This window comes from Struthio camelus, chromosome 3 (genome assembly GCF_040807025.1).
Source record: "Struthio camelus isolate bStrCam1 chromosome 3, bStrCam1.hap1, whole genome shotgun sequence".
Classification (NCBI taxonomy): Eukaryota; Metazoa; Chordata; class Aves; order Struthioniformes; family Struthionidae; genus Struthio; species Struthio camelus.
Genome location: NC_090944.1, coordinates 125,833,617 through 125,904,948, shown reverse-complemented (window position 1 = coordinate 125,904,948; position 71,332 = coordinate 125,833,617). Strand labels below are relative to the sequence as shown.

General features: G+C 42.6%; 3 protein-coding genes across 13 annotated transcripts in view; 1 reads left to right on the top strand and 2 right to left on the bottom strand.

Annotated features, from left to right (window-relative positions):
• Positions 1–28,894, bottom strand: part of TMEM63A (transmembrane protein 63A) — a 30,688-nt gene extending 1,794 nt beyond the window's left edge. Inside the window, exons 1-22 of one of the 11 annotated variants that reach the window (XM_068940153.1) lie at positions 28,768–28,894; positions 28,039–28,172; positions 27,128–27,324; positions 26,294–26,373; positions 24,653–24,716; positions 23,173–23,210; positions 22,078–22,220; positions 19,901–19,952; positions 18,652–18,760; positions 18,191–18,261; positions 17,658–17,738; positions 17,063–17,186; positions 16,563–16,696; positions 13,646–13,783; positions 11,683–11,836; positions 10,795–10,901; positions 8,984–9,070; positions 8,269–8,331; positions 7,062–7,224; positions 6,368–6,473; positions 3,817–3,984; positions 374–489 (exon numbers count right to left, since the gene is read on the bottom strand). In XM_068940153.1, the coding sequence (XP_068796254.1) occupies positions 374–489; positions 3,817–3,984; positions 6,368–6,473; positions 7,062–7,224; positions 8,269–8,331; positions 8,984–9,070; positions 10,795–10,901; positions 11,683–11,836; positions 13,646–13,783; positions 16,563–16,696; positions 17,063–17,186; positions 17,658–17,738; positions 18,191–18,261; positions 18,652–18,760; positions 19,901–19,952; positions 22,078–22,220; positions 23,173–23,210; positions 24,653–24,716; positions 26,294–26,373; positions 27,128–27,313 (2,184 nt within the window). In that variant the 5' untranslated portion in view covers positions 27,314–27,324; positions 28,039–28,172; positions 28,768–28,894. The other 10 variants (XM_068940154.1, XM_068940156.1, XM_068940159.1 and 7 more) reach the window with 10 other exon arrangements.
• Positions 28,895–43,297: 14,403 nt separating this feature from the next.
• Positions 43,298–51,622, top strand: LEFTY1 (left-right determination factor 1). The gene is made up of 4 exons (XM_068940152.1): positions 43,298–46,040; positions 46,957–47,200; positions 48,056–48,295; positions 48,618–51,622. The coding sequence occupies exons 1-4, from the start codon at positions 45,776–45,778 to the stop codon at positions 48,955–48,957; spliced, it is 1,089 nt and encodes a 362-aa protein (XP_068796253.1). The 5' UTR covers positions 43,298–45,775; the 3' UTR covers positions 48,958–51,622.
• A 7,040-nt stretch (positions 51,623–58,662) lies between these two features.
• Positions 58,663–68,793, bottom strand: SDE2 (SDE2 telomere maintenance homolog). The gene is made up of 7 exons (XM_068940151.1): positions 68,635–68,793; positions 67,979–68,096; positions 65,699–65,810; positions 64,971–65,140; positions 64,087–64,198; positions 63,039–63,444; positions 58,663–59,918 (listed from the first exon to the last, which is right to left on the bottom strand). Exons 1-7 carry the CDS (start codon positions 68,752–68,754, stop codon positions 59,703–59,705), a joined length of 1,254 nt encoding a protein of 417 aa, XP_068796252.1. The 5' UTR covers positions 68,755–68,793; the 3' UTR covers positions 58,663–59,702.
• Positions 68,794–71,332: the final 2,539 nt, after the last annotated feature.

The following is a 71,332-nucleotide window of genomic DNA, read 5'->3' as shown; positions in this document are numbered from 1 at the left end:
ATGGGGGAAAGAGAGAGAGACAATATCAAATTTAAGTCAAAACAATATATAGAACAGACTGTAAGCACTTGAAAACTTGCAGAGAGAGATCACTGGGAAGTGCTGATGCTCTACTGTATGGTTACAATGAACTCTCCTCCCATCCTCTTCCTGCATACTTCCATTCTCTTTACTCTCAAAATTCAGTCCCTGCTGACACAGACCATCACTGTGCCAAGCAGCCTGCCTCTACTGATCAGCCCTCTTCAGCCTTACTGGAATGAACCTTTGCGGATAGACTTCGCTACTGACAAGGCAAAAACAACCCAGCAGGAATAGTTGGTGCTACACCAAGCATATATGTGCTGAAAGGTGTTAGGTGTCCACCACTTACCTTGTAATTCAGTGGGCTCAGGTGCTTGAAACAGCCGAAACAGGTATAAGCCAAGCAAATAAAAATTGTGATGCTGACCACTAGGCAGGTAAACATGGTTGTGGGTGCTTTAAAGCCTAGAAAAATATCCAGAGAATACAATATAAAAAAAACAGAGGGGAAAAAAAAAAAACCAAGCAAACCCTTACTTTGTTTTTTTCCTCCATTTTCAGAAGCTTCATGTTTTTCCTTAGAGGACTGGGCAAGCCACTTCCAGCCCCGACCAGGAGAGCCTGGTAACGTAAAAAGCTCACTAACTGATGAAACAGCTGAACAAGCTGTTTTCACAGCTTTGAGAGGCAAGAAAGGGCCAAAGGAATAGGCTGCAAAACTTGAATAATAAACAAGACTCAGACATCCTTCTCTTCTTCCCTCGGCCATTTATTCTGGACTCAATTCTAAAACACTCTCTTTAATGATCTGCGAGATGGAATGGGTAGAGTCCATTTATTAAATCTGATGATGGCAGCTAACTGGAAGGGTTGCAAACAAAGGAAAATCAGAGTTCAAAACGACTTTCATAAATTAGAAGACCCCCTCCAATAAAAGTCAGTAAGACGAAACTGTATGCAGATGACAACTGTAAATAACTACAGTTTGGAAGGACAAATGAAATGCAGGTATAGACAGATAAATGACAAGAGACGAGAGCGTAGCACTGCAGAATACAACTGATGATGACAAGCCGGAAAAATGAGTCAGTAGTGTAACTCTATCAGAAAGAGGTAAAAATAAAAAAAAAAAAAAAAAAACACACCCACAAGCCTCTGGTACCTATACAAAAGAGTAACTCTTTTCGGTGCTACTGAGCCCTCAATTTGAGCAGCCCAGTCTGTTTGGGACATCACCATAAAAATATGGACAAAACTGGGAAGAATCCAAGAGAAGAAAGAGACAAGAAATTGAAGAAACATGAACTAAGCTAAAAGTTAAGTTTTTCTTCTTTAAAGAAGAAGAGACAGAGAGAACACGCACTGTAGGAAAGGACATGGTAGCAGCCTCTGATACCAAAAAAGCTATAACAATGAGAGTGATTTATTATTTTCTGGGTCCACTGGGGAAATAATCTGAAGAAATTAATCTCATTTTACAGCAAAGATGACTTGAATAAGGCATGAGAAAAAAAAAAAATCCTAACCTTTCCCAAACTTTTTTGGCCAAAAGAGGCAACCCTCAAATTTTCTTGCAGTAACCCTAGCATACATAGTGGCATAGAACAGACAAGTTTCACTCTTTAGCATGGTTATATGAATCCTGTACAGATCAGTTTGAGGGGGGGAAAAAAAACAACAACAAAAACAAAAAAAGAAAAAAAATGTGTCACTGTTCAAACCAAAAAGGGAAATGAAACAAACTCCCTATGTGCATTCTGGAATCTCCTTTAGCAGAAGTTGTTTTTATAAGAATAGGTTAAATCAGTACTTCCCAGCTGTTGAGGCATGTCTACATCAATGTGTGGTGTGAAGCACAAGAAAAGCAACAGAGATTAATGAAAAAAAAAAAAAAGAAGAAGAAGAAAAAGAAGAAATCTCCCCAGGATTTATTTCCCTTGCCCTGCCTCCTCAGCACTCCTCCCTGCCCACAGCTCTGGGGAACACAGGACTTGGGGGATTGTCCCAGGACACGGAGGCTGAACTGCTTACAGTAGCTTCACCTCCTCCATTGTGAGAGGCACAGCATCTGACGAATGGATAGCGTGGGAACTGAGGAAGAAAACAGTGACTGAGAAAGAAATAGATGGCACCAGTGCAGCCTACTAGCTGAGATAAACACCTTCTGTAGACAGTCAAGTGCTATTTGATCTTGACTCAGAGCTGGGATAGACTAAATGATCTCAAGGTCCTTCCAGTCTTACATTTCTGTGGTGAGAAAACAGGGTATTATCACCGTACTATACAACAAGACTGAAGTATCTAGAAACTGTACCAATCGATGATTAACAGTCAAGCCTTACACATCGTAAGCTGATTTATTTTGCAGATAAGGAAGCAGAGCCCTCCTCCCCCTCCTTCCTTCTCCTTGGCACAAGAATCAGCAATGAAACCAACAGCAATGAAATCAAAATCTTAAGCTCCAACCTCTCAGCCTCACACCACTTGACTAGACTGCCTTTTGCACTGACAAAACACTGAAGAACATCCCATAAAAAAATTGCTCCATGCTGGCCCCAAGCCAACCACAATAATCCAATCTGTATTTTCCATTACTAAGTTTCATGACGAATGACGGTCTTGCTGTAGATGCAGAATGAAAAAGCATTATTATAAAGATTTAATTTTTACTACACTAAAGTTTGCTTTATAATGCAATTAAAGAGGCACATCAATTGCTGTGATCAGAGCTGATTTTTCTAAAACGTGCTATAGAAATTCTGCTGTTACTTTCAAATGGCATGGATTGGTTGGTCCTCCTGGTTGCAAAGACAGCTCTCAAAACAAGGGAAAACATAAGCTCTCAAGCAAATAGCTAATACAGTCACATCTGCTCAAATTCTGAAGCAATACTTCTGAGGGCCTCTTACATCCATAGGGAGTTAACTCTAAAGTTAGAGGACAGCCTGCCAACAATATCTTTTTCACTACTGGTATGCTAGGAAAACATTAAGCAAACACACTCATTTGTCATCACTGGTGTAAAAGTAGAGAAGAGGGCAAAATATAGCTAGATGCTAAGGGCTGCAAGAAGAGAAACTCAGCTCCTTCTAGCATCACCAACATCCCTGTTCCATGCCAAATGCTTCCTCCTGCATCACAGGTAAAGCAAGCCAAAAGCCATTGCCAGCCTTTCCAAGGACCCCATTTGTATACCACAACAGATTCTATTAGTGTCAAGTATTTGCAGAACACAGAACATCTGTACTTGTAAAATGAATTAAATACAAAACATGGGGTTTTAAATTACAATATGAGGAAGAGAGTCACTATCTCACTGCATGCTCTTCTGTGCAATGCTTAACAGATGATGTCAAGCACAGGTCTTGGTATTATTAGCCAAGATTTTATTTTTTTCTAACCCACAGCTGTGCAACAGAGGCAGTAGCCAACTCAGAGGCAAATTAAACTTATGCATAGAGAATACAAATGCATGCAGTGAAGTCAGAGACCATCTTATTAGAAGCAGCTAGTTCTGAACCGATTTTTATTTTAATTAACGGAGTTTAACTGTCTGTTACTCAGCAGCCATACTGGCCAATTCAAACCCTCAGATCTCCTTTAAAGTCAAGGAATATGAAGCTCCATGTAAACAGCCTGAAGTTAATGTATCAGACAAAAACATTACTCCTCATTTGCAGAAGCAAAAAGACAAGCTGTAAAGACCACAAAGTCTAGGAAACTTCCCATGTAATTCTAGATAAGCTGACAAGAGAGTAGGAGTAGCTTCTCAGTGGAAAAGGTAATACTTACCTAGCCGCAAAAATGAGAAAAAATAAAGCCAGAAAAGGCAGAGAATTGGAGCTGCAAGGGCCTGATTCACAGCTGCAAAGTGGATCTTCTTCTCCAGCTTGGCAGGGAGATATGCATAGTAAAGGTTGTGACGGTCAACCATGTGCTTCAGGAGTATATATATTAAGCCTGGAAGGAAGAAAGGGAGAGCCGAGGACAGTAAAGAGCAGTAGCTCTGCAGTGAGATCTACACTAACCAGGTGACTTAAACGGATACCAACAGTGCACAGAGCCCAAATATGAATGGGGTACAGCTGCATGAGAGAAGCCTGCCCCTACGGTTGTTCGCATTGGGGGGCTGGGCCCCCAGGCCAAGACCCCAGCGTATCCCTGTCCCTCTCCTGCATCTCCACTGCAGCCCTGGGACCACTCGCTCCCAGAGCGGACCCAGGGCTCCTCCCAGCACCGGGACACGGGGCAAGGGTGGCAGGGAGCTCTCGCAATGCCCACGCTGGAAACGCAACTGTTAACTCCCTCGCCACAGTTACTGGCAGCAGAAGAAAGGTCCAACAGTGGTTTAATGTTTCCCTCTCAGCCTTCATTAAATCATGCCTGAATATTCAAGTCAGCTGGTCTTACCCAAAAAAGCCAGTTACAACTGTGACAGCTATGAATTGCAACCCCTCTGGTACGCAGTAGCACATTCACATCTTTACAGTCAGCACACAGAGAAAGCTCTTGTTCTGCTTGGGTGGAATTAAGTTGCATTTTTCCAATGTTACCTACACAAGGTGGGGTTTATTTTACAGCATCTTCGTTACGTAGATGCATTTAATTTGGATATGCTTCTCTTGTAGTAATGGCGTATTTGTGCATCTGTCTTTCTATCAGCTTTTCGCTAGTGGATTCTTCAGGGTTTTCTAAGCTTCTGTTATTTTATTATTCATTTAGCATGCTCATACATGTTATAGATTATATGCCTTAAGAGAGAAGCAGAAAATTCATCCCCATGAACATCAGCAAAGGAAATAGCTGAGATATTCTACGTAATGTACATGCTTTGCCATCTCAACGATAATATTTTGCACCATTTCACTGCTGTATTTGGCCCAACAGCAATACATTTCAATAATTTTTCTTTTTGCAAAACTGTTACTTTCTCTACAGCGTGCAGCAGACAGTTTATCTAAGAAATGACTATCATGCATAGCTCAATTATTTATGATTTTCTGTTTTCAGAAAGAATACTAAATGTAAACAGATGTGAAGTATGTTGTTATAAAAATTTGGCCACATTGTGCCTATAATAAGGTTGCTGATTAAAAAGAATTCTGGCTGACATCTAATTTAGGTTGTTATATTGTTTCTAGCTCTCTAAATTTTGAATTAGAAAAGAAGAATATCAGATATACCATATGATTTAGTACTAGTTATGCCTGATAAACAGGTTTCCGGAAGGGAGATGTCTACAGTAGCTGAAATGATTTTATACATAATTCTTAAGGCAGTCCAGCATCTTTGTGAATGAAAGACATGACAAAATAAGAGGCAGATCAGGTCACAGTCACTAGCAATGAAAGGTAAGTGAGCTTTAAACCCTGTATGGGTGTGCAAAAAAGAGTAGTACAGCGAAAGCAAAGAAGTGGTCAGAGCTAGATATGTAGGCAACATAAGAGAAATGTGAAGAGATCACCAAATGAAAAGAGGAAACATCCTAGAAGTAGTCTGCAGCTGCACTCCCTCAGCACACCCTAAACTCCCCGCTCACTGATTATCTAAGCCAGTGGGTCTGCCGGAGTACATAGCATTTCTCCTCCTGTGAGAGGACAGGAACGGTGTTCACTAAGACTCTGTCCCAACAAGCAGTCAGGACATCATTAGCTTGTGTCCCTGGGGTCAGGGCCATGGAGCGTGCAGCTGTCCACAGCACAGGGGTGGCCCCAGCCCCTGCTCTCATTCCCGTCTGGGACATGGAGTTTTAGATCCACAGTTAGTAACACAGAAGAGCTGCAGCAGCGTCAAGGGGAGAAGATCAGGTAGTTTTCCAGTCTCTTGCTACTGGATCAACATACCTGTTTTTGTGCTTCATTTTACACACTGCAGTCAAATTATCAGACAAGTCTTTTCCAAATGTGCCTAAAGAATTTGGCGATCAAAAGGTCTCAAGCGAAGGTTGGCTGCTTAAGCTGGATCTCCAGGTTGAATATCCTATGCAGCTTACTTCTGAAAGCTTTAGAACCCAGAGGTAAACCATCCCCTCACCCCCAAATCTGTCCGAACTCCTACGCTTAACTATTAAGACCGCCACCAGACAGAGCCAATACACTCAATCTTTAGAAATAAAAATTGGCATTAAACATATCACTTTCAACTTCTGAAGACAGTACAAGGACTAAGTAATTCACCATCTTCTGTCCTGCTTTTCACAAGAAGGGAAGAAAACTAACCTTGGATCAGAGTCCTAGGGATCACCATCATCCAAACTGGACTAAGAACCCAGAATCAGGCCTTCCAAAACTCCCACATGCCCCCAGCTCCCTCACATCGTGCACATGCTCATCAGAAAACTTACCGAACGGGACAATGATGGGGCAGGTAATGCTATAGGCCATGATGACAGTGAACACACATAACATCCAGGCATACATCGCTCCAAATTCATATTCAAATGCTTGTTGCTATGAACGAAAACAAAACATCCCAAACTCATTTCATCTATCAACGTGTAAAGAATTAAAATAGATTCAGTAAAGCAACAATTCACCTTCTTTTAATCTCTATGAGAGATCAGTTAATTTCCTGAGAGGCATAAACAATGTAATTAGACAGATAAGAGCATTATGTGTTCTGAACAGTCATACTTACAGCAAATATGCTACTTCTTTCATAGCCTTAAAGGAATTCCTCAAGGAATCTGTTTTCCTCTACAAGAAGCAACTACTGAAAACCATAAGGCAGAAAATAATTGTGTTTAGGAGCATATTACAAATTCAGAAGTCGCCACAAAACTCTCACTTGGAGCTATGAAGAGAACAATGCCTTAAGTTCAGAGCTTGGATTTTTATTTGTGGCCACCTCTGATTTGAATAAATACCTGTTTCCTATACTGCAAAGGAAGGGAATACAAGCCTTTTACGGCTGAGCAAAATAAAGGCCAAAAAAAGTGAGAGGAGTCAATAATAAATGCTACGAAGGATGGGGGCTACCACTGTTTCTGATAAACACTAGTCATTTAATGGCCTGCTGCTAAGGAGGAATTCTTATACCTGTTTAATATTTTTCCTTTCTGCTGTGGACTTGGCCATTATCATGCGTATGGTGTAAAGGATGAGGCCAGGCAGGCGCAGCAGCTCCATCCCATTGCCAATGAAAGCAGAGGCAATCACATAGTTCACAAAGAAGGCTCCCTGGTCGGGCAAAAAGACACATCTGCAAGGAAGGGCATCAGACAGTGACTGGAAAGCAGACTAGCAAGTCGAAAGGGCAAACAGACAACAAATCCCTATCACCTTTGGAAATATCTCTCCAGAAAGACGAGCACTGGACATCATAAGAAGTGGCTGGAGGACTTTGGGTAATCTTAAGTTAAAAAAAGAGTACCATACAGCTTTAAATGTTTTAAGTGTGCTATACTGTAAGGGCAGATTTTTATGATGCCATTGCCAGTGAGCCTCTAAGACGACTAGCTGAGTTGCAGAGTTTGGATAAGGAATAAGCTATTCAGGAAGAAAAACAGTAAAATTTGATGGACGGCTGATAGCAGATCAGAACGTCACTTGATGTCTGCAGTGGCAACTTGAGACACGATGAGATAAGATTGCAATAGCATAATGGTCTCTTCTAGCTCACTAACTCCTAAATATCTTCTTGTTACTGATTTTGAAACAGTATCTAGGAACCTAGTTATGTCCTAATAGTTATGCCCTATTCCTTCCCCCCAGCCACCTGACCAGCCTCCATGTCCAGCCCATAATCAAGAGCTTGTAATAATCAGTATAGGCAGGTTTGCAATCTTGGGATAAAAACATTCAAGTTTCTTAAAAACAATACAGACTTTTTTTTTTTTGAAATCCATTTTTCAAAAACAAAAACGAGTTGTAGCTACTTGATCTCACTGTAATCCTTGGGATGATCTCCTGTCACTGATAGGCAACGATTCTCAATACACTGTCTGGTCCCTTCTCACCTGCACTGTATCCGCACATCTTTTCTTCCTATCGTCTACAGGACTTACAAGGTTTTGAGAACAGAACCACCTCTTTCCTGAATGCTTGCATACAGCAGTTAGCAGAAGAAAGTAAGGAACTTCAGAGCAAAAGCGCCTGCATTCTTCTCCCCTTATTCAGAAACTTCATGTCATCCCACAGGGTATCATCCCCAAGCAGATTTTGATAAACACTAACCAGAGTCGGTCACCAGCAAAAAAAAAAAGCACCCTGAACAATCCTGTAACAAAGAGTTGCTCATACTTACTCCAGTCTGACTGTAGATTCAGATGATTCTCTGTCGAACAGCCAACGGAAAAAAAAATCAAGGCTGAAAGAACGATGATTAATGTAATTCAGTCTCCAACAGCTTAGTACTGTGTAAAAATAAAATTGTTTCTCTTGCAGTAGTTCAGATTAGAACGGTAGATATAGACAATTTAATCAAATAATCTGCATCTTTAGCCCTATCATGGCTACCAATACTCAGTCAGAAGTAGGAAAAATCATATGGAAACAAAACAGAAACATCTACTTCATACTAAAGTTCTAACATTTCATTTTTAATAGACAGCATATAGAAAGGAGACATTACCTAGTGCAACAGTCAAAGAACTGTTGCCCAGGTGCTAAGGCAGCAAAGAAGGAAAAGGACAACTATAACTAAAGTATAAGACAGTCAGAAAGCTGGATTCTCAGCCATGACAGTGAGTTGGGCAACTTTCAACCATTTTGCCATTAATCTTCCAGTATCTTAGATTCCTTTGCTATAAGGAATGCCGGACTTAACTCTTGAAAGGCTGTAAGGTCCTCAGAGGAACCATAACTTTGAAATCTAACGTGTAATGACAATAACAGCACACACTGGAGGGGGGAGGTGGGTGGTAGATCAACTATACATCAACTAGTTACTAAAAACTAAAGGAAATTGTCTCACATTATAAGAATATTCAAACTTAATATATTAGACTATGATTCTTTACCTGGTCAGACCAAGGGAGGGCAGGATCAACACCATGAAGATCAAAAATATGTAGACTTTATGCATCATAATTCTGTTTTCTCCAGATCTACCGACATACAAAAGTTACTGAGTGAGAAACGCATAGGAAAGACTTCCATACCTGAAGGATTTTGCCCACAGGACGTCATCACCTGTGAGACTTCCAGCTTCCCTACCGCATCACCTTCTTATGAGATACTCTCACAAACACACACCTCTGAGGCTTTTCTTTGCACCAAGCAAGCCCTCAGCCTCTATTTAGACAGAGAAAACATTTCTGAACATTAATATGGTCCTGCACCACTGTCCTGCACCACCGGCAGGAGATGCGGGAACTATCACAACTGGTGTCTGATCCAACGATACTTTCATCTCTCAACCATTCGTAAACAAATAGCTCTTCAAACGTTAGTCCAAGAGGGAACGGGCAGTTCTTAGGAGGACACCAGTGCCAGGAAACCAGAGACTCAAACAAGCTACCTGACTATTATTGCAAGCGTCACGTCTTTGGGAACAACATAACACTATTATTGCTGTGCCCCTACTACCGTAGCAGGAACATCAGTGTCCTGACACACCATTGCCAAAGAAGTGCAGAGATTGCCATGAACAATCCAGATTTTGTTAAAGGAGAATCTGATAGGGCATTAAAACCACAGTTCTTATTATACGATCATACAGCCTTTGGGCTCTGTGGGACATATCATGTAGCAGAAATATACCAAGGCTAGAAATAGTACAGGAAACCAGATGTGTGATAGCTAGAGACTCTAGAAAGCTATTTCAACCAATATAGAAGGGCCCAAAGCTCACGTTCCTAACGTAGTTGATAAAACAGTCACTGGAAAACATAACTTTGGACATGACGGCTTACAAGGGAATGGCACAATAAAAAGAGACTTGCACTTAGATTAAAAAATAAAGAAACAATAGCTGCACACATTACGGAAAAGATTGAATGAAATGAACAGTATTACACTTTTATCTGGCTTTACGTAAGAAGTTGATGATGAAATCTGGTGTGCCAAACCAGGCTCTGCCACGAGTTCTCCAGGTTAGCAGCACGTCACTGTGCTTGATGTCTCTAGACCGCTCTGGTCATACCTGAAAATCTTGTTTTAACAGATCTGCTGGGGCTTAGTTGCGTAGGTCTTTTCAGATCAGAGTATCCAAGAGCACTGAATCGTGCACCAAAAATTACATCCAAACCACTTTTTCCGTTCAAAATAGCAAAGAGATGTCCTTTTTGTAAGTAACACTACATCAGTTGGTGCACCTCTGTTATAGTGGGATATTGTTCTCAGCCTGAAGGGGATGATACCTTCCCAGAGAGTGAGCTAAGTACTGGATTAGAGACACTTCCCATGCTCCTGTTGAAGCTATGGCCCCCTGACTCTTTTCTGCACAGCGGCACAGAGGTCAAGCGAGAATTCTGACCAAGTGGCTCCGAAGGACAGTTACTTCCCTGGGAGTGAAGGGTCTTGCATGCTGGTTCTTGTTCTTGTTACAAGGTCTGCTTACACATTTTTGTTTCTGATTAAGTTTTAAACACACAGTGTGTGGGGGGGGGGAATAGAAGGAAATCACATAGATTACACTTGCTGTATTGATTACAGGTGACTCAAACTCTAGAATATTGTTTTTTGACACTAGAACGAGATGAGAACAAGCCATTCTCTGCTATGAAGGGTCTATGGAGTTAAGAGCTCCACGAAAGCTAAACATTGTCTCCGTTTATTATAGTAATTCAGCTGATAAGGTAAGACCAAAGCAGAGGAAATTCTTGCTTACTTTGTCCAGTGGGACTCCAGAAGAGTTGAGTAATACACAATTGTTGGTAGCAAAGCTGAGAAGGACCAGAGCAAGAGCGTTGGGAAAAACTGACTGACAATGGGATTCTAGTGGGGAAAAAAAAAAAAAAAAAGCAAAAGATAAGCGTTAAAAACATTTAATGTGGCTGTGGTGGAAGAAGAGGGGCTGTAAGAATTTGCTTTTTGTAAATCATAGCAGATTGCACTGTGAAAAATATATTCAGGTGCAGATTTAAGAAGGGGTTTGTCTGGTGTGCCAGACAAAAAACAGGAGTAGGATTGGGAATTAAATTGCATGAGTGAAGTCTCACAAGCGGTTTTTATGTAGTTTCCACCAGTTTGTTTTTTTTTTTTTTTTGGGGGGGGGGGGGGGGGGGAATCTACGATGAACAGTTTGCAAGAGGCTTTAGCTGCAGCTGAACTGGAACCAGACATATATGCCATCCTACTTTTAAATCCAATAAGCAAAACAAAACCATGGTATTTCACTTCAGAGTTTAAAATGAATTCCTCCATTCTCTTGGTAAAATCTGAATGCAATTTGGACCTGAGATTCCATTTTTGGCAAAGGTATTAAATTGTAATATTTAAAATTATATAAAATTGGAATATAACTCTTATTACAAATACATTTACAATGAGAGAAAGTTTCAGATCAACTTACTTCAGGCTTGTGTTAAGGAATAACGGAGGACCAAGGACCCGATTGTGGACATCGTTTTTTTAATTGGCAGGATACATAAAACAATCCTGAGAATTTCAATTGAATTTAGCTTACGATTGTTTCATTTTTGTACTATACCTCCATGAGTTTATCAACATTTTGATAATGTTATATAGCTACATACAAACATATGGTAATACTCACATTAAGATAACGAATAGGTTTAGTGACATTGAACTTGTCCATGGTTGAGATGATTATAGAAGGCGTAGTAAGAAAAAACAGCACAATAAAAAGAAGCAGATTTATGCAAAACCATCTAAACCACCACTTTAGCCCACGAACTGAGAGATTATTCCTGCCAAACAAAAGAACATAGAGACAAGCAGTAAACATCTTGCTGGTGGAAAAAAAAGTATACTTTCTGTCAAGTGACAGGTGGCACTGCTTTTTCTAAATTTGGCTTTCATATTTTAAGTTCTATAACAAAGCACTATACAAACTCCAGTTGCTATTGGAAATAAAGATAACAGTGCCACCTTTCTTGAAGGATAACAAATTGCCCTTTCAGAAGAACATACGAGTCTTTCATAACACTTTAAAAACAATGTCCGAAGTAGTTAGTGTCTGGGATGAAACACTTTCACTGTTTAATAACACAAAAGTACTAAAAGGGAAATCAGAACGAGAAGAGATTGAACCTATACGGTGAATTTTTGTACGGAGACTAGCTATCGTAAGTGGAATCTACCAAGAAACTGTTAAAAAAACCAAACACACACACACACCCTCCTCCCATCTTAAAATAGCAACCATGGATTTTAAACAGCCATACACTTCTTAAATATTATCTGAAGCGGTTCTCAAAAGGATTGGGATTATCTGAACCTCGGCCAAAGCCAACCATTTAGAACTGACAAAACGGGGATAGAGAGGCTCGGTATTGTCCCCTTTAACAATGACTCTCTTAGCGACCCTAAGTAGCAAACCCTTTTGCCTCCTCCTCCTCAAGGAGGAAGATCTTCAGGGATGTTTAGAAATGCTTTGTAAATGCTTCAACCCACTGAGTCTCATGGACAACGTCTTGCGTCTCTATGATAGTGCTTGGAGGAGGAGGAAGGAGAAAAGGAAGCACGCACATGCAAGAAACCCTTTCTTTCATGTAAAGGGCAGATTAAATGGTTTCCTACTTGAAAAGCAGCTTCCAAGAGATCCTTAATTCACATCTCAAAATGCAGCTGGAAAAACACAGCTGAGAATCATGGCTGTTTGCTTTGTGGTAAGATTCTGTGCTTTATTCACAACTGCAGAACTTCAGTTCTAGAGAAAATTTCTCAATTCTTAGAAATAGCTGGCACAGTCACATTAAAAACACTTTTCTTTTAAAAGCATTACAAAAGGAGGAAGGTTACTCTTTTTTAAAGTATGCTAGGTACAGAGGAAATATAGTAAACGTGTGTGTGTGTGTGTGTGCGTGTGCGTGTGCGTGTCATTTGCAGTTTTGTGCTGGGCAATGGGAAATGCCATAAGAAAATTATTGTCGTATAAACATGGATTATATTGATCCAACCTTAAGTTATTTGCAAAGCAAATTCAGTGTTTTTTAGCCTATAAACATGACAGAAGGCAGTACAGGAACAGCTTGATTGAAAAAAGCATTCACCTATTTTCAGACAGTCTCCTACAAGTGGCTGGAAAAGTCTGGGAAATGTACCGGTTCAGTAACAAGACTTTAGAAGACAGATCACAGTTTGTAATAGGCTTTGTAATACAGTGAATCAAGTTATACCCATGTGGCAATTCAAAAAAAATATATAAATACTTTTAGAATACTTAGCACTAACAACAAGCTGCTGTCCTCAGATCTCAACAGTAGATATGCATTAACTTCAAGGAAAAAAAAAATGCTGAGGCACAGATAAGAAGCTGATATTTTTAAAGTTAATAGGAACTGCAGATACCAGGACTTTGGGAGGGCAAAACTCAGCCTCTGAGAGACCTCCTCAAGGTCACTGAAGAACACCAGTAATGGAAATAAAGATGAAGACCTCCCAAATCCAAGCACTATGCAAAGACACAGGGTTAGAGAGAATGCACTGAGCCCTCCTTTGCCCCTGTTCTAAACATACGTTACCATAAGTAAATGGAGGGAAGACAGGAAGCTTACCAACAGATATTCTCAGGATATGGAGCATATGTAACCCCCCAGTTTGATATACAGAGCTCCCTGCTGTAGGATGATGGCTGGGGTTCTCCTTTACACTTAATACTCTGACATTTGCAGGCATTGAAGTCCTTAAGGATACTGTAAGGAAGAAAAAGAGGAGGAGGATTTTTCCCAAGTTTTTCACCTGAAAAATACTGCATATATCAGGAGGGAGAGTGGCAATAGTGGCAATGTATTTTTCCTTTTAATAACCAGAGACTAAGATAATATTTAGAGAACAACATCACATCACATCATGCATATAATAACTGTTTATACGATGGCCATTACCACATGCCTGTGATCTGGCAAAGCTTGCAAACAAAAAGTAATCTTGATTTGAACTGCTCAATGCTCTACCAACACGAAGAATAACAACAACTTTTTTTTTTTTTTTTTAAATACAAAAGAGTCTGAGAGTCCTCCATCAGAGTGAAAAAAAAATCCCCAATCCCAACACCTCTTTATGCAATTCACAGCTGCTTTCAAACCAAGGCAGACTAAAGGATTAGTCTGCACTCTCATTTCATTACACCAATATCAGAAAACTAGCCAACTTAGCTTTGAGTACCAATTCTCAGATTTTTTGTAATGGCGGTATCCTGACAATTCAGAATATTACCTTCCTTCGCCCCCACTCCCAAAATAAACTCAATACTTAATTTTAATCTTATCTTGGTTTTATCTTCTAATTTTATCTAACATCAACAGATGATTGACAGTCAATGTATTTAAACCAAATTTAAACATGGCCAGAATAAACTCTTTCAAAGATTTCTCAAGACACACCAACAGAAGTGTTAGGCATATATTCAGGAGTAGTACAGCTGTGTGTGTTATGGTTAAAAAGAAATTCTACTCCACATGAGCTCTGCTACACTAGCGTGGGAACAATATACATTACACTGAATGGCCGGACTCAAACTCCTGAACATGCTTCCTAACATAAAACAAAACAGAGGACCATACAGACCAAAAACAAGCAAAGAAAAGAAAGATTTGTCCCCTTACCAGAATTCAAGTAGTAATGTCAAACTGTCAGCATCTTGCAGCAGCAAGAATTTAATAAAGTTAAGTACACTTTGATTGTTTCTTTTTTTAAATAAACATCTGAAGCGAGCTTTAGGGCTTCCAACCATACCACAAAGCACCGTCATTAACCAAGCTTCTACAGCCAAATGACTCCACGATCCTCAGTCCCGGCTTCCTGCTTCTCCCATTCTATTTCAGGGCTCTGTGGAGCAGAGACTGCTAATGCCACCAGATAACTTTGAGTTGATGTTAGCCTCAGCTTCAAGTGTAACCTAATGTATTTTTCCAGAGGACAGAGTCCACTGCATCCCTTCCAAGCTAAACAAAACAGAATCTTTTCAGTTTTCGTGATAATTCAACTCAGAAAATGCATGCAGCGCAACTCAGAAGATACACCCAAAGAGAGAACATTCCTTTAAAATTGTATAAGGGAATCTAACAGCTAGAGAAGAAACTTCAATGCTTATTTCTTCTTTCAGTTTCACATCTTAAAAGGTCATTTCATGCTCCATTCTCTGAATACAGTTTATAACATAGCAACATTAGGAAACGGACAGATTTCACTCCATAATCTCTACTCAACTACAGAGCGGCATGCAAAACGTTATCCAGCATCTCCAGTTCCTGCAAGAAACCCTACGCCCCGGACTTCCTCGACGCCAGACAAAGATCGGCTCTCTAACGTGACTTGAAGGTCAAGACAATATTGGCAATTTAAACCAAACAAGCTATGAAGTGCTATTTTTGTAAGAGAAATAATATTCTGTTTCCCTTTACCCCCTCTGCGCTAGTAAGAGATGCCCACAAACTGCTTAGAGAGAACAACTATATACTTTTTCCACTAGAAACATCCGAGTAAAAGATGATAAGCAACTTCTGCTATTAGACCTACCTATGTATCTATAACAACAGGTACGATAGGTATTTAAAATGGAGTAAACATGTCCGAAGTTGGAGAGGCAAATTTTGAGGGTCATATAAATAATCTGCAAGCAGAAGGCATATTAAAACAGATTGTCACATAACCCTCTCTATCATCTTACAAAGTAGTACTACTGCCAACAATCAGAATATATGGTGTAATGTTGGACTGTTGCAAAAGTTAACAGGCAAATGTTGCTTTGACCTTCCTTATCATATCTTACCTTTCTAGCAACCTGCTTGTCCACCATGCTGCTTTTCATATATACATATCAATACACCAACGTATAGACACACACACACCCCCCACAAAAAACCTGAACACATATATGCATGCATTTTACTGAATCCCGCAGAACAAGTCGTTAAACTTGCTATTTACAGAAGACACAAGAAGCGGGCAATAAAAGTTTCCCCTGTACTCTGCCAAGTTGCCAATACTTGACATCCAGAGACTACCTTGGAAACAAAGTAATTCAGCATCTACAGGTAGGCTAGTTATTGACTCCTACTTTCAGATTATTAACCAGCATTACGATTTGCACCCACCCACCACGATAATGTGGCAATTAGACCATTTACACACTAGAAAACGGAGAGATCAGTAACTCAGATTCATGAATCAATTACTCTGGTTTTCTATGAACTCAGATTGAGGAATTGGATCCTGCACAGGAGGAGAAGTCTCCTTAACCCAGTAATTCTCCAGGGTCATTCAGACTCTTCCATCACTAGTTGAATATGAACACTAAAATGGACACTTCTGAGGAAGCTTACCAGTAAGCAGAGTAGACCAAATCCACAGGATGGTGAAGAAGAAGAAAGGAAAAAGAACCAACATAAGCAAACAAGTGACACAAACAAGAGATCAGCTGTACTAGTATAGTTAACAGAACAAACAAGACACCACACAAAGAAAACTTACTAGGTTGCCATGGATTTCTCTTGAAATGTTACAAAAGCCATTCCCAATGGATTATTATGAACAGTTTGTTCCTCTTTTGCACATTCTTCTATCAGTTCATTCGTAACTTTGGTATAATAGTCTATAGCATCTTCCTGTTGGGAAATTGATGACTGTTACATCCAAGTACCAGATGGCTAGTCTCTTAATTAAAATGCAGCCTACACAAACCACAGTCCCTCTTCCTCCTACTACTTCCACATATTACAAATCACATCACAATGTGAAGGCAAACCAAACAGGAAGTTTTTCCTTGCAGTATAGCTTTTGCATTAAGATCACATTTCAAAACTTTTGGGCAATTCCTTTTCTTTACTGTGCAAGAACATGAAAGATGAGCTACTTGCGATAAACGAATAGAGAATTTGCTGAGGCTCAAAAAGAAGTCACGCAAAAACCACTCTTCCCTAGTATTATAATAATCTACTTAGCCATAACTAAAAATGAGCACAATCTCTTACCCTTTCACATCCTCTCATTTCACAACAGCAGAACTGACCGCACGGCTTAGGGTTGATTTGGACCCGCTTGCCATACTTCTGATGCAGATGTTTATAGTAAGTCAGACTTTTTTCTGCCTGTTTTCTGGATGAAAAAAAAAAAAAAAAAAAACAACCCACACACATCCGTAACACTTTCCAAGAGAACAATGTCAACAACAAGCTTAAGGAGAATATAGTTCCCAAAAGAAAAAGTTATGTCAAGGACTGATAATATAAATCAGCCCCCAAAGATACTCACATAGCTTATTTTGGCTACTTAATGCAATTTCTTTTCAAGCCCCTAAGAGCATTAGACAGCCTAGACTTGAAGCCAGGTTCTGGTGGGGGGGTGGGGGGGAGTGATTCTAGTATAGCCAGAACACAACCTTCTTCCCCTCCTGTGACCAATATTTCTGGCCAAAGGAGCAGAGCCCCAGAGCTATGAGTTCAGGAGCTGGGTTTTCTGCTTCACACTGCCTGATAAAAATAAGCAGCTCAAAGCTTATCTTATGTAACATACAGCATACCCTACCTACAAGAAATGTAGGTTAGATTTAATTATGATCAAAGGTACCTTTTTTTGAATAGATAAATAAGCCTGGCTACATCATAACATAGCTGGACCTCTAGCACATTGCAGGTTGGGTAAGCAGCCCTGAAAAGGAAGCAACAAACAAGAACAACGAGAACAGAAGTTACAGTGAAGATGTTTCACAAGAGCATCACCAATGTCTGACTCGCATCTCAGTCAAACATTTCATTTCTGAATCAAGTATCATAGAAGCAGAGACACCTCCATAGAGGCACTTGCTGAAAATTAATTTAACGTGATGTGCCGCTTTAATCCCAAATAAAGGCCATGTGGTGCCAGGAATGAAAAGTGTGGATACATATAGTCACTTCCATAGATCTTAACCTTAATATCACCTAACTAGCTTTATCGAAACATGATATTTTCATTCTGGTCTCTATTCTGTAGATCCAATACTACAATATGGATTTTAAGCAGTGCAAAAGCCACAGACACTTCTGCTTTGGGCAGGTGAAACTGCTGGGACAGTTTTAAGTCCGCTGTTCCTAAAGATGCTACTCAAGCATAGAACTTACGTGAAATGGCCTTGTATGGTCTTTTCTTCTGCATTTTTGGGAAGACCAGTTACAAATAGCGTGCACTTAACCTGCAAGAGAAAAACACTCCAATTCTGGGAAACTGCACCACAAATGAAAAACCAAGAATATGAGGAAGGCAGTGATACAGCACAAGCTGCTGTGTTGCGGGGCAGGGAGAGAGGAGGGAAGGAAATTTTGATTGCAATGGGAACTACACCAGCTTAACTATACCACATTTACCCTCTACACCGGTAATAGGACACCAACATTTCAAATTCCACCCTACATCTCTTCACCCCCTTTTTCACAATTCATTCAGTGCAGTTCTGCTTTCAGTGAACTCCTTCATACTTAACGTCAGATTCTAGCAAGAAAGAGGCATCTTAGCATTTGGTTTTTTATTATCATCCACTTTGAAACATGCTAAATGTTCTTGCACCAAACACAAAATAACTTACTATATCTTCCTCCTTATACGTGACATACTTCATATGATGTCTCATGAAGACAACAGTCAGAATCAGGTAAACAACAGCAAAAACTGTGTGCAGCCAAAGAAGATTGTTACTGTGGGACAAAACATGAATATGAGAAAAAGGAAGAATTAGCTACCTAATTGATGCAAGCAGCTATCAAAATGCTAAGCAGATAAGAACATCGCTTTGAACACAAACGCACAGAAAAGTGGTAAGTGGTAGATGGTCACACCCATGAAGATGCCTTGGACAGTCGCTAGGATTATCCATAACATTTTATCATAAAGAAGTAACAGCTCTACCAAGAACACAGTTATTCTATGACAGGGACAACTTTTAGGCAGCATTTGGCTTGTACCTTCTTATTCATATGCTCAGTAGCGCACTCCACACTATTTACCAAATATTTTTTATTGGTCTTACTAGTTTCTGTGATGAGCACGAAAATGAACTCTCCTTGAATACAATCTGTACCCAGTTTGAACAAACTCTAAATACAGGGAGTAAAGTCTGCGTCTCCAGTAGCTCCTATCGCAAAGCTCACAAATTCTGTTCTGTGAGCAGTTTTACATTTTGTAAAGAGCATTAATGATCACAGTTAACCTAAAATAAAGAAATCTGTTTTCCAGATAAAAAAAAACCCCACACCAAGTACATAGGAATCATTGGAAGGTTAAGAGAAAGAAAGCGCGTTGGCAAAAACGCTAACTGGACTTAAGAGCGTGTATGGGTGCTTTTTTTTTTTTTTTTTTAAAAAAGATGAAGTAGTACAACAGAATAATTGTACAGCTTTGTAATTCAACTATGTTATAGACCTTTTAAGTTTCTTAGGTGGGAGAGACATACACACGTAAATCTGATGCAAGAGAAGTTAAGTTATCTGAGCTACACATTCTAGTAAAACTGTCAGCTTTGTTTTGCTTTCTGAGGTATGGTTTATTCTGATGTGAAGAATTCTGAAAATAATATTGCTACATGAGCAGTTATTAAGCCAAGAAAAACAGCGGGAGCAAAAAAGTAAGAGCTAAGAGAGTAGAAGGTAAGTTCCTAGATTTCTTATCACCACTGTAACTGCATAGTCTGAAGCAGAACATATCCTAGTTTCAGTTGATGAAACACGAATAAGTAATTCTTTCCGCATGAGGCATGCTGCAAGTACCAATTCATGTGTTTAGAGACTATGGCAGGAATCAGAAAAAAGCACAGAAAACATTCTGTAAGATTTACTTACCCAGTTTGTAAGTTTACTATAGTTGTTCTTCCAAAACTATAGGGATCTTTATCTAAGAACAACAAAAAGTAGCAGCATAATTAACTGGTGCAAAATTCAAATTTTTTTTTATGTCTTGCATATGACTTTCTTAAAGGTTGATAAAGTCCTTGTTAAAGCTGATCGTGGTCACCTCTAAAAAGAGAGGCAATCAAAAGTAATGCTGGTCTATACTGTATTGCATTTTAAAGTTGGAATCCTCTTCCTCTGCCCCAAGATTATACCACATTCAACCCACCAAGAGAAGTAACAGGTTATTCAAAAAAAAAAAAAAAAAAGAAAAAAAGAGTATTAGATCTCTGCAACATATTACCTTCCTCCCTCCAATCTTCCTTCACATCCATTAATGACATTGTTTAGGAACCAGGACCCATTTCCTTCACGTTTTTCTTCCATCTTCACTGGTTTCTTATCTCAGCTGTTTATTTAAACTACTTGAGTTTAACATTGCCAAAACAGTAGTGGCAACCTTACTAAGGTCAAGGGTGAGAAAGTTTATACACTGCTATCTCTCCACATTGCCAAGTATTAAAATAAATAATCCAAGTGGAATACAAGTGAAAATTTAGTTTGTGAAGGTGAAAGCGCTATAATGTATCTGGAAAGCTAAACCATCTTCCAGCATAGACTGTTAAATCACATTACAAGCTGGGCCAGCGATACAGAAAGAACCACAAATGCACAAAGGCAACATAAGGCAGGAGGCGGGGGAGATGGCACAGGGAGAGACACTAAAGCTTCCTACTTTCTTTTCAACCGCATCTCCTAGCACCACAAAACAATGCAGGGAATGAGAAGTTGTATCCTCCCGCTTCGGAAGGACAGGCATCCTCTGCCATTTGAATTAGCAAGAGACTATCTACTGGGATCCAAGAGCCCATTAACATCCAACTGACATATCACATTGTAGCTAGAGAAAGACAGTGCACAAATTGATGCATATTACAAAACTGTGTTTGGCATAAACATGCAGGTAGTAACTACACCAGAAGAGTAAAATATGCTGAGTAAGTTCTTCAAAGGCATTGGCATTTCTCTCTTTACTTCATGAAGAAGGTGAAGACTGCAACTAGGACACAGGTTCTGTTAGATTTGATTCCGTAAAACTCAAGATGCTGGCTGGGAACACAGAGATGGAAAGCAAGTTAGGTGAAATGACAAAAGGATCCTTTGAAAGGACAAACAAAAGAATGCAAATAAACAAAAAAAGCAATGTTCTTAAAGGCAGCAGATTATTAACATAATCAGAGAATAGGTATCATAGGACAAAAGCCACAGACGGAAGTTCCCCAAAGAAACAATACTAAAGGCACAGGTCCAAGCTATCCCACTGCAGAGGAAGGCTAAGAATTGTACTTGGAAAGTAAATTCGTAAGTCACAAGCTCTTCAAAGCACAGGTCAGAGTAGACAAAATGATGTCACATTAAGGATAACAGAAGAGAATAAACTCCAGGGACAAAAGTCAGAGAGGTCAATATACAAAATAAGATGTAATTATGGTATAGGAATGTAGTGGTATACTGGCCAGTACTCTGGTTAAGAGATCCTGGGAAAATCAAATTAATCACTGGTTTTTTCTACCGCTCTTCACTAAGACTTTCAACTGTGAATAACTAAACGTGATCTTAACAAGACTGATGAGAAGTCAGGTATAAACTGGTGATGAATAGATGGTCTTCAAGTAGCTAACAGTATATTGCAAAGAAGGAGAAAATAATCTATTCTCCAACAGGACAGGTCAAAAAGTAATGGGTTTAAGTTACAGCAAGAGAGATTCAGAGTGGACTTCAGGAAAAATGTTTGAAACTGTGAAGACAGTTTCCATACTAGCTTAGACAAATGCAAGTCAAGAGGGCATAGGTAAAGTTAATCCTGCTTTGAGCCTTCCAAGTCTGGCTTTCTATGCCTGCACACATGTAGTCTGCCATCTTGTTCCTGATAACAGCTTTCGCCAGTCACTTAAAATCTTTCCAGCTACTGTCAAACAAATGCTCACAAAAAATTACATACATTGGACTTAAAAATCCCAAAAACAAAAACACACATCTTGCAAAGTTTATCATAACAAAAGAGATCCCCAAAACTTCTGCAATAATATAGAACAGACAATTCTTCTAAGAGTGTAAAATATTCTTACCGAGTAGATCACCCGATAGGTTGACAGGCAGTATGATACACACAGACAAAATGCTGATAGCAATCAACAAGCAAATGATGTGACGCTGAAAGGCAAGGTAATGTATGGCATCTTCACCACATCTGTCATGAATCTCATCATCACTGCATCACAGAAAAGTACACAGTCAGTCTGTGCAACTTGGAGGTTTGAGGTTTTTCTTTTTCTTTTCTTTTTTTTTTTTTTTAAATACATTCATTTCTCAGTCTACCCCATGACTTCTCCACCAATCCCTATGAATACTCAACACTGCTGTGCTCTTTTATAAAGAAATTGATCATTTTTCACTTCCACAAGTGTATTGTCTTGTGTGATATCAACACAAAAACTAACATGAGAGAATTTAAGATAGAAATAAGTGATCTGAAAGACAAACATAAATACAAGGTCCTTTTATTGAAAAAAAAAAAAAAACCCACACACATTTTCAGGAAAACATGAATCCTTGGAAGAGGAGAGAACTGAACATAGCAAAAATGCAGAAAGATAAGCTCAATCCCCACCCCCCTTTTTTGTTTCAATGTACATAGATAAAAAAATGGACTTTTAGCTATTTGCTTAGTAAATCATGATCTTGAAAGAAGCAACATCACAGGTCTAACGCTCAGTTTCTGGAAGAGGACGGGGATGGATTTTTCCTAGTTAGCAAATTCCATCCCTAACTGAAATCACCAGCTCTCCACAGAAATCATTGCAGGGAAACCCTAGTTCCTGCCTGGAGCGCTACTGGCTTCAAACAGGGGAACGCCCACACAGTACTCTTTGAAGGATATAAGCCTACAGCCTAGTTATTAGCTCAGAATCCATATACATGCCACAGATTCATTCTCATCCACATACTATTCCCAGGTCAGTAAATTCCTGGGTTGCTGATAGAAAGGTGATAGAATCCTGAATAAGTATTGTTACAGGTTCACTTTGTTTTTATATCTTTGGTCACCCCACTAGAGGTGCCTTCAGTTTTAACTGTTTGTATTTAATTTTATCTACTCGGGGGGGGGGGGGGGGGGGGGGGGAAGCAAATCACAGCTCACTACTTCTGTTTCATATACTTACTGCATCCGAAAGGCAGCTGTCATCCATGAACAAAATCCCTGTAGATAAAGAAGAAAGTGTTAAGAGCTAAAATACAAGGAATATCAGTCCCTAAATTGTACAATTTAGAGAAGCGTTTCTATTAGACCACTTTTTTAGCTAAAAAGTTGGCAATTTGTTGCGCCGAAATCATCATTTAGAAATACACAGAAAAATACCTAACACATTAAACCCCTTTTACAAGGTATTTCATAAGCCTATCTTTAGATAGCATTTAAGATTTCTCTGATTACTTGCACGTTCATTACTTGGGCTTCTTAAATGCCTAAAAGCTGTCCAAATCCCATCTCCACTGAAGAGAAGTCAGAATTGAGTTTTGTGAGGAAAACTATTCTTAACAGATAGCTTTAGAGTAGAAAAGGTGATTTTTTCCTGCGGAACCATTCCCAAAGACTCTTCAGTTTCAAGGATAAGCTACATGAGAGTCTACTAGAAATCAGGCAGTTAAAATGCAATCAAAAACAACACTGTAATGCAGTTAACAGAAGGGCTTTTTATCTAGGTTTACAAATCATTCTACGAAATTGCAGGGCAGAGTGTTTTCTACTGAACATTACAGGATAGCTCAAAAAAACCCCTCTCATGAAAAGCCTCGTAAGTGAATAATATCTAACTAAAAAGATGCATTTTTATTCAACAGTTAAGCCCCAAAGTAACTTTATCATTTAAAAAAAAAAAAAGAGGAAGACGACTGCACAAATATCAGAGCAATTCCGATCAAACATCAGTATGCTTTTGATGCTCACACAACTATTTAGTTACAAGCCTAGATGTTAAATTGATGCATACATGAAACACAAAAACCTAGGCTGCCACCCTTGGGCAACTCTCTCGTGGTTTCATTCTGAAGCTGCAACACAAAATGACGGACAGCATGAATTCAAAGATTTCAGAAAGACCACGGACGGATCCAATTAAAAGTTTGGTCAGAAAATTATTTTACACTCCTAACCAGTCTTATTATCAAGAGTACCTGTCATTATTACTTGGCTCACACTCGTGTCCAGTTCCCTCATCTTCATGAGGAAAGTGTACTATAAAGATCAACTAGGTATTATTTGTAATGCGAACATAACTCTTAGCTCAAAAAGTTGCATAAGTACAAATTATTTACTTTTCTTCCTCTTCTCCCCCCCCCCCCCAAAATTGGTATAATCCTTCTCCCAATTGAAAAAAAGTTACTTAAAGACAACAATGAGACAAGCTATTGATTTAGGACACAACACTAGCGTGTCAGACAACCAGGAGAGATTACGTAAAATGATGATTTCGAAAAAAACACAGTACACAATGCACTACTTATTTTTAAACTGAAAGACCATCTATGCAATGACTGGTTTGTTGGGCTAGGTGGAATGGCACATCATGGCAGATTTCATACTTTATATAAAAAAAATAAGAGCTTTACATAAAAAGCATACCAAAAATCTGCAATACTTACACTGTCATATTCAAGCTCTTCCCGTACTGATGAGGATGTCGACAACCGGTTATACCTTGATTCACTAAAATACAGAAGATGATTTTAAGCATCTTTAGTAACAGACACTGGAATTCCACGTAATTATTTCAGCCGTAATAACTCTGAAGTAACTAGGGAAAGTACTATAAAAACACATTTCCACTTATGAAGGCTGTGGTTTTCACACGGTAGCATACACTTAATTGTAGAAACTCACACTGTATCTTGCGCCAAAAAGGGAGACGTGAGCTCCTGACGTACAAGAGCATATAACTGAACTAGAAATAAAACTGAAATACAACTGGGATATTAAACAGCAGTAACATTAGAAGGTGCAACATAGGTTTTGAAGTGTAGACAGAATAAGTTCTGCAACGTAGGTTCCTGATCAGATATTCCTCATTACAAGACATTAATTACCTCTTTTCCCTCCATCTCTCTTCCTTCATTTTACATGCATTACTCAAGTTTTCTCTGCACAATTCAATCCCTTAACTCCAGGCTCCCACCCCAATCCAATCTCAGTCCTAGAGCAAGACTAAAAACAATTAGAGACCCTGTACCACTCAGTAAAAAAATAGAAAAATGTTTTCAGTTTGTTGCTAAAAATAAATGTTGCAGTGGTGATATGCCCACAGCTACAGGACAATAAATGCTAAAAATGAGGTGTACGTATAGGGTACATCTAAACTGATTTTGACCAAGCTGGCTCAGGCGACAATCCAGCGGGGACAGTACCATAGGCTCCTATGTGCCTGACCGCTCTAGGAGCTGCACGTCCTGTGCTGGCCTCTCTAGCCCGCATGGAAGCCTGTATCAGAGCATCTTCATTGTTGGTACCTGAGCTACCTGGATTAAAGCCGTCTCAGTTATTGCCCACTTTTTTTGCCTCAGGTACTTCCGACAACTGTACATGGCTTCAGTGTAAATACACATTTTGAACCCCTTTCTTTTGCTTAGTTGTAGATATTATTTACGTTACATCATAATACTAGCAAGAAGCTCACTGTTAAAGTCAATACCTGCTTCATAAAAATAAACAGATTACTATTTTTCAAACATCTTAAGATGTCTTACAGAAATAATGCTAGAAATCAAAAGCTCAAATGATCTATCACCAAAATCAGTGAAGGATTTTTGAAGGACTTTAACAATAGATTTAGTATTATTATTATTATTTTTAAGACCTTCCAAAAAATTATGATGACACAATCTGCAGAGGGAGCTCTGGGAAGATACTGTCCTGAGCCCAGATAAGCACAATAGTCAATATCCTTCCGCCACAGACACGTACTGTAAACAAGTCTGTTAACGTTCATCTGCCTTACATGTTCAAGCAGCCAATTACCTTTTCTCTTGCCTCCACTTCCTTTATCCATAACTGTAGAATTAAATTCATAGTGACAACTGCAAACAGACAGCTTTATTACTGATACTCCAAAGAAGAAGTCTGGGAGTGGGAAATGTGTTTAACACAAAATAGAAGGAGAACATTTTAAACAAACGTATGCATGCAATGACAACTGTATCCAATTTATAAAAAATGGACTTAATATAAATCCTATTTACTGCACTTATTTCCCAGCTAGTTTCAACAAGTCAGTTTGCATATCTTCTTACCTTTCAGTTTCCGACACTAGAGCAACACGACCGTAGTCCCAGAATCTCTTTCTTATAATAGAAAACACTAATATTAAAATCTAGCGGGGGGAAAAAAAAAAAAAGAGCTTTTGACTATTTATTTTTCACTGCAGAACCACTATTTTTAGGTGTACAGGAACTGTCAAAAAACATCATCCTCACTCTGAAACCACCTTCACCTGTTAACTAACCCAATAATCACCTTGGGACAAATCAACCAGACTGTCAGTTTTCCTGCTCTAATTTATAAAGGAGGAGGAACGTATGTAAAAATATTAATCTTAACTGAAAGTGTATGAAGGTCTGTGACACACAAGAAGAGAAGCAAGCTGTAGAGAGGAAATCCAAACTTTCATAAGCGTACCTTCATTGGTTTTCTTTACTTAATATCCAGAACTATGATGAAAGACTTAGAATGCAATTTCCTTTTTTTTTTTTTTTTTTTAAAGGGACGTAACTGGCTGTAGGGGGTTCAACTACTTTCTCAAGCATGAGAATTACTTTTGTACTTCCTCTCATAGGTAAGTATTATTATAACTCTCAACAGAAAAACAATTTTGATCTCTCCTTCGCGTTTTTGCTTTCTGAAAGAGGCTGGGAAAATAAACACGTACTGAGCAAGAAAGCGAGCGAGAAAGCCTCATCAATACCCGAAAAGTGGTCTGAAGTTCCCAGGATGGCCTTGGCACATTTATATCCTGAAGATATTCTTGGAAATGCTAATCCCTTCCTTACAAGCAGGGAATTCTGGACAATCTAACATTTGAGAAGGTCAGAAGCGTTTTTGATACAAGAAATAGAAACTGGACTTACAAAAAAACAGGTTACATCCAGGAGCAGGACAGTCGGGATTCCTCCAAAAGTTACTCCTTGGAGTACCGTGCTGCCCTGGGCAGTGCTGTAGCAGTACGTCTCATTTGTTGAGTTGAAAGGTATACTTCTATTCCAGAAGTAGACTAGACGAGAATGTCCGACATCCAGAGAAAAGAAAGGGTTCATTTTGTCTTTCCCTTAAAAAAGGAGGAAAAAAAAAAAAGCGAAATAGGCACATGAACAGCCACCTGGTGTACATGAGATGTACAAACGCTGCACGTGGCAAACAATACAGCAGGATTCAACAAGGAAACTACCTCCTACAATAAGCCATATTTGACAATCACTCCCCTTCATTTGTGAAGTATTTGGCAATTACTGACAGGCTCAGTTACTAACAATGTCCCAGTGCAAATTCCAGACATTTAACCAACCACGTCCTCCTCCAAGAACAGCTGAGGAAGGCTTCAGAATACCCACGTACAAATCTCTCTATCCTCCAACTTATAATATTAGACTACTTATTTCAGTCTGGATTTTGATTCTAGGAGTAACATGGGTCATTAGCTATTCCAACAAGCAATACCATTTTGAAGATATTCAATATCTGATATCAATATTTGATATCAATATCAAATATTTCTAACTTTCCAAGAGATCAGCTGTCTACCTCATTTTAGTCAGCTGATCAGCTCAGATAACCTAGCGACATACAAGATCACACAAGATTTAGCTAGCGATACAAAGGTCCTTTTATCAGTGCAAGAAATTGCTCACTTATTTTTGGGCTTTCCACTTTACATATTTCTTTTCTTGGATCTTTTTAACTTGCTGGTTCTCAACCACTTGGGATAAAGCTGTGTTTCACAGAAAACACACTTCTGATCGATAAATCGGCAAGGAAAGCATACCGCAGAAAACTCTGTCCCTTGAGAGCAAAGACAGTGCGGCCTCATCGCAACTCCAGAGACGCTACCTTTGGAATATCATGCCTCTCTAAGAGGCCACCACATACATGCCTCTGGTGACAGCAGTACTCTGGATGCTGAAAGAGGCAAGAACACGGATAATTAGAAGGTGTAATATTAAACAGCAGAAAAAGAGCAGGGAGAACCCTTCTCCATAACTTCCACCGTGAGCCTGTCCTTGCTTCCTAAGGCTTGAACTTCAGCGGCGACACAAGAAAGTTAAGGGTATTTTGGAACGTTCTTTGGAAACACCCGTGTCCCAACAACTGCCGAGACCGCACGTGAAACTCCAGGTAACACCCGGGATCTCACTGCAGACCGGTTTTCCAGTCCCGAAAGCTATTATTTCTAAAATAAGCAAACTGCCGGGTAGATTTAAAAAAAAAAAAAAGGCAACATGGCAACGCTTCGCACAGCTGGAGCGGCCCAAAGGGGACTGCAAAACCGCACTTCGCCACCTCCCCGGCGCGGCCACCTTCCTCGAGCACCACCCCGCCAGCCCCGGCGCGGCCGGCTCCCCTCCGGCCGGGGCCGGCCCCTCGGCCCGCCGCACCGGGGAAACGGCGAGCGGGGGGGGGGAAGGAGAGGGGGCAGCAGCAGCGCCCTCTCCTCTCCTCTCCTCTCCTCTCCTGCCCCGGCTGCCAGGCCCCCCCGCCGCCGCCACCCCCTTACCCGCACCGGCGCGCTCTCCCCCGTCACGTCACGCCCCGCCCCGTCCTCACACGGCCTTTACGGCGGGCGGGGCGGCCCCGCCCCGAACTGACGAGCCCGAACAACAAGTCCCGGGCGCCGCGCATGCGCCCTTGGGCCGGACGCGCTGCGCCGGGCGGGGCTGAGGCCGCCGGGTCGGGCCGGGGCACCGCGCGCGCCCAACGGCCGGGCACCCCGCGAGCCCAACGGCCGCGGCCGTTGCTTCCCCCGCCTCCAGCGCTTGCGAGCCCCGTAGCCTGCGTGCTGCCCTCTCGAGGCGGTGGAAGCCTTTGTTTTGTTTCGTTTTTAAACGGGGGTGCCGCTGTCCGTAGCCCTTTTGTCCTTGTTCTGCTGAAACGCTTCCCTCAGGGAAGAGAGGCTCTGTTAAAATAATTGGGGAGTGGGTTCCCGTTATTTTTCTTTTGCTCTTTTTATTTTTTTTTTAATGGTGCCAGGAATATTACGTGGCAATTGGGGAACGCAGTCGGCCGAAAGTAGCAGTCAGATTTTATTGCGGGCGTAGCTGTGAGCCGTGTGAGGGGCTGTGTTTCCCCCCCGTGGCTGGCTCAGCCAAGCTGCTGAGCTGGAGGCTGGTGTGTACCAGAGTGGCCTTTAAAACATCTTGAGCCAAGTTTTCTTTCTGTGTAACTGTTGAAATCTCGTCAGTAGTGGATTCCACCACTCAGTCTGAGATGTTCACAGTTTATCTATGAAAATTTTATGCTGAATCCTAAAGACAAAATCTGTACTGAAGAATGAAGGGTTGTGTAACTACTTGGGGGTTTCTCCGTTACAGTGTTAGGATAGTGTGAGCTACAGTTCTCTAGTTTGGAGGAAACGATTTTATGCCTCTCTGAGTTGCATCAGCAATGAACTTCCTAAGTAATCGGATCCAAAATGAGCTTTTTAGAGCAGAAAAGGAGAAAGGCGAGGGTCCAAGGAGGCGGCAAGATTTCACAGGTCCCAGGCTGCTAGAGTGAGCAAGCATGCAGGCCTGATGTGCAGCAGGCCACACTCGAAGACAGATCTAACTCTGAAATAAGTAATAGTAGTAATATGAATGCTCCATGAAATATTCAAAGCCTCTTGTCTCCACACACCTATAAAGAGAGAAATAGTATTCAAATTTGGTAGACTGGAAAAAATGAGACCCGGCAAGTTGAGCTTAATGTATCTGTGGTAGGGCTGGGCTGAAACCAATTTCCAGTCAGGCACGAGGACGTCCTTTCCTCTATGGAAGTGAATTGCTGCTAGCCAACAGGCCAGAAAGGCAGTGCAGCAAGGCCCTACCGCCCTCCGTTTCTCTGCCCTTTATTTTGGTGTGCTATCAGTGATCGTTTGATACCCTGCCCTGCTAACCAACATCATCCTCCTGTTTTTCTGTCCTCTGCCCATGACTGACTTGATTGTCCTTGGCAATCAGAGGCCCCAGGCCTCTGCGGAAGAAGATGATGATGATGAAAATGTGACTGTTCAGAGGGAGGCAGGAAGGATGCTTGCCGTACAAGATTTACACCCAGCATCCAGTCTCACAGATGAAGCAGCTGTGATGTTTCAGAGCAGCAATCCACTCCAGGAACAACCAAAGGCATCAGGGCGTTGCGAGATTCAGTCTCTTGTTATAAGGAGGTCTACTAATCAAAACGTCAGGCCAGTACCCCGTCATCTGTTGATTTTTATATTTAAAGGAAATTAGCACCCCAGCTGCCAAAAAGCCAGCATCTCCTCCAGTTGACAGTCCTGATGATCCTGCCCCTCTCTCTCCATCTTCAACACTGTAGGTACTGTCCCCTGTGTATTCACGCTGTGCGTATTTCTTAAGTCCATGCATGCATACTCTCTGCCCCGCTCCTCAACACTGTATGAATCCTTTTAGGAAAAATTGCTTTTCTCTCTGTCAAATCCTTGTCTCACTTTTGAGGAAAGTGTCCTCAGCGTATAGCTGGCTGTGACTGCTCGTGGGTTCTGTGCGTTTCCTCACCTTCGCTCTGTCCTGCAAAAAGGGAAAAAGTCCTAGTCACCTGCAGTAACTAAGAGACATTTCAAAACATAATTTCATACTCAATTTATCTAGCGGCTGCACTGTAGATAATTTGGGGTTTTAATTGGCCATAAACATTTGCGTTAGTTGGAAATTGGCATAGAAGCGCTTAGCTCAAAGCAGTGTGGTCCAGACTCACTGCTGGAATAAAACTTCAAATAACATTTGTTGTTAAACGATGCTAATGATTTTAGCTTAAAAATGCCTTCTCCTATTTAGGGCCAGGTTGTTGGGAAAAAATTTTGACATGAGTATAGTAGAGTAATTACTCTCTCTTGGCTCTCCTGGAATAAACTGTCTGTGTGGACAGTTTATTTCACAACAGAAATTAGAAGCAGAATACTTAAAATCACTTTTACTGTGGTAACTGCATTTATTCATGTAGCTACATGTAGCAGAGTAGACCTCCCATGTGGGTGAGGCCTTAGTGTATGCCTTGCACTTTTTATACTTCTAGAGCCCAAATCTGCCTGGTTGGTTTGCTCACTGGTTTCATAAGCTGCTTTTGTACTTTAGATTCTTGTCTCTTTTTGGTTCAGAATAAAGGAGGCCTTGCTGTGGCTAGACTATCTTATTCTGTAGTGTAGAACAGATGTTGTTCAGTAATCTTCACATTGCAGTAGATCTTCATTTTGAAGACTTTTGCCAGGCTATGAAATCATTTTTCCTTCTCTTTCTCACGAGAAGAGCATCAAGCTTTTGTCATTTGTTTTTTTCTTCCTCTGTCTAGACAGGCTCTTTAGCTAACTGGTGTGATTTCGTTTATCTCTAATTTCAGCAGCAGAGTCACATTTCCCTCCTCCCTACCTCTTGTAAATAGGGTTTTGTTTACCACTGTCTGTTCTTTTGGTGACAAAAGCCGCATACTGTCATTAGTTAGCAAACGTTTAATTACATTGCTAGAGCAGATGGAAATCCAGTGTCACGACCTAGGGAGCAGGTCAACAAAACTTAAAGTTCTTCTGTCTTTACTGTACTTCGCAAGTTCCATATCCCCTTTGACGGCTCTTTAGCACCGAGTTGAACAAGCGTGCAGAGTATTTACACTTACATGTGCCACTCTTCCCCCGTACAAGTGAGTTATATCCTGAGGCAAAGGTACTTTATTAAATGACCTTATGGCTGAAGAACTCAGCTGTCACTTTCAGCTTGATTTATCACAGCAGGACTTCCCTTGATGGGTGAACGCCCAACAGGACATCAATAGTCTCGGGACCCTGGGTAGCAGGTGGCCTGGTGCTTTACCATACGTGCCAGCTCTGGGTGTGGTTGCAGAGTTTTCACCACTGCAGCTCTCTGAAGAAACGCGTCAACCCAGCTTGCTGTTCCTTACATATCTGCCTAATCAAGTGTATCTTAATGGATTTAAGTCAGGTTTCTAGCCTGGCAGCCCATTGCTACCTCTTAATCTTTGCTTTCATCTAGCAATCTGTTTACAGGTCTCAATATACCAAAGGACTTAATGTGGGCATTATGGAGTTTTCCTTTGAAGGATTTGAGCGTTTATATGTTTATAACAAAAACAAACAATTAGAAGAATCTAGAACAGGATAGACACTTAAGTGAGCTCTTTTAATCACAATACAAACAAGCAAGCAGCAACAGTTGATTTAAATTAACAGATTTACACTTGTTTTCTCTTTGTAGTTCCTAGTTCTTTTCTTAGTGTTGCTTCCCGTTCATGGATAACATGTTGATTTTCAAAGTAAAAAGTAGTCTTTCATTAAAGTTGGAATGTACTTTTATTATTCAAGAGAATTCACCACATTTATACAAAATGTTTAAGCAAACATATGTAATTATATATGATAGAAATTTCCCTTGTTTTTCTTTTACAGTTGTATTGGATAGGAAATGGTGGATGATGCACTGGTTATTTTAACACAATTTATTTTTGTCATGATTTTTGTCATGCTGTGTTTAAATGAAAACGGGAATTGTACTGAAATGCTCAAATAACTGCAGTTTAACATAGAAATACTGAAATGTAAAGGAGAAATGTACAGGAGGAAAAAAGCAGGCTTATCACAACATTTTGCATTTAAAACTGATTCTAAATCAGTTGCCTGATTTAAAATTGCTCTACTTGGCGCATTGAACTCATTGTTTTTGATCGTTCTGGCTATGTCTAAGAGCAGTCCCTGTGGGTACTTCTAGGTTTCTGTACTGGTAACCCAGCACTGCAGATGCTGCCAAAAACAGCTGTAACAACCGCCAAAGTCTTGCCATAGGCCTGTCTAGGCAAAACTTTGGCCCTGTGCCTTACCCCAGCATAGACTTCCTCATCACTCACGTGTGTGCAATGTAAGGTTTTAAACTTTTGTTTTGCTGATAGTTGCAGCTGTGGAGAATCTTCTGCTGGTGTAAAGGATTTTTAGATGTATTATTAGCTCGTTGAAGTGAAACTGTTGTTGATATGACAAACTTTGATACAAAACTAGAACGAGGGCAAAAGGACTAGGACAAAACTGAGGCTGAAACTTGGATGACTTCACTGTTTTGCTGAATGTTTATATTCTACTAATGCAGACTATCTGTGTGTTAAGCCTGCATAAATAGAGGCTGAAGGGATTTCATGCACAGCTAGGGTAGCACTACATTTTAAAGGAAGGCAGCTCCCTGAGAGAAAAGGAGAGGGAGAAACCACGTGGCAAGATCTGGTCCCTTCCACTGAAAAGGACAGCACCTGGCCATACGACCTGTTTGCTTTGGGTGAGTCAGCAAGCAGGTATATTTATCTAAAGTATCAAACCACTTACAGCTTGTAATGTCTTACTGTTCTTGCACACAATATATGTTAACTTTAGCAAAGAGCGCTAGTGTGCTTGCCTCTGTGCTCCACAGCTGTCCTGATGCTGCAGAAAACAACTCTTGTTGCAGGAGTGCTGTGACCAGACCTGGACACACATTAGTGTCTTTGCTTTGCGTTTCGGCTTTCCACTGAGAAGAAAGCTGGTGGTGGCTTGAACAGGAGCTACAAAACACTCCAGGAGATCCTGTAGTCTAAATCATTGGAGGGTGAAGACCGCAGGCTTTGCTGGAGTCTCTGATGGATTAAAAGTCACATTTGTTAACTGACCTCTCAAATCCTGTTTTTATTCATAGATCAGAAGCGGAAAACTAGTTTTTACTTTTTTTTTTTTCCCCAAAGACTAATCAGTTTGTCAACTTTAAGCAAAATACTCATTAAACTGGTCAGTCTGCTTTATTCTCTCTGTACCTACAAAAGAATCCAGTGGGATCCAAAGCTTTTGTCCTTAAGAACGGGGTTCCAAGGGCTTAGCCATGACCTTCTCTACCATTAACATTTCAGTATCAAGCACACTGCTTGAATGTTTATAAATGTAAAATGCAATACTTTTAAAGTGTCATGAGCCTAAGTCTTACTATAGGTGGTTATAATTTAATTGTAAATAACTAAATTAACTAAAATAATATATTGAAATAAAAATCTAGATTAAATAATTTTTGAAAAAGGACTTTTAAAATGAGCGATCTTTATCTTCCTTGGGCAAGAATTCCCCCTTCCCACTCCTGCTTTTAGAGATGAAAAAAATTTCGTGCAGACTGTGAAGATTTCAAAGAGCTTTGCTTTTGTTTTGATCTCAGGTTAATTCAAAGCAAACCAGAAGCAGCAAAACGAGGATTGTCTGTAACACTTTTATCAGCTTCCTTGTACTGCCTAGGAGTTTGTGTCAATAATTGTCTCTGTAGATTTGTGTGACTCACGATTTTTACCATGCAGCCATTAGAAATAGGCTTGATCTGTTAATTTTAGATTTTGATTTTGTAAAAAGCCAGGGAGGTCAGTGTTACAAGTCAGGGCTGCAGCAGTGACTTGGCTCCTTTGAACATAACGCACCACCGTGGGAGTGGTGGGCATGTGGGTCCTTGCTGGGCACTTACTGGCCCCCCCACTTGTAGGGGAGCAGAAGAGTTGCCTAAATACTGCCCGTTCCTTAGCATGTAATCATCTTTTGGATGTATTGCCTGTAATGTGCTGTTTCACAGTACCTCCTGCCTTTCCCGTTCTCATCCTTCCCTATACACTCTTTCATTCCTGTTTGTATAGTAGTAGCTTACTGCCTCCTCCTGATTTTTCCTTTCTCCTGTCTCTCCTTTCTTACGATGATCTTACCTTCTCTGAATCTTTCTGTTTTTTCTATTCCATCTTTCCTCTGAAATGTAAGCAGAGGATATAAAGGTATTTCTTGCATCTCTGCCAGCTGTACGCAGCATGTTTAACATTGCTTTGTGATCTGTGTAAAAGGGGAAAGTAATGTAATCAGTGTAAACCAAGTTTAAACTATGGATCTGTGAGTCAATGGACGAGAAAAACTTTCTTCCCTGTAAGTAAGCAGTAACAGAGAGGAAGAGGTATATTGCTTGCTTTATTAAGATGTTTAACGTACAGTAAGTTTCTAGAGTCCATTGGTGATTAGAGTTTTGTTGATAGAAGCTGCGGTTGGCTAGCGCCTTTGAAAATCAGGTTGTTTATTTTGGTGTCTAAATATGGACTTGAAAATTTTGGCCACGGCAGTTTGCTCAAGGTCGTTTTACTGAGTCAGGGACAGAAGTGGGGAGAGAGCTCAAATCTTTTCACCTCTCCCTTCTTATTAATATGCAGTACAGTTTCAGTAAAGCAGATGTTTTATATTCAGATTACATGCCAGGTTATAAGGTGATCATAATTAGTTTGAGAGGACTTTAAAAACAGGTTCTGTAAAAAGGTATAGCCACTCTGGGGAGCCTCTGGAGTATGACTGCTTCCAGGATGGAGGGAATCATCCATCGCCAATGGCAACACCAGAGTAAACTACTCCTGCCTTCACAAGATAGTACCTTGTTTTTTTTTTTCTTTTTTTTTTTTTTTTACTCTACCCGGATCGTTCTCTGAGCAGTTTCCCGGGACTGGCCCCCAGAGGGTTGTATGGATGCAGCTGCGAAAGCAGGTTTAAACTGGCACTGCTGCACATGGAGCCCGGAGATCAGCCAGGCTGGTGTTTAAGGCCACAAATTACGGACTGCTGTGGGGAATGGCAAGCCGGGTTGATCATAATTCCTTCGCACTGCAGTTCCAGTGAAGATTAGAAGGGTTTGGTATGTCAGCGTAAGACCTTGAACTTATTATTCAAGTTATGACTGTGAGAACTTTTCTTGGGAATGCAATTACATTAAGGAACCAGTTCACATCTGCTTTTCTCAGGAAGCAAGTCCACTGCATTCTGCAGTTGCTGCAGTTTCTGGATCAGTTTTAGGTCAAGCCCCGGTAATAGAATATTTTCATACACCATTATGACCCTGAGCATTTTCCTGTTGGGGTAGCATATGTTTAAGCACTTTCCTGTGTGGGAACATACTGAAGCCCATGCGTAGGTGGACTTCATATCACAATGGCTGAGAAAAATCAAGCGGTGCAGCCACTGAAGAGTTTTGAGAGCCTGTCTTCCAAGTCTGCTGTACATCAGGATTTTCACTGAAGTCAAGGACAATTTTATGCATGGGATTTGCATGACCTAAACTTTATTGAAAACGCCCTTTTCCTGTAGTCTGCCGTTGAGGGATTCTAACAGATCAGGTCAAACTGAGTAAGTATTTCAAATGAATTCCCAGATTATACGCATTTCTGCTCTGATTGTAGTAATTCGTTATTTCTAGGCTTGCTGTCACCGGAGTAAAATACTTTACATCCCCTTTTAGAATAAAAAGTGAGAATGGGACTGGGCGTCCAAGTTTTACCTAAAGTCAATGGAAAAAGGACTCCTTATTCCTTTTGTGCCTTTGAAAATCTCCATGGGTATGATTTGCCAGAAGGCGCTGGATTCTCTATTGGCAACTGCTGTAGTAACAGCCATGCTGCATAAATGGAGCAAATTTTAGTCACCATATCTTTACCATGGTTCTTCTGCCCAGAGAGCTTAGATATCATCTTCGAATGTATGGCATTTCCTGCAGAATCGTGCGCTGAATCCAGAATTAAGGTTCAGAAATGCTGTTGGTTGCTACTTGGAACCCTGTGCTGGCAGACTAAATGTTGGCCGTTCCTGGATTAATGCATTTGAATAAGCAAATGGTTAGGTAGGAAAAAAATAACTCTGAAGTTTGTGTTTCACGCTTCAAGTGGCCTGACAAAGTGTGGACTTCCCTTTTAAAATCAAATGAACATGATGCATCTCCCAGGGTCCTGTAGTATGAATGCTAAAAGGATTAAAACTAGTCAGGTCACACAGCTTTATTTTACTCTTTTTAAGGGCCATGTTAAATCCAAGAGTTTATACTCTTTGTTTGCATAGATATGGGTACAGGGCAGGAAATTGCATAATTTAACCTGTGCCATGAAGTAGAATGCCCCTTTGTGTTCTGTTTTGGAATGAAATACACAGAGAACTGTGTTTTCTTCAGTTCTTTCCCTTTGAGTTCTTGTTTCATTAAAAAGCAATAACATACAAAAAGTTACAAAACCAATATAAAGTTAATATAAATATTTATTTTCAGTGCAAACGGCTTTGTTGTAGCGCTTGAGCAGAAGCATTCTGTCCACACGCTCTCCTTTCTGAACATTGCAGCGTTGTTTGAAGGCAAGAGAAAATTTAGGGTTTATTTTGTTGTTTGTACTTTATTATTTATACAACTCTCAGAAGTGTAGCAGGGTACCATATGAACACACAATCTAAACAGAAGGGAAATAGCATGAACAGCATAAGTAATAAATCAGGATAAATAGTAAACAGCTCATTAGCTTTTCCCAGAGGAGTTAATGTTAATCATTTGCACTCTCATGATAGATATAAAATATTTTAAAATACATACTTTTTACTCTAAAGCCCTTTAAAGCCATTCCCAGAAGAGAGGGCAGAACTTTCTGAAGACAAAGAAAAAATTCCCATGGGGAGCCTGTCTTTTTTGTTTTCAAAGAACAAACGTTAAGCATCAAGATGAGGGAATATAGTGGCGAAGGAGATTGTTTTGTCCTTGAACCTCCTGCCCCTCCGAAAGCCTCCCAGGCGTGCCTCCGCTGCGTTGCCCCAGCTCCCTCGGTGCTCGGACAGGCAGGCCTGGGGCTGTTGCTGGATCCTCTCAAGAGTTCCACTTCCCCATCCTGTAGATTGTGGAGTTAATATGCTGTTAACATCGAGTTTAAAAATGTGTGCGGGTAATTATTTTGAAACTGGATACATTCAGGTTCCACAGTGTAAAACCTGCTGACACTTAATAGCCAAAAAGGCAGTTTAGCAGCAGATGTTACAGATGGAAAACAACTGTGTGAGTAGTTTAGCTCGTTTTCCTGCTGTTGCGGATATCTTTTTTGTTCTGATATATTTGCTAAGGCACTGTCCAGGTTAATGTTAAATAGCTCAGTGAGGGCGAACGGAAGCTGTTTGGCAGTTAATCTGCAGTCTATTAGATGTACAAAATTAGTAAAATCTAAAGTATTTTTCAGTTCCAGCTTGTCTTCTCTGTGCATATTATGGCCTAATTTTATTTTCTACAATCTTGCACTGGCTTTTGTAATTTTCAGTGCAAGGAACAGCCCTTTTTCTTTTTTGCACTAAAGTCAAAAGTTACTATTTTGCATGACAGCTCACAGTGCTTAGGGGAAGAGGTGTGTTTTAGAACTCACTCCGCTTGGCCTTTCATCTTTATTTCTGGCCTTCAGGAAAAAAAAAAAAACAACCCACCTTCCAGCAAAGTTAGTAATGCAAATTATTCCAACTTTCATTGACATATAGTTGCTAATCTTTCTGCCCTTGCAGCTTCTCCTGGTAATAGAAATAAATCACAGCTGCTAGGATATAGTGTTATTCTTTCTATATCTATCTGAGTGGAAAAAAAGTGGTTAATTTCCTCTTTTTCATAGCAGAAGAGGAAAAACTATTCAGTGAAGCAAAAGTCATCAGAGTTATAAATAGCTGAAGAAAATACAATCCGTAATTAAGCCAGGCAACTCACTGCCACAGACAAAATAATAGTATTCAAAGTGTTTTAGTGTGACAGGAAAGCACGGATATTTCTGAATTATAGGAAGGCCATTTGCTACACGACCTTGGCACAGAGTTTATAAGGGGTGTGGGATGTGCTGCAGGACATGAGTGCTGTGTGTGCTCAGCCTCACCAGGGGTGCTTCTGGGTATGGAAACAAAGGGGATTACAGTGGCAGGGCTGCCTCTAGTATAGCTGCAGCGGAGCTAACAGAGCTCTGCCCCGCTATAGCAAAGCCACCCGGCAAATGACGCAGGCTGTTCCTGCGGGCGCGCAACGTTGCCACTGTTGTGTCTCTACCAGCGGCTTCTGCTGGGAGAGTGGGGACGGCCGCAACTCTTGACGTTGACGCAACGACGGGCGGGCAGAGCTGGAGGTGGACAGGAGGGGAAGCAGCTTGCAGGTTTCCTTAGCGCTGCCAAGTACGGCGTGTGCAGTCCCAGCCCGCTGGCAGAGCATTGGCCCCGTACCACCTCGCCGGCACCCAGCCCAGGACATCACCCAACTTTCAGAAGTCTGTAGAGCCGGCCCAGCCCGTAAGCTGTATCAGCATCGAGCCCAGCTCTCTCAAGAGCTCCGTCTGCATTAAAACCTTCCCCAGCGTTCAGCCAGGGGCTGTGCTGCATGGCTGAGGCCTCGCTCACGCAGGCGTTCCCTTCCGCCGGCCGTGCTCGGCGCAGGCAGCCGAGGCGGTCTCGCCTTGAACTGTCGCGGTGACATTCGCTGGAGCGTGTTTGCCGAAACCCAGCTCAGCAGCAGTCGTCGCTGTGCCAGCGGAGCTTCTCCGGGGGAAGGCAGCACCTGGGCAGCCTCTCAGAGCCCCTCCATCCCTGCTTCCTCCGGAGTTGGGTTCTCTAAGTCGGAAAAAATAGGCTCTTAAAAAAAAAGGCTGACAAAGCTTTTACGGTGTAAACTCCCAACCGTAAGAAGAAAAAAGTCAGCGTTTGTAACTAGGCAGTTACATAGGCACATATTAGAAAGTTAAGTATTGCTCTTACAAAATACAGATATTCCTCAATTATTGGGACGTTCCTCAATAATATAAAGGCAACGGCGTAAAGCTAGCCAACTTAGGGCCATATGCTTGGCCAAAGCATTGATTTGATATGATCGCTTTTGCCAAATGTCAGTGTTCTTGCTTGCAGCCTTTTCTGTCGCCATTTGAGAGTGGTAACTAACCCTCTTTCCCAGCTACAAACAAGACCCAGAGTAGGGCAGTGAGGAGGAGACTGCTGAAGGGACAGAAAAAAGCTGTATTTAAACAGTTGTGTTTGGTTTTGTGTTTAAAAAAAAAAAAAAAAAAGACTTTGAAAGCTCTTTTCTGCCAGAACACTGGCACTTTGCAAACATGCCAACACAAACCCTGTGAGCAAGCCAGCTGACATCGGCTGACCAAGGGCATGGTGGGACGCTGGGCGGTTTGTCCGTTTCTCTTCAAACAGGCAGTCCTCTGTCTGAGCCTTAAGTAAAAGCAGAAGTCTGCCTATGGAAGGTGTGCTGCACGTCGACGCAACACAAGTTACACAGTGGCAGAATTGGGTGAATAGTATAACTGCGCTCAAGATCAGACCAGATTTGCGACTTCTCAAAAATAAAATGGTGTTCTTAACTCTACTGGATAACTTGTGGAATAAACACGCTGCTGACATAAGGGAACAGTTCAAATCTGGCGTAGGCTGGTGATGAGGGAAAGCTTTTATTCCCCACGAGCAGGCTCATGTCCTTGCCTAGATTAAATGAGTTGAATGATTTCTGTATAGATCAAGCAGACAATTGTCTGTATCGCAAAACTTCCCACTGAAGTCGGCTCCTCTGCTGGCAGGACTGAGGCTGTGGTTGCAGTGTCTTTGCTATGAGAACTGTGTGCTATCATATCGCCTAGCAGAATAAACATGATTCAGATTAGATATGAGACACAAAGTTTTGTGTCCCAGAATCATATTAGCTAGGTTAGACAATACAGATGCAAAGTCAGTTTTTTTTGAGTTTATGGTCGCTGCAGGGGACTCATGGAGGTACACACGGAAGGAGAGAGAAGCCAGGCAATACCCAATCTAGCATAAAGCCTTTTGGCACGAAAATCACACGGTCAAATTTTTAGAACAAATCAGAACCAGCAGACGGAGTTTATAGCAGATCAGCACTTTGCGTTAAGTGGCGGTGCTGTTTTCGGTCTGGCACTGGGAGCCAGACAAAAGCTGGATGCCTCATGTTATCCGACCATAGCTTATGAAACTCTTCCATGCAGGAATCTTGCAGAGCAGGCTGAGGCCATGGGCAGCGTTCATGCAAACTCTAGCAAGGTATACTGTCCCCAGCGAGTCCTGGGTACTGTTATTCTGGTTCTTTATACTGTGCCAGCTATTCATACCCTAATGAAAGAGTAGCTATCTGTAAAAGAAGAGGAGGAAGGAAAGCCACCACCCTAGGAAGGTAATTTGCCAGTGTCTTTCAGTAGGCGTATACCATTTTCAAGGAAGCGATATAGAACAGATTGGAGCATCTCCAGACCAGGCTGGTGGTGTTTGGAGATGAGGTGGCAAACGAACGCAATGATGACGCTGTGACCTGCTCACTTGCTCTTAGTGGTGGAGGAATTTCTCAAGTGAAGGTCTTTCATCCTTTCATCAAAAAAGGAGACTTAGGGCTTGCCGCTAGTTTTTTTGCTTCGTCATTTCTGAGAACTGGAGCCAGTGCCTGATTCCAGGCGTCAGAAGTGCTTTGCATAGTTTGTTAGAGACCTTTCTGGCCAGAGTGGCTCGTAAGGAAACTCTGTCCAGCCCTTTCTGTTCTTGGGAGAGATTAGGTGAAGTTACTAAGATCATTTTTGATTAAATGTTTTCGTGGCCTCTTCCAGAGAGTGTAAGTGAATTTTCTTAGATTCAGTATTTGCTAATTTAAGAAAGAGCTGGGCAGTGAGCCAGAGCAACTTGCTGATCCAACTAAAAAGAAACCCTAAACAAAAGAAGTTGTAGTTTTCATTTGGGCCATTGAGCAGCTAGTGCACAGAAGAGGTAAAACCACCCAAAGGAGGTAGGGGACTAAACTGCCCAGTCTGTGCTGCACTGAAACCGTATGGGGGGGATGAGACATTCACTGCCCTTTTCTTCTTGCGTAAAGGCGCCATCAAAATAGAGAGGCTGCCTCTCTGGCTGAGGCACCAGTGCTGTGCTGCGGTCCCACAGCTGTGCTTGCAGCGAGGGTAGGCTGAGCTGTGAGCTCAGGGAACACCGACTCCTGCTCCAGGTAACACCTCACTCTCATACTGCGCTGGAGGAAATGGGAAGTTCTTTGTCTTCGTCGCTATTTAGAATTTAGGTCTAAATCCAAAATGAGTGAAAACTAGCTGCTGTCTGATGGCAGCTGGGTGGCTTTCCCACACTGAGCTCAGTGGCTCCTTTTGGCTCTGGGGGCTGACGCTCGCAGTCTGGACTTGTTTGACACAGGACTGGACCCTGCAGAGAAGCAGGAGTCCCAGCACTGGCATGGACTGTGCTAGTCAAGAAGGAAGCCAAAGATGCCTCTGAAATCCTGATTAAAGATGTGTAGCTTGGGTTTAAAATGCTGATTGGAATATTAATTTTAAAGCACTGATTGGAGATTCTTGGGGTTTATTGTTGAGGCAGTATGAGAAGAGCATGCCCTGATGCATAGCATTCCCGTTTTTGAAACCTCTAGCCCAGCCCTTCATGCGAGTAGTCTAGTCTGTGTTTATGTGGTAACTATGTGAAACTCAGTGTGCTTAAGACAGAAAAAAGTAAGAAAATACTAGAAATGGTCAAACAGAACCTCTACCTGAATTCTTCTTTAAATTGGGAATGTTTATACCTGGATCGTAACACTATTAGTTTTATTTCCATGCTCCTAGATTCAAATAACCCTGACTTTTGGGAAAAAACAGACTGAAATCAACATGGAGGTGTGGTCCCATCTCTATACAATAAACCTGGTACACAGATCATGGCATTTCATGGAGCATGCAAAAACTGCGGCCTTCAACATCGCTCAAGCACAGGCTGTTCTAATGTGGGCCCAATTGTTGTATGGAATAATTATGTCTACGGAAATACAAATCTTGACAAATTCAAACCCTCACTCACACACTGCAAATGTGTTTGAAACATTCTTGTTTCTCAGGATAATAGCTATATAATTAGGCTAAGCCTTTCACACTTTCTCTTTTAACCCATTAGATTTATTTACCAAAAATCATTGCCTAGATATGCTCAGACAATGTCTTAGAGAACTGTTTGAAACTAAATTGAAATTTTAAACATAGATTCTCTCTCCACTAAGTACTGGCTTTTATTAAACCTATAAGTTGCTTATTCTTCATCCCTTGCAGCCTCTTTAAATCCTCTGTTTGACATTTTGAAAGTACCAGGTAGGTTCCAATACACATTACACAGAAAGAGCTATTATAAAATTCCTGACTTTTCTTGTTTGCATGACAAAGGGGGAAAGGCAAATCCTCCAATTGGACCAGATAATCACTCTCCTGTGAAAAGCCTACAATCCACATCCTCTGTTTTTTTCTTAGCTGAGCTTCAACTGTGTTTGCTCAATAATTTTATTTTGTGTGTGAAGCCCATAAATCACCTTCTAATACACACTGGACAGCAAAGAGTCTTCATCCTAATAGATTAGACATCAGCCACAAGAGAAGTTACTTCTGGATCCAGAAAAGCTGGGTGCTGATGGAGCTATCAGGGATTTTTATTTCATGTAATCATATTTATTTGAAGAGCTGTCACTAAACAGTTGGACTACTTGCCAGAATAAAGACTCATTGGAGGGATAAAGGTTTCAGGAGCAGGTTTTCTGACCTGTTTAATACGAGACAAATACATGGACTGCAATTTTTTACAGGAGGTAATGACTCTCCCCACTGCAAAAACTTATCCAACTTTGTTGCTGGAACAGAGTTAGGAGACATTTATAGAGCGTATCTGAAGCAAAGTTTGTCAGCACCAAGCCTCAGCAGTTTGTGTGACTCTGTTTATCACATCCCAGGGTGCGAGCAGGCGAATCAGTAGCGTGCCATTTAGCTGGAGAGGCAGCTCGGAGGGAAGAGCAGGGCCTACGTAGCCTTCCCAAGGGGGGCAGAGAGAATCACAAAGATTTCCGTGAGAAATCTTCCATCTTCTTTGGAAGAGTAGGCATTTTTGACATGAGTTGAAGTTATAGCAGTCAAGTAAAGTAGCTATTTTTCACTCCTTATTAGCGTATTGGAAATTAATATAACACAAAGTATTGATTTGTTCAGAGAACGGTGAGAAAGAGAAAAGAGAAAGATCAAAGAGTGTAAGGTTTGGGAGAATTTGTGATCCAGATACTGCCCTGGGCCATGCACATATCTATTAGTTTGTAGCCTATATTATGTTTCCATTGTAGCCTTAAAATTCAACCAAATGAGGTGCCCCTTTAACATCTAATGGAGTCTTTGGCATATTTAAGGAGAGAAGTTTGTTAAAGGATTAAGAAGACAAAATGGGCAGTGCCGGAAGGATTTAAGACTTTTTCAGAAGGTTTTGTTGTCTCCTCTTTACAGAGCAGGCTGATTCAGCTTGCTCTTGTTTTAATGAGAGATGAACCACAAAGGGGTGCTTTTGTACAAGTTCATTACCCTGGGTCCTCAGGCCACACTTTTTTAAGGGCACACCATTCAACATGGAGATTGGATGAAATGGCTCCAATTTTGACTCATTCACAGAGACATATAAAATTGGAAAATCTTTTGACAAGGAAGACATTTGTGTGTATGCTCAGGCTCAGGTATGTATGTATACATATTTGTATGTATACTTGAAACAAATATCAGTGTCACATTGTGTTACTGCTGCCCCAGAGAATTTGCACCAGGTGCCATGCTTCTTAAGATTTGTATTGATTAAGTTTTATTTTTCAATTCCCTTCTCCTGGGGTTAGTTTCAAGAAATAGATTTCCACATCTCATGGCAGCAAATGCCAGGAAAGCGAAGGGCGTGAACTTAAAGCTTAAAGGTTGACTTCAAGGCAACCAAACACGCCCCCCCCCCCAAACCCAGGCTCCAGTTCAGTTCTGCTCCCCAGAGACTGCTGTCTGTTGTGGTTACTGATACTGTTCAAAATACCAAAACTTTTTTTCCATATTGTTCAAAAGCAGAGTGGTTTTTCATGTTCACTGAAAGATGATCTGCCTTGGTATAAAGCCATCTTCTTTTAAGCACAAGTATTATTAAACCCTCAGGAATCCATAAAGAGTGATGGGACATTTTTCCAAAGCGTCAGGCCTGTACATCTTCCGCGTTCTATCATTCAGAAGCAGTGTAAAAGGCCATAAACCATCCGAGTGCTGTGATTCACTGCTATGATTCATATGCTTGATACAAATATTCGGAGATCAGAGAGGTACCTTCCCCCAAAAAGATTTTAAATGATGTTTTAATGTCTACCATAAAGATGGACTTTCAGCTGAAGCGTTATTCTTCTGATTGGTATTGGCTATTTTAGGTAGCAAGTCCCCTGCGGTAAAGATTGACACTTCCTTTATGAATTGTATGGTGCAGTACATAAAGCAATGCACTCTGCAGATGTTTCCTCTCTGACCTAGACTGAATATGAGACACCGATCACTTAGGAGTGATCTCTGGGCAAAAGTTTACAGGGAGTTAAAAAAGAGCAGAAGCTTCTTTGCCGAGAAGGAATCTGGAAGCTCTCCTAAACCTCCTTGTATTAACTTTGCGGTACGTGAAGGTGTTAAACTGCCATGTGTCTATTGATGGGGGAGTGATCCTTTTAAGTCCTCTTCTTCGTCTCCACTTGTGGAATTTGTTGTGCCAGTGGGACGAGGCTGGCTATAAAACGCCGGCGCAGGGGACCTCCGTCCTGCTCAGGCAGCCTGTGACCGCATCTTTGCCAAGAGCAGCCCCGGGGAGACTCACCCATTCATCCCTGCCGGGTGGGCGGCTGTGTTGCTGACGGAGGAGGATGGATGTGAGGTTCGCCCAGATGCTCTGCGCGCTCTGCCTGCTCATCACGGTCAGAGCATTTACCCAGGAAGGGGTCAAGGAGATTTTGCTAAAGCAGCTGGGGCTCTCCGAGGTCCCCAGACTTCATAAGAGAGACCTGATGAATCTGGTTATCCCCGACCACATAAAGAACAAATACATCTCCTTGCTGAAGCGCCACAGGGTGAAGCGCAGAGCTTTGCCGAGCCTGGCTGGCATCCTCAGGGGAATCCCTGGCAATGCAGGTAACATTGCTGCCGTGATTGTCGTGCATCAAAGTGGTTGTGCTGTAGCCAGGGGAAGTTAACTCCCACCTCGGTGCCCATGCTTTCCCGTCCAAGCCGCAGGGTGGGCAAAGGCGAACCCACAGGAGAAATGAGGTTTGGGACTGGTTCTGAACCTCAGCTGGGTAGAAGAGGTGCGTGTTATAGCAGCTTAAAGAATAACCTGCACTAGCAACTCCTCGCACCAGGAGAGGCAGCCCCACAGTCACAAACAGCAGGCTGCTACTGGAGCTTGGTAGGGGAGTGTTCGTACCCAGGCAACATTTTGGGAAGCGGGAAAAAAATGTAAAAAAAAGTCAGTAGGAAGTGCAGACCTTGCAGGTTTTGGTCAAAACTCCAGAACATCTTGTCATTCTTACAGGAATCACCTCTTTGAGGCTATTTCACTCTCCCTGGTCTTTTTTTTTTTAATTCTTAGAAAAATATCCTCAAGAAAATCAGCCTCACTTTTTCAATAATAGTGTCTGTACAAGAGCACTTAAAGTTTGCTTCATTTTCAGAAGGTGTACGTAACATTCTGGACAGCTAATGAAAACAGTTTTCCATTGCTCTTGGTGCAGTTTTCTGTTTTCATGTACAGCAGCGGCACAAAGAGATGCACACTTTTCAGTGTTTGTTCCCTTCTGGGGTGAATTGTATCTATTTCTTACCATTGTCTCCACGTTGCAGGGACTCATACATAGAAGAAGAATTAGGGCATTTGCAAGACATTGATTCAAGCATGCATTAGAAAAGGTGTGTTTAGTGCCTGACTCTGACACAAGCGATCATCTTGGGAACATGGAAGGAGTGTGTTGTGATGATAATTGCGGATGAAGTGTCAGGGCTTTGCTCATGGCAATGACAGGCTCTCTTTTTTTGTTCCAAATACACACAGACATCCCAGGAGAAGTCCTCTATTCTGATACCACGCGCCAGAATCTCGTCTTTGACATGGAGGGGAGAATACCTAAAAACAGTGAAGTGACAATGGCTGAACTGAAGCTTTTCAAAAAGCCTCTGGACAGGACAAACCTGCCTGCCAAGCAGTCTCACAGGCCGGTCTCCAACGCTAGAGTCAGTGTGTACTGGGTGCAACGGCAGCTCGATGGGACCAACAGGACCTCCTTGATAGACTCTCGGTAAGAAAGGGACCCCTCCTGAAGGCTGGACTGTAGCTTAGGGAGTGTCAGCTTATGGGGTGTGGTCTTCCGGGCCAGGTTCAAGCTGTCATGTGTGTTTGTGCCTCCAGTCAGGCTGATGTGGTTATGTCTGTAGAATCAGGCTCTCTAGCCTCTAAACCCAGACTGAATCCTTAAGAGCAGATAGTGAGGTTAAGACAATAGTATACAGTGATTCATTGAAATGATGTATTTCTGTTTCAAATGATGCCATGTAGTGCTAGGGCTTCCTCTCTAAAAACCTCCGTTTGATTCACTTATCTCTTACTCTCTACCTCAAGTGGGTTACTGGCTGCTGGTATTCTTTCTATTGGCCATTTCACTAGCCATTTTAAATAAGTAAATTATACCAAAAGGGTCTGATTCTGTACCCTTGAGCTCTGTGAAAGTTTTGCAATCCTTGAAGGCAGGATTCGACATCACACAAATTTTCTGGGTGGGTAGAAACTTATGGCCCTAATACCGCTAGGACACGAGGAGCTGGGAAAAAGTCACGTTTACCAGGCTGTAGTCAAGAATGCTGCGGCTGCGTATAATCCTGCACGGCTGCATTTCAGTACCACCGTGAACGAATCCCTTGACATGAGTGTATGTAAAGGTTTTTACTTAGCCCTCCAGTGTCTGCTCGATTCATGTGCTTTGTGTGTTTCTTTTAGAGCTATGAGTTAATTGCTTGCCCAGAGTGCTCAGCAAGAATTATCACGTAATCAGGGCATGTGACAAGCTACAGGAAGCAAATTATTCTGTGGCAATAGTGCTGTGAGCCCAGGCATTACCTGATGGGCTTTTTTCTTCAACTGAGCCCTTGTTGCACAGGCTGGTTCCCATACGAGAGTCGGGCTGGAAGAACTTTGACGTGACGCAGGCTGTGCATTACTGGCTACGAAACAAGAGGCGGGAGCCAATGCTTCTGGAGGTCTGGATCGAAGGAGAAAGAGTAGGCAGCTATGCCTCGGAAATGGCCAAAGCTGTGCGTTTTACCTCTCAGGACCCCAGGGATAAAGCCTTAGGCAAACCTGAATTGGTGCTTTATACCCTCGACTTGGAAGACTATGGGTATGTATGAAACCTAAATCTCTGCTGTCTCTGATGTAACTTTGCTGCTAAATTATAGTATGGTGTGTGCAAACCCAAACCCAAGACGTGCAGCTCTTGCCTTCAGAAGTAAGCTGCTGGAGTAGCTAGGAGTTGCTGCTGAATCATACCCTTCCTCTTCCCAGATTTGCTGGCCTCATTTTGTTGTTTGACTGTTCAAACTAAACAAGAGCTAGGTCCAAGCTTAATGACTGAGGGCCCGCCTGTACAGCAGGGATTATTTCCCCCACCTTCCTGACTTCGTGTAACAGAGGCACTTCTTTTTTGTTTCCTTCGCATGCAGGGGCCCTGGCGATTGTAAGGAGGACACCGTGAAGGGGAAGTCCACCTGCTGCCGGCAGAAACACTACATCAACTTCCGGGAGCTCACGTGGACGCAGTACTGGGTCATCGAGCCGGCAGGGTACCAGGCCTACCAGTGCTCGGGGGGCTGCCTGCAGCCCGGCAGCCTGCTGCGTCACTTCGGCTACGGGGACAGAGCCTGTGCCGTGGTGGAGAGCTCCCCTCTCCCCATGATGTACCTTGTCAAGCGGGACAACTACACTGAAATAGAAGTGGCCGAATTTCCAAACATGATCGTCGAGAAGTGCAGCTGCGTTACGGACAATATGGCACTGGTGTAAGTGCAGATAACCTGCCAGGGCCCAGCAGCTCTTGCGGGGAAAAATGAGATGTCACTGAGTCTCTTCCTTCCCTGTAGCCCGGCCCAGAGCCTGCCGCGGTCCAGCAATGCAGGCTGGCGACCAGAGCTGCCGGGTGCCCTGAGAGGAGGTTGTGCCTGGCTAACCCCCTTCCTCTCATAACGGCAGGCGGTCGCAGGGACTTCCAGCTCCCCAATTGCAAAGTTCAGCAGTGGCCAAGGCTGCGGCTCTCCTATGCTCCCCGCTCCCCTACAGAGAGGATGTGGTTAAAGGCACTGTCCGTACAGACGAGCTCAGAGGAGCACAGGATTTCACAAAGATACGTATGCGGGGCAGGAAAATGTACCTACGGAGCCTAATGCTTCTCTGGGCCGATCTTACGCTAGCCTAATTCTATTTAATTTGATGGCGCTACTTCTGACTTACATCAGTCCAGAGCATTGCAAACAGCTACAGGCAAAAGAGAAAAACAAGTGATCATTGCTAGGTGAAGAGCTAATGCGTGGGTTCAGCTTTTAATTCTAGACGCCTGGTGCTTTGTGATTTTGTCCATGCCTGTCCAGGTCGTGTTTACTGTGAATTGTAGAGCAGAAGCACTTATATGTATATATTGTATACGCGCGCGCACACACACACATGTATAGCATGTGAATATATATGTATATGTGTATTGTATAGATATATACATATATATGTACATAAAATATTGTCTAGAACTCAGAGGAGTATATTTTTGGCCCCTGTACCATGGGGTTAGCACAGTTTTAAGGCCGAATTTAGAGTCCTGAAGTCAATGGGAATACTAGGACTTAGTTTTACTCTCAAGAGTAATAGTTTGTAGAATCAGGCCTTATTTTTCTGGCTGTGTGTTACGGTTACTTCAACTTAGGGATATGGTTCTAGTCTTATGTGCTTTCAAACTCAAAGAAACAATAAAATGTAAATATTAAAATAGCCATGTGTTTGCTTATAGTTATTCTTATGTCTGAAATTGGAGGGAAAAAAATCTGTAATATTTCTGAATGTACTCCAATGTCCAATTGCTATAGATGCCCACACAAGTAACAGCTGTTCTCAGTTACATGTATGATTTTGACTGCTTGTGATAAAGAATATCTACTCAAGCAGGCAGGGTCTAGTTTGAATCAGTAGGTGGAGCGCATACCACCAGCATGTCTCTGTGAGCTTGTGCAGAGTTGAAGCTAACGCTTTGTTGAAAAGAAAATCTAGAGACCTCTCTGACAGGCAAGAGATGACGCTCTCAATGCGAGCTGCGGTAGTGCTACCACAGCATGTGTAGGCAATAAATTGAAACTGTCGTCCTGAAAGATATCCCTCCACCCCATTCCTAGGTAAAGCGTATTAACCCTGACCCTTACTCGTGGACATCTAAGTAACAGGTCCCCTGAAGAAGACCAGTGATAATTTGGTTTCATCCTTTTTTGAATTGTACTGAACTGTTGGCCCCTGTGTTGCTAATGATGATGAGTTCCACATGCTGTGTTAGACTCCTTTCCTCGGCTTAAAATCTAGCAAAGTATTGGCCACTCCGGAGTTGAGGTGGTCACCAGTAGTCCTCTCTGGTAAGGTGCTGTCCCAGAGGCACTGTCTGAACCCACTGCTGGTGTGGTGACTCCTAAATGAGTGTGTCCGGCTGTGGGCCATGGATCAGGTGAAAAGAGGGACACAGCGGTGGTTTCTGCTCATACATCAGGAAGGCTGAAGTGTCAAGCGTCCCTGCTGCCCTGAGCAATGTCAGGTCTGAGGTCACCTAGTCATCCCTGCCTTGGGCAGTGGATAGGCTGGCACCTTTTGCTAGTGCAAACACTCATGACCAAAAAAAAAAAAAAAAAAGCCTTCTAAGGAGAGGAAAAAGATGAAAGTACGGACTCACCAGTTACCAGCGCTGGGATGTAGAGCACTAGAGCACCATGGGTTACTTAAATGTGAGCTAGATGAGCCAGGGGATCTCTGGCTGTTTCCTTCTCATGACTATGCAGCATCTATCTGAATGAAATTGCCATTCACTCCCCAGTTCCTCTGTACCCCATTTCAGGGTGGGGAATAGGCCAAAGGCCTTGAGATCAGCTATTACCACGAAGAACAAAGCAGCCCATTTATCCATACACCAGTCTGCTCCTGTGGAAGATAGCGTTTGGACTGGTCTCTGCATGAGAATGAAGAGCATTAACCCTGGCTTCCTTTCGACCCTAAGCACTTGGACTCTGTTTACCTAAAAACAGGGGATGGCATCATGCCCCAAGCCTGGGAGAAATCCTGTGCAGTCCTGGTGGGCCCAGCAGCACGGGGAGCCAAGCTGCCCAGCCAGGTTCGGGGGACACCCCGGTGCCTGGTGGAGGCTCCTTGGAGAGCAGGGCTGGGGACAGAGTGGCGTGGACATGGACTGGGACCTCCTCTGCTGCCCCGCTGCTGGGAACCTGCACCACAGAGCATCCCACTCCTCTTGCGCTGCCCATGGGGCAGCGAAGGGACAAGGCTGGCTGGGCCAGAGCGGGACCTCAGCCGGGGGACTGACTTTGTCATCTATTAAGGGCACAGAGTGGCTAATCTTTTCGGCTTAGAGGCCAAACACATTTTTGCTCTGGATTCCTATGGAAGCAAGGTGTACGAAACCGTGCTGTGGCTCACAGCTAGGGGAGATGAGGAGGGGGCTGGCGACGGCCTCAGGAGAGCCGGCATTATGGTGGAGAGAGCTGCAGGTATTGCAGTAGGGGGACAGGGCACAAACCTGCGAGCAATCTGTGGGTAGTTTTTAAACCCACGCCTGGGTTAAAAATCCCCTCTTTTTGTGGGGGACAGGACATTGCTACCTAAATCCTCCTCTCTCTGTGACAACAGCTCGGAAATGAAAAGCACGGTGATGTGCCCAAATAGCACAGGCACAGCGTTCATGTAACAGGGGACACACAGCACGTGTCTCTTCAAGCATGCTCGTAACTTCAGCAGGCTTTGCAGTGACACTGCAGCAGGCTCAGGGACCTGTCTGAAGCGGGGAAGACGCAAGAGATTTCTATAGTGCAAACTCCTAGGCAGAAGACTGTCAGTGAAATATTGCCACACCTGGGGCTTTTCCTGACATCAGCCAGTGCTGCAGAAAACGATCTCCCAGCCTGTCATCTTTGGTCCAGGCTGCATTTTCCGTGATCTCTTTTGTGTGCTATCTTGCTGCTTTTATATTGGTACAACCTGTAACATATGCGTAGCCTGTCAAGCTGTCATGTTATTCTTTCCATCTGAGTGGCAACGCAGTCCCTGAGGAAAGAGAGAACATCTTATGTACAGGGTGGCAGCTTGTTTCAGCATTAACAATTATGTTCCGTTGCAAAAAAAGGAAGAGCAGCGCAGGGGCTTAATGAAGCACATATAAGTAGAAATGATTTCCAGAAAAAAAAAAAAAAAGGAAAGATGCTTTAAGGCAAAAACAATGTTAAAACAGTGGTCAACCTCCTGCAATATTGAAAGCACAAATCACCCACTTGGTGCTCAAGAAAAAGAAAGAAACGTGTGCCTTTCACATTTAGTGCTTAAAGCCCTGTTAGTCCCATGCTTAAAATTAAGCACTCGTGTAATTGTTTGCAGTGCCAGTATATCCGGGCTAAAGCTGATCACGGATGTGCGCTCTGAGCTGCCTGCACGGCATTTCTCAAAACACGTCCCGTGAGCTCCTGGAATACTTAATAGAGCTGGACACAGGGAAATCTATTAAGTCTCATGAAAGCTTTTCTCCCAGGAGAGGCTCGGGCAGGACACCAGCACTTTACTGTGACAGAAGCTTTCCCTCTCCATTACTATTACATTTTAGGAGCAAGAACAGAGGCTTCAATCTATATTAAACGCCATTGGTAGCTGAATTAAATTGCCCTGTGTGATCCTTCCGTGTTTTCTTTTGAACCAAGGCTGCTCTCCCATTTTCTTTCAAAATCTATGATAAGTTGCATCTTTATCCTGCTGGTGAGACCTTATTTCCTCTCCCTCTCTTGCCTCCCCCCACTTTTGCATTTCACAAACTCCTACAAAGAGTGTCTGACACTTTGCCTTTCATAGCGGCCTTCTAATTGCTGGTGTAAGTAGAAAGTCAAATGCCCAATCCACATCTGAGCAAAGGTGATAATCAGGGCAGTTCCTCCGGCTTTGCCTGAGAACAGCTGGAGTCTGGGAAAGGGCAACCCAAGGCAAACAGAAAGGGGGAGGTGGAGAGTTTTTCAGGCTGCTGTGTGATTCCCTCGGGACGATGACATTTTTAAGGAGCTGTTTAACAGCCTGCTCCAATATTTTCTGGGTTTTGCCATTAATGAAATGTGAAATTAAGTCCTGCGAAAAGTGCTGGATTCTCAGACAGGAACCTGCGTTCCTGTCTCCGTTCCTGGAGCAGGTGCAGGAGAGCGGACGCACATCCGCGCGTTTCTGCCGGGATGCCGGGACCGGCCTGCACCCCAGTCACCCCATGGCCTCTCTCCTGACCACCAGGCAGCTGTTGTGTTTGTGCCTTGTAACACGTACATCTGCGCGTGAGCCTGAAGAGGTGGCAACCCACGCCAGTTATAGAAGGACTTCAGACTAGACGGACCGCTAGATAGACGCTTGGCCCAGGCCTGTTGGTTCGTTGGCCTAAGCTGACAAGCAGCTCACAGCCTTTCCCAGTGCATTTTGGCCACGCTGCTCTGGGCTCCAGGTTGCAGCGCTAGCTCAGAGCGCGATGACCAGCACAGGCAGCTCTGCCCTCTCCCCTGCGGCAGGCCCGGCGGTAAGCTCCCCGCAGCGAGCGGCTCTTGCCCTCCCAGCCTCCTGCAACCGCTGACCTCCCTTCTCTCAGGCAACACCTTCCCTCGGCCCCGAGTCACTCAGATCTAGCAGTTAAAGCAAAGGACTCTGAATCAGGAGCGCCGGCTTCTCTTCCTGCCGCTGGTCCCCGACCGCACGGAGGACGGGCCACGGACTGTGCCCGCGCGGACGGAGGGCAGCGGTGGAGGACTGCTCTGCAGGAACAGCCGCCGAGCTCCCTCGAACGCAGGCTCAGGACATGCCGGGGCCCAACTAAGCGCCAAGGCTAAACCCACCGGAGCAATTCCAGAGCCCACTGCAGAGCAGCTCCCAGGATTCATACAAGGTCTGGCCAGCTTAAGACTCTACAAGCAGAGGACACCAGAAGTACAGAAATCACCTCTTGGCTTAATAGAATAAAACTTTATTCTCAGTCGCTGCCATCATTCCTAAGCTACAGGGCTACGGCAGCACTCCTGAGCTGCGTGGAAGTTGCAGTCTTCAGTAGCTAAACCAGCAGGTGCAAAATGGCCAAGGAACAGTTTTCAACCACGGCAGGGAATGGTAAGTTAGCTGGAGATACTGGGAACAGCAAAATGTTGTCACCGAGCCAGCGATCACGGTCTCCTTTTTGACAATTGCTAGGTCGGGGATTTTTTTTTTTTAAAGCTATTTAGTAATTTCATTTTAAGGACGCTCCTAATGTTTATTCGCATTTTTCTGCCTACTTTTTTCATCCTTCTAATGTTCTTAGTGATGGTAAATCTGTCCCTGTGAAAGGCCAAGTACCTGTATTTCCCTTAGACTTTGTTTTCTGTTTGCTGAAAATGAATGCAATCAAGTCGTAATTGCTATTCCTCAGGCAGCTGCCAGCTTGCAGCCCGGTCTCCCTCGTCCTTACGAGGTCTCAGCTAGTTACCTTACACTGGACACAATATCATACAGGCCATAAGGTATCATCTATAGCCACTGGAAATCCAGTGACGTGTTTCCTGAGCTGTGTAATACTTCCAGCAGATGTTTAACAGACTGACCTGTTCCTTACAAACACTCCTCTTCTCTCCACACATTGCAGGTAGGTCTTTGAAGGGCTTCCTGCCGCCTTTCGTACTCCAAGTTTTGTGCAAAGCCCCAACTCCTTGTGCCTGCCTAGAGACGCACAGAGGGCAGAACCAGGACACGAAGGACACGCAAGTATTCAGGCCACCTGGACGCTTCCCAAACAGGGCGCAACTGCTCAGTCTAAATTCAGACCAAGTCTCGGGTGGTGCGAGCCCCTGCTGACTCTCTAGCAGTGCGGAAAGCGGCAGTGCCTGCCAAACCCCTCCCCGAGAGCTGGAGGGGGTCAGAATAGTTGACACCTCCCTCTGCTCCGGTGCCATTAATTATGTTAATCTGCAAAGTCATCATAATTAATCAGTTAGAATGGAAAGCAAAGCCCGTTGTGAAGCAGTTGTGTTAACTAATCAGGGTGCTGTCCTCAACATCTCGAGCTAAATGTTTCAGAGGATCATTTATAATTTAAAAATAGCACCTTACCGAGAACGGAAATTAGGAGAAACACGCCTTTCAAATGTCACAATTCTCCCAGGAATTAAATCTTGAATAGGAATGAATTTCAGTTGGATCAAAATGATTTAACTTCAGTCTTGATTGTTTCTGGAACAGAAAAATAATCATTTAAATGTGACCTAATACCCTAGCTCTGCAGCAACAGTGTGTGTGTGCACCACATGGCAGAATTAGGGACTACGGTCATAGGTTTTTTTCAGTCAAAGTGCTGTTGCATCAGCACTGCCAGAAACGGGACACATCCTCTTCCATTAGCTCAGTGCCACCTACAGTAGCAAGTGCAGAAGTGGTCTTATTAAGAAAATGAAAGGAAGAAATTCCTGCATGCTCTCTGTATCCTTATTACTAGTGCTAGCAAAACCATGTCAGCGCTCTAAATCTTTTAGATGTTTGAAATAAATGCATTTAAAATGACGCTCTTCAGAAGAATTCTCTAATACACACCTCTTGCTTGTTTGGGAAGTGTTTGTGTAGGAGCACGAATCTTCTCTTTAGAAAGACATTCATAGCTCTGGTGCGTTTATAACCAGAAGGACATTTCGGAAATCCAAAGCTGCATTCATTCTTGGAGTAAGGAAGATACAGGCAGGGGCACCACAAACTCTTGCCTCTGAACTTGGAAGATCTCCTCTATTATGAGGCCATTCATTCTCCAGATTCCCTCCATCCTTGCCTCATCCTATGGAAATGGCCCCTACTACCTTGGAACAGTTTCAGTTCATATTCTTTTTTTTAACTGGTATGTGCTGAATTCTTTCTTTTGTTGCCCTGATTCTTAAGAGAGCTTCAAGCACTTTATTTGTTTCTGTTTGTTGAAGGATCAGTTTGAGTCCTACTTGTCATCTCGCTCTTTTCTGAAGGACGCTTATGGACAGGGAACAGTCTAGCCTTGCAGGCAAGCGCTGGTGAGACTGTCTACACATGCAGTTGCCCTAGACTAACCTTTTACGTAGACATGCTCCAGAGCAAGCATTTCTTCCTGTTTAGCTCAACAGAGGCTAAACAATTATTCCAGAATAAACATGCCTGTATGTGAAGCTGGTCAAGAACAGTTCAAGGTACGCTAACAGAGACGTAGCATAATTCTTTTAATTCGGGCCTTACTGAAGACGGTTTCACAATACCGAGTTTTTGGTGGTACTGCTGGTTGAAGATATTCCAGTCCCTCCTCACCAACCACTGTTTATTCCCTACCCACTGCAGCGCTACTTCCGCTGTGCCGACACAACTTTGTCAGAGCCGTGCCACAACGCCACATCAGGGAATTGATCTGGCTTAACAAGAAAAACAACCCAAAAAGGCAAATGTCTGACTTCGCATTTGGGGTGGTCTTGAAACAGTTGTGCAAGAGCAGCTGAAAAAAGGCTGCAACTGCAGCGAGGAGGAACTAGCTTAAGCAAGAGTTGCTGCCAACACCTGTCATTAAATTGGCCTAATCCTATTTTAGTTCATACAGTCCTTGCCCCATTACAGAGAAACATCCCCTCATTTCAACGTGTTCACGTAACTGAGTACTCTCCTGACCCAGCTGATGCATATGCCTTTTTGAGAATAGCAGTACACACACTAAAAGTTTGCCACCTCAGTTGGACTGCTGGTGGCACCCAAGAGTTCTTACAGCTGACACATTTATGCCAGCAAAACGTCACTTTGTTGAGGTGACCTCCTAGAGACCCTCTGCTCCAGTTTCCTGGTGAAACAGACTCAGTAAACAAACCGTCTCCTTTCTCCCCAGGGACAATGTGTCCTGCCATGACCCCCATGAGATGCGATTTTCAGAGTCTTAATGTCTTTCTTTTTTGTCCTAGACTCCCTTATAAAGCAGTGTCAGACACGTCAAGTCAGTTTCTTCCGCTAAACATCCCTTTTCCTAGGATAGCATTTGCTGTATATAAATCATTGTCATTAGTATAATCTGGTTGACATGCAACCTGCAAAACGGCAAGTTCAGTACTTTTGGATCACATATGTAGGTGTATATATATAGATATCTATCTATATGTAGATAAAAGTTTAAATGTGCTTTAATAATTTGGTGCTGAAATATCATGAACTGTTTTCAGAACAGTGTCAAATACACCTGCAGGTGCTGAATTCACATATGATGGCAAGCTTAACACCACTGCAAACATCTCCCTGTCCTTCTCATAAATCCCAGGGACGCTGATGAAGCTCAACTTGTGAATGTCGGTACAGAACTTTGGGATCCCAAGGGGACTTTCGACTGAGTGCCCCCAAGATGTACATATTATAATATTTTGTACTCACAGAACCTTTTATTTAATCAGCGAAAATATGTTTGCAAATATGCAAATATTTCAAATCTGTTTTGCAGGTAGAAAAACTAAAGCACAAAAGTGTTTTTTCACTTGCCCCAGCATCAGCTGCTGCATGACCAAATGAATTCCGTACTTCCTAATTTCTACACCTTGCTTCAGTAACCCTTCACAGTCCCCTCCAAATTAGAACTTACTCAAAACAATGCTAGAAAAAGTGGCTCTTGGGTCTGCTAAGAGCTCCCAACCCTACAGGTCTCCCTGCAGGTCACTGAACTGCAGAGGGCCGCTGCCGCCCTGGGGCGCAGCGACACCTGGCGGCACGAGGCTCCTGTGCCCTCCCCCCCCCCCCACCCCACCCCGGTAACTTTCACAGGGATGAAAGTATACATCAGGATTGGTTACTTGGAAACTTTCAGGGGATAAACGTTTAGAGCAATAAATCTTCCAACCTCGTTTTCTAACAACGTATCTGGGAACACAACACCAAAGACCGAGACCGCTGCACCGCTGTGCAGTTTTCAGTTTGGCTGGATGACACAGGCTCTGTTAGGAGGATTTGTGACCAGAAGCGATAATCTCTCTCCAGTAGATCTAATGAGGAGCCATTCGTGACTTCAGCTTCCTCCGCATACATGCGAGGTGCAGAACAGGTCACACTGGTGATGGAAGTATAAAACTGTCAGATTAATCAGCATTTTGGAGCAGCTGCATGAACACAACTGTTTTAACAGCTTGCCTACAGAGTTTGTCAGGAATAAATCCTTGAGCTTTAAAGTTAATAGGCTCGCTCATTCCAAAACTAACTTCCAAGCATAAACAAATTCTAACAGAGAAGCAGAAAGGCTATAACTAAGACTGCAAAATCGAGTCATTGCTGACTGAAACATTAGATATAAACTGCTCATGTCAGAAACATTAAATACTATGCAAGTCAGCTGATGCCCTGGCACACATAGCTATTTCCTTTCAGTATTGCAGTTCCAAAAAACTTTACTGTTTGAGCCAAACTTTACTACAGACAAACTGCTGGCATCATGTCAGGACAGGACACGAGTAATTTTTAATTTTTCAAATGTTTATCCAAGAAAATCACATAAGCAGATCATATAACACTCTTCAGCACATGGTGGTAAAATCTGAAATCTGAGGCACTGAGTTAAACATTTTTAAAAAGCCCTCAAGAAAGGTGGGAGCTGCATCCACAGTCACGTGAGTGCACTGACCTTCCAGCACAGTCCGTACCACCTCACAGGATGGCTCCTGGCACCGAGGCTACAGACAGTGCTCCAGGACGAAGCACCACCGGTGTAGATATTCACGTCCTTGGGAGACTATTCCATTGCTTTTACCCTTGGAAAAAAAAAATTAAAACTACCCTATCCTATCCTAAACTTCCCTTTCAACTTTAGGTGATCATTTTGCATCTTATTAACTTCAGTAACCAACAAATGTTCTAATTTCTTGAGGACATGACTCTCTCCCTTCAGAGACGTTTCAAGAGCAGAATAAGAAAACTCCTTTATTTAACTTCTTATGAAAGAAATATTTACACCAATTAATAACTGTCATACTGATATCTGACGTCCCACAAAATTCACAAAACAGTGCATTTATTTATATTAACCTCATCCATACAAAAATGTTCTCTTCATATAAAGAGGCTTCAGCTTTTGAGCCTGGATCACGTGTTTGATGTTTGCCATTTGACAGTTGCAATTGTACTGACTGCAATAAACGTTAAAGAAGAGTCGATATAAAGCTAAGAAAGGATTGCTATTTTTCTTAAAATAGGTGATGACAGTGTCATACACTAATCTTCTGGAAAACAGTCAGGTTATTTCTTTCCTTCTACCTCTTGCATTAAGACTTGTTATAACCATTTCTAAAGCACATCAAAAGACAACAGTTTCACTCCTTTAATACTGAACGCATAGCTATCTATCTAGCAACTTACTCTGTTTTACATTAATCAAACTCCATTAAAACTAGAAACCAGAAACTATCTAGAGATGCCAAGGAATTCTTTCTAGGTGGCCGTACAGAATGACAGTAAAGAAAATGGAAAAGCACTCAGAAACAAAATCAATTTAAAATTCACTTTTTTTTCCCTTTAGAAGGCTTTGCAAATAAGGCAGGATCAATCTGGTCTCTAGGGAGACCTCTCACTGAAAAAAGTCTTGCTGCTCTTTCCTGTAAAGTTCCTCCACATTTCAGTCCTAAAGCCATCAGTTCCAACTTCAGTTTATCTAATCCCAGCACTTCCATTTCAGCAGCAGAGTTGAATGCCAGTAGGTCTATTGCTTCCATCTCCTGCAAAGAGGAAAAACATCCCATGACTACTATTCCTTTATTTTCTTCCTGAAAACGGGGCAGGGGATAAGGAAACAAAACAAACATAAAACACTTCATTTTACAGTAGACTTTTGAAAAGGATTATCTCAAAGGCCCAATTACTTCAGGTAATACAGCTGAGCAATGCTGCCATATATATTATGTTGGGTATTCTCATAATTAGGGATACCTTCGGCATCCAGGCAGAGTGGTATGCATGATGTACGAGCAAACTGAAGCTAGCTCAAGCACTGCTAGCAGCCTAACCATAAAATATGCAAATCTCAGCAGAGGTAATACACCCAAGAGCTGGCTGAATGCTTAGGTGTGCTTGTCTCCCAGCGTTTAGCTGTGCAGCTGCAATTCCACTCCTTGCAGTGCCTGTGCTGCCTATTTAGTTAAAGGCTTGCTCTAACAAGCTGCAGATGTCCTCAGGCCTGCAATGTACACTGCTCCCAAGAGAGAAGCCCTGGTCATTTCAAACGATACGAGCACAACTGGTCATTTTAAATGATATGAGCACAACCGAATGTTTTAAACTGTCTCAGCAGAATTAACACATTCTACTTCCAACACACAAATGAGAACAGAGTGAAATAAAGGACGTTAAGCGTCAGTATTTTAATCCTTCTCCTCTGAAGACAGAATAGTCAATACAGTTTTTATACTTAGAAAAGTTAAGTACTCCCAAGAAAACTGAATTAAAATTGAGAAGCTACCATCTCACCTAGCAGTTCAGTAGCTTAAGCTTGGTTCCCAGAGGCATGACAAAGCTATTGGCCCCTTTCTAATCAGGTGGGGACTATGACCACATATCCCTGAGCTGTAATAAAGAAAAGGGATGAACAGTTCTCATTTCTAAAGCAGTTGCACTGCAACGAAAAAAATGTATATCAAAGCATCCTCTTTTCAGTAAGGCTTTACAGAACAGCAAGTTCTTAATTTCACATCTCATCCTGACTCACAAAAAGGGAAGAAAACTGAATCTTAAGATGAAATTGATGTATTCACAGAATCATGCAGTAGTTGAAAGAGGATGTGACCTCTGGAGGTCATCTAGTCTTAAGCCGTTGCTCAAAGCTGGGTAAGCTAGAGCAGGTTGCTCAGGACCTTCCACAGTCCGTCCTTCAAGGACGATTCAGAACAGTGGAGTTTAGTAACACCCACTGAAAAGAATATAAGTCTAGGCCCACTCATTGGCTACTTAAGCATCTATTAGTCTTATGAAAGGTATCATGCTGGAGCTATCAACGGGACTGCAGAGCAAATAACACAAGCAGCGGGAATGAAACCACTCAGTTACGAGTTCAGCAAAAACAGTTATCGCTAACAGAATGAGAACCTTTGTCCTGCTAAGCATACCAAAAAAGATTGGTTACCTCATTATCCTAGTCCTACTCTTACAAAATCCATCAATGACTATTGTAAAAATATTTCCACCTGCAACAGCAATCTGCCACAGCATTGGTGGAGTTTCCTGTTCCAAAAATAAGACAGTCTTGCAAATACTGAGCAAAAGGTAAACGCTGGAGAATGGTAAACATCCAGTTTAAAATGTGCTAGGTCTAATAATACAGTAGACGACAAAGTTATAACCTCCCAGATTACATCCTTGATTTCGTCCCTCCCCTTTTAACTGTACTAAATTTCCCTTTCACTTATCTGAATTCAGTCATTAGCAGTGGCAACTGACAGAGACTTTCTGTTCAAGCTGTACAGAGGCAGAAAATCCAAGCACCTCTCTGGTCGGAAAACAAAGATATGCTTTGTTTTATGGTAAGAATAAGCTTGGATTCATTATCCCCCCAAAATCTAAGTAGTAATATTCAAGAAGGGGCAAGCAAGCACAAGTATTGGCAACTTTCGCTGTTAAAGATTATCTGGGCTTTCACCAGTTCAGTGGGAAGAGTTGCATTCTCTCCTGGCTGAGAGATTCAAAGCCTCTTCAACAACACAACAATCCCAGTCGCCAGCTACCCACCAATCAGTCACCAAAGAAGCAACCTCATGGTCAGTGCTGCTCATGGTATGGCTGAGGGAGCTCTGACATGAGCCCAGATCGACAGCAGAGATCACGGTATTGGAACAGTAGAGAAGTGCTTTCATCACTGACAGATGATTAATTTTAAATCTACTCTTCCACCATTCTTTGCAAACTCAGATGAAGTCTTTCACTTATATTAATCTTGTGCCTTTAGTGAAGAAGCTGCTGCTTTCAGACTTTCATGCTCAAATAAGAACTGAAGTTTGAGCTAGATTCGCAGGGTTCTCTAGGAACGAGATTAAATTCTTTTATACCTATAAGAAACTAAGACAGACTGATCATCTGATTGGTGTAGGGAGCTTCTACTTAGAACAACTTCTATTTTAAACAATGTGGTAAATGTGGTAAAACACTAAGATCAAATTATCTTATAAGTAAGTTTAGTGAAGTTGGACTGTGCTTAGTAACACAAATAAAAAAAAAAAAAAAAAAGGATAGAAGTCTTTCATACTACAGAAGGGATATTTACTCCCTTCCTCCGAAAGAGAGGATTTTGGACCCACAGTGTGTCTAACTATGCAATGCAGGAAAAAAAACAGAGGACCAAACATCTCAGAAAAGGCAGCACTAGATGGCAAAGAGCAACAGGACCTTAGTAGAAACTCGAGACTACTAAAATCTCGATCTGTGTGACAGACTTAAAGCTCTCCCTTAATCCAATCTATTTAGACTCTTTCAAGACTCTGCTACTACACTACAATTCAACTTTCTCTGTGGGGAAATAACAGGGGTCAGTGAAGACACTGCCAACTGAGAGCCCTCTTTGGCTGCAATTCCATTAACCAGCATATTCCTTTTTTTCTAAGTAGTGCCAATGCATATTCAGTTAAGGTATTTCCCCTTTTTAACCCCGGGATTTTATGAGCTCTGAATCACACTCTGGAGATTCTATTGACTGCTTAGGAAGACTATGATTCTAATTCAGGCACTTGTAGCTCATGCGTTCAAGTCAGATGACACAAATGCTGTCCCCCTTCTGTGGGGATAGAAAAAGTGACTGAATATAAGCAATGGAAGAAAAAGACACAGCATATTTTGTACTGCTTCCTGCTTACCGTGCTCTGTATCTGGTTTGTTTCCTGTGCCTTAGAAGAAACATTTTCTCGCTCTCCTTCTTTCAGAGCTTTGGTTGCTTCATTCTTTCCCTGGGCATCTTCTTTCCCGGTCTTTGCCATTTCACCATTTTCAGCACTTGGAATTTCAGTCTGCTCCCCTGCAATTGCCTCCCTTTGCAGATCTCTTCCAGTACCTTCCGGATGCTCCAGCGGTTTCTCAGCATTGGTAGCTGAACTATACTCTACTGAATCCACAGAGCTACTTGAACACTCATTTGAATTTTCAGCAGTTTCATTATATCTGCTGCTCGATGGACAACTTCCTCCAGATGCATGAGCAGAATCATCTTCACTGTCATCATCACATTCTGAACTGTCAGGATCATCCAATCCTTCCACTCCCAGCCTGGCACATGCAACGCATTAAAAAGTGAGAATGGATGAATATTTGTAAAAAAAAAAGCATCACTTCTCTTCCCAAACGTTGCTTCAGAGAGATGCACTGACCTACCCTACCAATTACTCAGGACAATTTACTCTACACTGTAAATGGAAAAACTGCTAATACTGAACAGGACCCAACACCCTCAAAAAACGGGTATCTTTTTCACAGCTTTCCCAGCAGAGAAGTGTGCAACACGTACTGCTACTCCAAACACTACTGGAATCACTAAGACTTTCCTTTCACATTACATTAGGTAAAAAAGGACAGGAAAAAATAAATCATTTCATATGCACTTTTTAAAGAATTCATTGTAAATTCAATTAGTCCATTAATGAAAGAAGGCCAAGTGAAGCTAAAGATTTTAACCATGTTAGAAGGGAAAAGACAAAGGGTGCCCATTTTTTTTGTAGGTTTGGTTTGTTTGCTCCAGCTGCGACAGAAGTAGTCAAACGCAGCAACGTTTACGTTCAGTTCTCCAATTTAATCGGTTCAATTTATTTATTGCTATTTAAGTCTGCATCTCAAATAAAGATATTGACTGCTTACTTACACATATCTAACCTATACCTCCTGTTCAATGCCTTATCAAGCCACAGGGCTTACCAAAAACATTTTCTTTTTCCAGATTTTGTTCCATTGTTTTCAGATTCATTTGGACGTTTCCGACTATCGCTGGTTCCCGGTGACACTACTTTGCTGGAAGTGGCCTGCAATCCTTCGGAACAAAGTTAATACATGATTCTTGTTTGTTGTAAATTCTACTTATTTTTCAATTTCACATTTAACTTAAAACTGTAACTTTGAGAACAAAAAAAAAAAAATCACTAGTGCTGCACATTAGTGGAGACTCAAATCTTCAAAATATGAACTCACTAGCAGCAAAAGCCTTCCTACACAGCTTTACTGAAGCACAGATTCAATCCTTTTAATCTTAAAATTTCATCTCAAAATTTAATTCCTGAACTGAACTCTCAGATTCTACGTCCCATTCAGCCTAAATTTTCACGATCAAGTTGCCAGCAAGGCAACAATCAGTGGCTAAACAAAATAAATACAGAGACCAATAAGTGACACAAGACATTTTCTATTTATAGTCAGGTTCTAGTTGTTATGCAAGATCTGTTTACATATTATCTTCTTCCAGAAAATGATGGCGTACAATTTTATTGCTGAACTAGCATCACTACTTCTGCAGAATTTTGCATTTAATGCGAGATACTAAAATCACAGTACAACGAAGCATCACTTTCACGCGTTACGCTGTTTGCTGCGATTTAATAACAGCAGTAGTAAAGAGAAAAAAGGAATTCATTTTACTGGAATTTAAAATTTCATTCAATTATTCCATTGAAACACTGCCTGTCAGCTGTGTTGTGTTTTTTTTTTTTTTTGGGGTGAAACTTTCATATTGGAGTGAGACTAAAGGGTTCTTAGTTTTCTTTATTTTTTGAGGGGGAAAAAAAGTAAGTGAAGTTAAACTTCATTACCTTTAAGCACTGAATCTTCTAGTCGTTCAGCCATCTCATGACACTGCTGCTGGTAGTCCGGATTTGTGAAAAAGTGCTTTGGCTCTGCAAGTTTCCGCTGCAGCCTTTCCAAGCGCCTCTGTTCTTTTCCTGCTTCCCGCTCTGCTTGCTGTTTCACCCATTCAGCCATCCTGCAGAAAGACAGATCCACGAAATTAAGAGGGCTTCCAACATTTAACCTAATGCTAGTTTGTTGCTTTGCAATTCTCGAATGCCTCCACCACCTGCTAGGATAGGAGAGAACCAGAAAAGAAGAAGAAGAAAACAACCCAGGGATTTTACCTCGTGAATATACAGAGATTCTACTACGGAGAAGAGAGTAAAGTTTCTTTTGGAAGACAGAAACAGCAGTAAGGTCACATTTCCCCGGTGTCATGGTTTCGTAGCTTTAGATAGAAGAATTGTAAGACTGTCAGACGAGAAATCTAAGAGATGCAGATCACACTGTCACAGGCAGACTGCAATACAACCACACCTATGTTGTGACAAAGGACAATTATAATAAAACAAGCAGGCGATATCTGCTAACTTCCAGTCTATCCATGCTTAAGAGTTCACTTTTGCTTCATTTAGCGTAAAGAATAACAGAATTTCATTGCTACAACAGCCTTCCATTTGACCTCTTTTGTTGATAGTGAGCTATAAGGTCAGTTTATTCTATAATGACAGTTTCTAAGAAAGTGCCTCACGCTTTTTCATGATTGACATCTCGAAGTCTCCTTCCACTGAGATCTCTGCAAGCCTCTCTATTCGTTGTCTTTTCAATCTGAGCACCAAGCGCTCGCAGCATAGATCCAAAACCTGACAAAAGAGTAATCAAGAATTAGCTAAACAGAAGCAAACGGAGAAATCTAGAAGGTAAACACAATTACACTCTTTCAAAGTAGCATTTAGGATCCTGACAGTCGGTCACAATGAGTTATTACACAAGGAAAAAAATTCATCACAGAATACTGTCTATCCAACACTTTTCTTTCCCACAGTGCAACTGAAACCAAAAGTAAGTTGAAAGTCACGTTAGAATTGTTTGTTGGGTCAAATGGTGAAACACCAAATAAAAAAGGCATCCAGCATTTACCTGTCATTTCATTTCTGCGCTCCTCATACCACGCCAGATGGCTTCTCGAGTTACTAGAACCTGTGTGGCGCTTCTGACGTTAGAAGCTATTCCTGGACTCCACCAGCATAATAGCTTGCTATCTTCTTCCTCTCAAGGTGGCATTTTTGGTCCCTCCCAATTTAGCCAGGATATGCCTCCCCCTTAGGCCCCTTTGATCTTGAAACTTAGAACTTAAACCCCCTTTTCACCTCTTAAAAAAAAAAAAAAAAGTTCAAGATGATGACGATGTACAACGTTATTCTGGAAAGCCCCCAAAACTAGATTTGAATACATTCCTCAGCCTGTAATTACTCAGAGGCAAGACTCTTAATTTCTGTCACTCAGTCTCTCTGCTTACTCTCCAAAATTAGAGAAAAGACACTTGCTTAACTACTTCAAAGAGAAAAACGTGCATTAATATTGACATCACCCTTAAAGCAATTTGAAAGTGCCAAGGGCTGCTCCTTATGACTGCAATGCAGATTTGTTCAGCTTCTAGTTAAAGTGCCCCAAAAGTACCTTTAGGGAGCATTACAAATATTTACCAATCCAGACAGTCTATTGCATGTCATGAGGCAGCAAAAGAACTTTGTTCAGCTAACAAAACCAATTACTGCCATAGGCGAACAGAATTTCTGTAGCTCATTAAACATTCCATTGAATTTTACATTTTGAAGACGATGAGGACCTAGCTGCTACATCTAGCTGAGAGTGCTCCCCAAAAAATCAACAGTAATGCTTTCAGTAAGGTCAGTATGCTTTCAGTAAGTTTCATCACAGGTGATGAACTGAACCTGATAACAAAATGCTCAGCTCTCTTATTAGCCTGCATGCTTTATAATCCTTTGAGATCATGAAATCAGTCTCAATATTTCTAACCTGTTTCTACTTCCCTGGTTTTATCAAGCTTTTTTAAGTTACAGAATCAAAACAATAAGAAAACTTAAGGAAACAGATGATATCATGAAATGGCCATTTTTAACTAACCTCAATGGCACGTCAGTAACACAAAGCGTATCACAGAATACGCATCTTGTGTCATCCCAGGATAACTGAAGCTGACAGATAATGTGAGAAGAAGCATACCAGATGCTCTGCTTTCAGGGCACTTAAAAACCATAGCAACAATATTTATTTTCAATTCTGCCTAAAACTATGAAAAAGGTAAAGCAAACTGCGATGGATTCCAAGGCCAAACTGCATGATTATTCAGCATTTTAGCTCAGTAGCTGGAAAACTCTGAGAACTGGATTTAAAAAGCAAAGCTTCATTGACTCTGTGCATTTACTCTGCTAAACCTGCTTCACCCATCATGTTCCATTTGACAGAATGCACGCTGTGATGACAACACACAGCTTGTGTAACACGGTTAAAATATTCTGACAACACAAGGAGACTGTTTTGGATTTAGTTTTTTAGTTCTTAGAATACTGACTTCCTGGCGTTTAGGTAATTTTTCAAATAAGAGGTTTTCACGACGAAACAAATTACGCCACGTATCTTACCCAAATTACAGGCTGTTTGTACCTGGAATATTTACCTAGCAACCTAAGGAGCTAGATACTTTTAAAGATAGCATGGGGACTCTGAAGTCACTTTGGTACATGTTAGAGACTTCTACTAGCAGAGCTGAGCTGACCAGGGATGCGAAGAACTGCCAGCACTAGTTGTCAGCTGAACTGCAAGATTCCTTGGTGACTTCTCAGCTTTACAAGCAGACCTTGGTTTTAACTCATAGACTTGATTCCACAGACACATACACTTACTGGAGTCCAGCTAACCTACTGGTACTGCTACTGTCCTTACAGTTTAAGGTATACGTTTTTTCAAACCAAGGCTGCAATCAACATGAAGCAGTAAAGCAACGAACCTCCTTTTCCACCACAAAGTCTTGGTTCCAGGCTATAAACAACTCCATGTTGCAGTGCATCTTCAGCATTAGCCAGTCGCCCATTACACTTCACATACAAACTTTCTTCAGGAATGTTCTGAAAACAACAAAATCTAGTCACGTCACTGACTGAAAATGAAACATGCCGACAAAACAAACAATCAGGGAATGGTTTCTCCCCTTCCCTTTTAAAGGAACAGAATGGAAATAAAACGCAAAAGACCTTAAAGCATAAACGTTCCTTATGCCACTGCGTTTTAATTCCTGTTCGTCACAGGGGTTAAACATATTTTAAATTAACCGGTAAGTTTTCACGTAACACCGTTTCCCGATGCAAGTTTACACTGAACGGTAAACGCAACATTAAAAAAAAAAAAAAAACGGACCGAAATGGGTTTAAGCTGACCTCTTTCACCATCACAAGACTCCCCCCCCCCCCATCAAAGCCTCCTGCCCAGCTACACTGAAGCGAGGGAGAGCAGCCCTGCCGCAGCCCGCAACGCGCAGCAGCCGCACACGCTCGGGCGACCCCGGCCTGGCGGGGAGGAGGACGGGCGCACACGGGGAGCCCCACGCGCAGCCGGTTCCCCCGCCGCCGCCGGTTCCCCCCACCCCGCGCCGCCGCCTCAACTCACCAGGGCCCGAGCGCGGGCGCGGAGGAGGCCGCGCACGGAGCGGCCGCCGCCGCCGTCCGGGGGGGGCAGCGGCAACGGCCGCGCCCGCGCCGCCAACGGGTCCCTCACCAGCAGCGCCATCGCCCCGCCCCTCCCGCCGCCAACGGCCGCGGCGCGTGCGCCGGTGACGCCACCAACGGCCGCGCGGTCAGGTGACGCGGAGGGGGCCGGCGGCGGGGGGAGGGGAGGGGAGGGGAGGGGCGGCGGCCATGTCCTGTCGGTGAAGTAACCGCAGGGGGCGGTTTGGGCCCTCGGCCTTGGGGGCCCCGGGGGACGGTGCCGCTCTAACACGTATCGGCCTGGGCAGCCTGCAGCGCTGCGGGGACTTTTTGTGCCGCCTCTGTGGAGGGCAGAGGCAGCGCGCCGGGGCTGCGGGCGCCCTCGCCCTGCTCTGCGGTTTTCCTGCCTCCTTGACAGTGTGGCACGAGTACCGGTGATGTGGCAAGGGGGGCGGGGGGGGGGGAGACGCAGCGGAAACGTGCAGCTGCTCGTTGCCCTGTCAGCTATGGTGGCAAGTTTCACGTAAAAACCTTGAGAGCGAGGGAGCCTGTCCCTGCGACTTCCTGTCCTGCTTAATCCCGCAGGCGTTCGGCGTAGGTTGGGGAGAGGCGACTTGATTCAGGAGCATAGCTGCATAGCATTGTTTTTAAATTCGGAGGGAAAGCGGGGTGGGAGCAGCAGGCCACGCTCAGCTCTTCGTGACACGTAGCGATTCCCCCTAAGTGGGAGATTCAAGGAGCGGTTGCGAGGAAACGTGCACCTCTCGCTCTCCAGGAAAGGATCCATAACCAGGGTATGATGGAGATCCAGACAGCGTAGCTGCCACGTTCTTCTGTCATTTCAAATCCCTTTCATGTCTTCAGCGACCATCCGGCTAGAGGATTTTTGGAGGTAGGGTGCGACCAGTTCTCTCCCGTTGGAACTGTCCCAAACGCTGGCGAAGAGCTGGTTCGGCTTGGCAGCCTCCCTGCTGTCTTGACCATTGGGACAGGGTTAATCTCCCGCTTTCCTCTTAAAAGTCGTTAAGTATTTCATAAAGCAGGGCCTCACACGTTCTGATTGAGGACAGTGCCCTTGCAAAAGTGAATGCAGCCGGAAGAGCTAGAGCTTTTCTCTAGATAAAAACGCGCACGAATTTGGCCTGAGAGCAAAGTGACTGAAATTGGATTGTGGACAAAGTATTTACAAAATAAAAGATGGCCTATTAGTCTCATACATAAGTGTGATTATGATGGCTCAAGGAAGTCACAGTAAAGCCTAGAACAAGTCTGAAAAATGAGATGTGCATTTGTGATTTGAGCCTTGCGTATTTGCTCTTTGCTAGCACTGACACTGAAGTTAAGAGCTGAACACAACCAGTAAATAGAGCGAGTCAGCTAGGGAAATTTTTCAGTGCAATATACCCTTCAAATTATTTCCAAATAATGGGATTACCTGAAATGACTTTCTGTTAATGAGCAAAACTAAGGGGATAGTCACTGGGTTGACAACACCGGCCTGTGGAAACGAGCACATGTTGCTTTGCTGTGTCCGTACCCATCCCCTACGCGTGTCCTGTGCAAAAGGAGGGGAGAAGCATGTCTGTGCTCTGGGGGCAGGGGGCGGAAGAGCCCCCCCACGGCAGGAGGCCCCAGCAGCGGGGGCGGAGGAGGTAGGGCCGGCTGGGGGGCCCAGCTCTGCTCCGCTCCGCTCGGCCAGGCCCTCCTGCGGTAGCAGGATGTCAGGCGGCGAGGGCACCCGGTCTCCAGGGGCACCAGGCAGGGTCGGCTTATCTGGTGCTTGCTGGTGGAGTAATCTGCCATCTCTGCCCCCCAAAATGGGCACACCTCGGGACTGACAGGGGGCGTCGTTGAGTGGGGGAGCACCCAGGCCCTAAATACCCTCTTTTCTGAAGTGAGATAGGTCGAGAGGACAGCCTGGGACTAACTTCAGGGCCTGAGTATCGACATTGCTTTGAAGAAGCAAAGTGGTATTTATGGCTGAAGTTCTGTGCCGCGGCCGGCCCACCATTTTTACTGGTATGACAGCGAGCGGTGCTTGGCAGGCCTGTGTGAACGCAGGCCAAGCAGATACGTAGCTCTTGACCGGAGAGCAGTGTAAGTAGATGTGCTAAAAAAGGAGAAAGCTGGGAAGCTGGGAGGCGGAGAGGTCATATGACTTCCAAGTGGGGACTTTACACAGAAATGTAAACAAATTAGTAATTAATTAAGGGGATCTCCCCACGCATTTTTCCTGACCAGCTAACACATCAAACTACCCTTGCTTCTTGTATTAGTTTTAGCTAAAAACGTTTTTACAAAATACTTTCACCCAGTCTAGACAATCCCTTACTGTCTGCATTTCTATAGCAAGTTGATATTTCTGAATTAAGTGTCATGTTGCTACAGTGCAACCATTCAAACCTGATGTCTGTGTAGCTGGAAGGGCTGTGGTTATTTTGTGCTGGATCAGACCCAATTTCAGGCTACATTATATTTGAAGTCACATGGTAGTGCTTGTTTCGTTTATAATCCCGTGCTTTATCTTTGGAATGGCACTTTATGCTGAGTTCCCCTGGATTTGGGATATTTTTGTTCATGTGTAGTATAAGATTTAAATCCAATTGCCAATATATGAGCTATCCACATTATATGTATACACACACGAATAACTATTTTCT

Coding starts and splice junctions, on each gene's coding strand:
- LEFTY1 (XM_068940152.1), top strand. CDS start 45,776: ATGGATGTGAGGTTCGCCCAGATGCTCTGCGCGCTCTGCCTGCTCATC. Junction 46,041..46,956: donor GGGAATCCCTGGCAATGCAG/GTAACATTGCTG, acceptor AAATACACACAG/ACATCCCAGGAGAAGTCCTC. Junction 47,201..48,055: donor ACCTCCTTGATAGACTCTCG/GTAAGAAAGGGA, acceptor CTTGTTGCACAG/GCTGGTTCCCATACGAGAGT.
- SDE2 (XM_068940151.1), bottom strand. CDS start 68,754: ATGGCGCTGCTGGTGAGGGACCCGTTGGCGGCGCGGGCGCGGCCGTTG. Junction 68,097..68,634: donor GCGCCCGCGCTCGGGCCCTG/GTGAGTTGAGGC, acceptor TGTTGTTTTCAG/AACATTCCTGAAGAAAGTTT. Junction 64,199..64,970: donor AGAAGATTCAGTGCTTAAAG/GTAATGAAGTTT, acceptor TTTGTTCCGAAG/GATTGCAGGCCACTTCCAGC.